This window comes from Papaver somniferum, chromosome 2 (assembly GCF_003573695.1).
Source record: "Papaver somniferum cultivar HN1 chromosome 2, ASM357369v1, whole genome shotgun sequence".
Lineage (NCBI taxonomy): Eukaryota > Viridiplantae > Streptophyta > Magnoliopsida > Ranunculales > Papaveraceae > Papaver > Papaver somniferum.
This window is the reverse complement of record NC_039359.1, coordinates 104,326,810-104,398,898: the sequence shown is the minus strand read 5'-3', so window position 1 is coordinate 104,398,898 and position 72,089 is coordinate 104,326,810. Positions and strand designations below refer to the sequence as shown.

The 72,089-nt window shown below is 36.8% G+C and overlaps 3 protein-coding genes across 4 annotated transcripts; all 3 read right to left on the bottom strand.

Annotated features, from left to right (window-relative positions):
• Window positions 1–37,224: 37,224 nt before the first annotated feature.
• On the bottom strand, window positions 37,225–39,747 carry LOC113348659 (vesicle-associated protein 4-1-like). Of its 2 annotated transcripts, XM_026592507.1 has the most exons (8): window positions 39,365–39,744; window positions 39,167–39,232; window positions 38,950–39,020; window positions 38,726–38,807; window positions 38,224–38,339; window positions 37,826–37,903; window positions 37,616–37,735; window positions 37,225–37,530 (listed from the first exon to the last, which is right to left on the bottom strand). In XM_026592507.1, the coding sequence occupies exons 1-8, from the start codon at window positions 39,441–39,443 to the stop codon at window positions 37,471–37,473; spliced, it is 672 nt and encodes a 223-aa protein (XP_026448292.1). In that variant the 5' UTR covers window positions 39,444–39,744; the 3' UTR covers window positions 37,225–37,470. The 2 variants fall into 2 exon arrangements, with proteins under 2 accessions (XP_026448292.1, XP_026448291.1); XM_026592506.1 differs by having other exon boundaries at window positions 39,167–39,747.
• Window positions 39,748–58,431: 18,684 nt separating this feature from the next.
• On the bottom strand, window positions 58,432–60,670 carry LOC113348658. Its single transcript, XM_026592505.1, has 3 exons — window positions 59,627–60,670; window positions 59,359–59,537; window positions 58,432–58,788 (listed from the first exon to the last, which is right to left on the bottom strand). Exons 1-3 carry the CDS (start codon window positions 59,736–59,738, stop codon window positions 58,621–58,623), a joined length of 459 nt encoding a protein of 152 aa, XP_026448290.1. The 5' UTR covers window positions 59,739–60,670; the 3' UTR covers window positions 58,432–58,620.
• LOC113351715 lies at window positions 60,131–60,454 on the bottom strand. Its single transcript, XM_026595653.1, has one exon. The coding sequence runs from the start codon at window positions 60,452–60,454 to the stop codon at window positions 60,131–60,133; it is 324 nt and encodes a 107-aa protein (XP_026451438.1).
• Window positions 60,671–72,089: the final 11,419 nt, after the last annotated feature.

The window sequence follows — 72,089 nt, the reverse complement described above, 5'->3', positions numbered from 1 at the left end:
AAAATTTTCACCACCACTGGTTGGAAAAATAGTGGCATTAGCAACAGCAGAACGTGTCTTTCCTTGGCTGTTATTTGATCCTTGATACGCACGCCCTCCATTTCCTTTACCATGTTTTTCTAGCCACCAATCTGGATAACCAACGAGTTTGAAACAATTTACCGTTTCATGACCAGATTTACCACAGTTCTTACAAGTTGGTTTATCTACAGATGTTATGGACATCCTAGAAGTAGGTCCCTTTGTCGCCTTTGGAGCTTGTACTGCAAATCCCACAGCTTCCACACGTACATCGCGTGTCCTAGCAATAGTATGGTGTCTTTCCTCCTGCACAACCAATGCATATACACGACTGAGTGATGGAAGAGGATCTTGAGCAATTATATGAGAACGAACAGTCCCATATATAGCATCATCAAGACCCATCAAGAACTGATGAACACGTTCTTCTTCTCGCTGTTTATCCCATTGGGCAGCAAGAGAACATGTACACTTATTACAGCTGCACATGGGAGGTCTAACATGATTACTAAGTTCTTCCCAAAGAACTTTCAGTCGTCCAAAATAAGCAGCAATCGCCTGTCCATCTTGCCTGCATTTGGCTAAATCTGAACGCAATTGGAGCATCCTTGGTCCATTCCCAATCGAAAAACGATTCTTCAAATCATCCCAAAGTTCCTTGGCTGTCTCATAATAGGTAATTGTTGATCGCAGATTCGGCTCAATGGATGTAGCAATCCACCCAACAAGCATCGAATTAACACTCCACCAGTCTTCAATATCAGGATCATCTTCTTTAGGTTGCGTGATTTTCCCTTCCAAAAAAGAATATTTTCTTCTGGCTCGAAACGCATTACGCATAGATCGAAACCATTCCTCATAGTTATCATCATTCAGTTTCACCGGAGAAATAACCATACCCGTGTGATCTGAAGGATGCAGGTAATACGGTGAAGATGAATCAATTTTTTTTTCACCATTGGATGTCGTTTTCTTTTCAGATTCTTTCTCAGCTTCTTTCCCAGTCATGATGCAATGCTTCGGCACAAACAAAAGAAAGAACAACTCGGAATAAAAGATTTGATTATTTTGTTTTTGGCTCTGATACCATGAAACAATGAGTATGAAGAATAGAATTGATATATTCAATCTTAGTTAAACTCTTACAATTACAGAGAATATATAGATGCTGTACATAGCATATAAAAACAACCCAAAAGATATCATACTGTATACATCTAATATCTTGCCTAAGATATGTATATACTCCCTAAGAATGATTATAACAGAATATATGCATAATATATAGAGTATATTTCCTAATAAAAAGCAGTTTCAATTGAAGGAAAAAGTGGAACAGGAAAAGGGGTTAGCATGTCGTTGAAAATGCCTGATCCTGAAAGTCAAGAGAAAAGGGGAAGTGACAACTCAATGGTAAAGATATGAATCGCAATATGTTTTATGCACCATATGCATAAAAGTTTATCGCTTGAATTCATATTGTTTCTGATGCGGCAGATTGCAGTGACAACTCTAGGGTACGCATTGATTTTGCTTTTGTAACTTCTATCTTGAAGTCGTTTTATGCTGCGCTTAACGGATTATATAGGTTCATTCAGCTGTTAAGTGAAAAGTTGAACTAATGATATGCATTCACTTGTGTTTCGATCTTTTAGTATACTAGCATGGTTGCAGTAGTAGTTTAATTTCCGCAACTTGAAATCCTAGCTTGCAATTTGTTTGCTAAGACTTTTATGACATCAAATTTATACATAACATCAAGGTAGTTCTTCTCTTCTGATAGGATTTCTGATTTACATTGCAGTACGATAGCACTGGAAAATTGTTGTCAGTCGACTCCAAGAAACAAAGGGAGCAAATTCCTTCTGCCAAGGAAAACATTGATGTCAGGGCCAACATTATTTTCCTCGACAGGGATTTTTCTGAAGAGTCTGAACCTCACATTCCGAGTCAGCAACAAATTAGTTTACCGGCAGTGTCTTCTTCTACAAGTTCGAATCGAGAAGAAGAGTCTCAACCTGCAGGTCAGAACAACATGAAAATTGCCGATCCTAAGGTATTCCAATTTGGTGTTTATTCCTTTTCTCCTTTCATAAAGGACCAGTATTTCAATCCATAGACCAATGCATTTGGATTATGTAGACCAAGGACTAAAATCTACTATTCTGCTCTAACTTTCAGAGGCGTAGATGGTTTAACTTGTTCCCGTGGTGGCAGAAAAAATGATTTATGAAATGGGAATTTCAACTTGGGCCATTTGCCAGCTAAAAAGCTTTTCTCAAGGCAATGAGGATTGTAGATGCAACTGTACAGATATTCTAGTTACCAAAATCATTTCACTCTTGAACATGTAAGGCAAAATCCTGACTGTCATTTTCACTCTTGAACATGTGACTCGAACTCCTTTTATTAAAAGGGCGTTATTCAGTTCATCTCGAGATGACTTGAATGATTAAGTTAAAGGGTTGAATGTATTCCCTTTAACTTAGTAGAAAATTACTCAGGCCGGACCTGAGATTTTTATGCACAACGCAAAGCAAACAATTTTTTTTTTTTTGAGGCACTGGAAGCTGTACATGCTGACAATAGGACAAGCTCAAGGTTGAAACTTAGTAAGAAGCAAGCTCAAGACGAGCGAATACATATAATAAGGATGTTTGCAAATACTGGTAACGAATTACCGATGTGCAGGTATAATTTTAAGTAATTGTATCTCGGACAAATTTAGAAATTAGTGTGTCCTTTAAGAAAAAAATCATTTTGAACTGCGTTGTCACTCTTGTCCTAGACAGACTCCTAATTAGCAATTAGGTGTACACCGAAAATTTGGGATGGCAAATTGTTTTGGGGTAAAAACTGATTCTGCTGTTTTTGGTAAATTTGGGTGTGTTGATGAGAAACGAATTCAATCCCTAAATAAATGCACTGCACGGGAGTACTTTTAGATTCGAGAGATCAATCTGTAAGACTCTGGCCTAAACCAAGAAATGGTCGTTCCAGATTCAATTCGGTCACAAAGTGAAGGAGAAGGGTTGATCTTAGGAAGGGAAGCGAAGAAGGTCTTTGGGATTAGAATGTTGAATTATGAAGGTGCGGCTGTTTTATGACTTGTATCAGAATATGGTTTCTGGCTGCTTGTGTTGATAACACTTGTGTTCCTTTTGAAATAGGTTGAAAACCTATTTATACAAGTCATTGAGCGCACTCTGATCTCATAGGAAGTGGAGGAAGTTAAGTAGTGGAGAAGTGGGGTTGTGCGGAAGGTGGTGATCATCGTGTTTCCGTTATGAGGGAAGACTGGTCACATTTTCACCCACTACTCTCATTACTGTTAACCGTCCGTCCTTCCTGACACTTTCTCGTAATGGGCGCTTTGCACGCCGCACGGTGTAAAACGCCAGACCAATACCCCAGTGAGCATCCCCCAGTTTGCGACATGTTTGATGTCTCGAGTAAATAGGTCAAGTCGTGAGACTTGTCGTTGAAAGCAGCACATGGTGCTTTTAGGTCAAAATTATTTGTAGAAACAATATTTATAAAACATCGTTTACAATCGACGCATATAAAGCATCATTGTTTCTAAGCTCGTCTAAGTCAACCACGGAGCTCAATGTCTTAAGGAGCATGACCGCACTCTTTCAGGGAGTTGGTAGGTGCTACGCACACATCTCAGTGAGTGGCCGATCTGTCCCTATAGGAGAGTGGCGAATGGTAGCCATTCTAAAATCTTATCGGTCGATCCAGGTTAGATCTGGACCGCTTAAATCGGCTAGCCAAGTTGAGTGGATGAGACGATTTGCGGCAGTTAATGACAATTGTTGAATTACATGCAAGCAGCGCAACTAGTTACCTTTGGGCGATCGTTTGGGATCCTTATGGGCTAATTGTTGCTTGGTCGACCGTTCCTCATGAAAGAGGAGTGGATGGTGATCACGACAACATCTTGTTGGTCACCTGAAATCAAATCTAGGCCGGTAGACTCGTCTGACGAAGTTGGACGGCGGAGATGATTTGCCGCAGTTGCATACTGCCGTTGATTCAATTTTAGGGTTTAAAGAGTGCGCGATCGCGATACTTTGGGCAAACGGTTTGACGCGTTGTTGGATTGCTATGTGTAGTTCGATCAACCAGGTATGGAGTTGGGTCACCAGTGAACATGCTAGCACGTCGTTGGCCGCCTGAAACTGGATCTAGGTCGTCCGACTAGGCCGGCGAAGATGATCAGACACGATTGATTTGAGGCAGTTGTATAACGCCGCTTACTCAATTTAGGGTTTTAAAAGTCGCGCGATCACCCTTCTTTGGGTGCGTGATTCAACGCGTTTCTGGTTTGCCGCGGGCAAGTCGATTGACCAAGAATGTAGTTGGGTCGCCGGTGATCACGCTAGTACCCTCTTGATCATTGGAGGGAAGATCTAAGCCGTTCAACTAGGCTAGCTAAGTTGTACGTTCATGATATTTTTGAGACCGTTTTTACCGGTATTAGTTCGTTTGAGCTATCTTTCAACAACGCGATCACCCTAACTTCTGTCTAACGACCAGGGATGTCGCGTGTGAACTAAAAGTATCCCGATCTGTTGTGGAAATAGTAGGACCGTCGGTGGACACTATGGAAATTTCCTAGTTCCTCTAGGAAGATGCTAAGCTTGTTGAATCGACTGGACAAATTATACGTCCGTGATTGATTTTAAGACTGACATGGACACTCTAGGTTTTCCTCAAGGAATTCAAACGCGTTCGATATCGCTAAATTTTAATTAAAAGGTGTGTAAACACACTGATCTATTTATCAGAGAGTTGTGTAGCCTACGCGAGTGTTTTCATGCATATTTCAATATTGATACTTCGAGAGATTCGTGCTACTCTTCTACGAGTGAACATTAATCGTCATGTCATTCCAACATTGAAAGTTCACCTAGGGAACATAGCATAGGAAAATACTAGGTGGGATATGGAATTATTGAGTAATGAAACTATGAGCTTAAATACTTATTAGGATCTATACTAATGAACAATTCATCTAGGAGCTTGAGTTTCGATGTAATATGAAGAGAGACATAGGTGCTCATCAGATTCTGATATATTCTCCAAATTCCCTGCGGAATAAAGATATATAGAGGTCTACTACTTCTGATGTTGGGTCAGGTAGACAGACTTTTACAGTTTTCACCCTAAGCTAAAAACCACCATCAACATTAAGTCCCCTGCTTAGCACGTAACAGTGACATTGTTGCGGGGTAAGCACTAGATGGTGACAGTCGAAAAATAAAATTGAAAAGACGAAACAGGTAGATATTACCAGGGAAATCCAAATCGTCCTTCAGCAGCGGGATCGCGTGGCCAATGGCTTTCGTAGTAGCGTGTTGCTAGCTCAGCCATGGGGTATGAGTGCGGTGCGCCCAGGCATCTATTCCCGTTCATGGAGAAATAAGGAATCCTTCTTCTTTTCAAACTCTAGAAAATATGTTCGTATGAAAAGGGGTATCGACCCTATTTTGTTGCTCGTCCGTCCCCGTGCTTTCGTTTGCAGATCGACTCCTCTTAGTCACTGTTAGCAGCTCGATCATAAACATGCCAATCGTCAATGGCAAAGTAAGTTCATCTAGTCTTTGTATTTTAGATGTGAGTCTAATATCCATGAGTAGTTGATCAAACTCGGATATTTATCTCGGTGTGAATGACGACTTTCTTTGTTAGTCGCGGTAGAGCGAGCGTCAACGGCAACAAAGCAATCTCCAATAGTTATAATCAGCAACAAGGTGAGCCAGAAGAACCCAAACTAGGTGATGTTTTCTTTTTTGCGCATGTATCCACCCAACAGTACCATGTAATAAGGTTCTGACTCCAGAGGAATGAGTATCTAACCTCTCCAGTGGGTTTCGAAATTTACCAAACTCCATTGCGCTCAATTACAAGAGGCCTTGACTTTAAGTTCTTTAATGTCTGGACTGCTGAGTTGCAATTGAAATGTTCTTTAAACTCTTGATCATTGACTGGCACGAAGTTTTATTTATTCTGACTCTTTAGCTCATAGGCATATTCTTTCCTTTCTGATTGCGATGATGATATGCTTGGAAGGCTTGTATCGGCAAGATCTTCCGGAGCCTTTGAGTGAAGTAGACAAGCTGAGAGGCGTTCCATTGCCGACGTGCTGCCATCAAGTATTCAAGGAATTCGTTCCAAACGACATCTTTTGAATCATCTTCTGAATCTTTGATTGTTGTATAAAATGGGGTGCGATGAGCAGTCCCCAGTTACACTTCTGTCAGGTCACTAGAGCTGTATTTTTGAGTCGGCTTGGGAATACAATGCATTCTTACAAGGAGTTGTAGATGCGTGATAGATCTGATGGCATGGCCGGATATGTGAATATCTCTGCGGCGTACTTTTGGAGTCTTCGATGCACGTGTACATATTCATGTTAAGAAATTTCCTCGGTTCGTAAAGCTTTGACAGTGATGATACTGATATCACCAATAAACTGGTTGAGAGACGTGAAGGCATCCCGCGCTGGCATTCCCCATGTATAATTATTCTGAGCATATTTTCTCCTGAAAGATGTACTTCCATTGTATTTGCTGGTAAGGTGGTTGAAGAATTGATGAAGGCAGCAATCTTTTGGATTCGTCACTTGTTGATCAGAGTCGTGTTTGATAGATCTGTGTTGTATCCAAACTTTTGGCAGCTCATGCACCCCTTCCATAAGAAATTGGAAATCTAGAAACACCGATTCTGATTTTGTCGGCGATGTGGCAGACATGATGAAGTTGGTCTGTGTGGCTTGCTGAGGTTTTGAAGCGGCTTCGGCCTCTGAAGAGAGCGTTGAAGCGGCTTCAGGAGAGAGAGCGTTGAAGCGGCTTCTTCTGGAGAGAGCGTTGAAGCGGCTTCTGGAGAGAGAGCGTTGAAGCGGGTTCATGAGAGAGCGTTGAAGCGGCTTCTTCTGGAGAGAGCGTTGAATCGTCTTCGAGAGAGAGCGTTGAAGCGGCTTCTGGAGAGAGCGTTGAAGCGGCTTCAGGAGAGAGCATGCGTTGAAGCGGATTCTGGAGAGAACTCCAGTGAGGGCACCCTTAGCCCTTGATTTCGAAAAATGAGTTCTTCCTATTCTTGTGATGCGATACGATATGGCAGATGGGAAGACGCACACAAATAGTGTTGGCCGGCAAGTCATGTTTTCTCCTTATGGGACAGAATACCGTTTCTATTGTAACATCTCAACGCATGCAATGCTCTCTCCGGTGGTTCGAAATAGGGGATATAACAATAATGGTTAAGGATTCCACCAACCTTCAGTTTGATTTTCCCTTACAAATTACATGTTTCTTGATTTACCGTCTCTCTTGTGTTGAATAAGTCCTTGACTGGCGGCGAAGGAATTTCATGTTGAGCCTCAGTCCCCAGTTTACGTGGTTCTATCCTGTATGGTCGATGGGTTGAACATGATGAGGGTATCACCCTCTTGCATCCATGTTGATGACTATGTACAAAACAAGTTGGTTGGAGCTTGGATGGCTACGATCACGATCCTTGACAGGGACTAATTATGACCACAGGGACAAACCTTGGCAGTGACGAGTGGTGGCTACGTCCATGGATCTTGAAAGGAATGAGCGTCATCTACGAGCACGAACCTTGGTTGGCCACGACCGTGAACATTGACGGGATTCGATAAATCACGTATGTGAGTTTACTCTCCCTTCTTTATTTTTGGTGAAGCAACTCCTCCTTGATTCCCTGTATACGGAAACTCGCCTATCATTTCTTTCATAAATGCTCCATCATGGTCTTTACGGTTTTGTGGACGAAGTCCCCAGAATACGTGCTACTCCTGATCGGAAGTAGATCTCTGTGCACTCTTTCAGTGCCTAATTTAATTTCTCCTGCATCCTCCTCTCCTTGGAATTCGTTGCAGTCACTGCCTGGGCGATTGACGAACCTCAAGTTTGGAGAGACTCTTCTGTCTCTTGTTGCTGAACAAGAGTCTTAGTCACGGATTTTCGAGGTTGAGATGTCTGCTGTGCTGGTGCTGCACGTTTGGGTTGTTGTTCTGCAACTGGAGCTTTTCTCTTTCCTCCTACACTCACCACGCTTACCGAGGGTTGATTGTTGTATTGTTTGTTCATGAGATGTCTGTTTCCTCGAGTCTCACGTGTATCTTCATTCCTGGCGGGCCTGATTCCTTCCAGCAAGGCTGGTGCTGTTGTATCCAACCACTTAGCAGCTTCATGAAGTTCAGAGAACGTCTGGAAGAGCAGATTCTCCAGTAAAGCGCGATAGACAGGTACCATTCCATTAATGCACAACTCCAACAATTGATGTTCAGTCACATTTGGATCATAGTGCTTGAATCCAATTGGCTATGTTGTTTGGTGTAATGTTGTTATACCAGGTGTATGCTCTTTCGGTGAGAGACTTCGAGAAATATTTCAGGCGAAGGACATGATTATATTCATGCTCTCCTAAGGATTCAAGAAAACGAGAGATGTGCTCACGAGCATTACCAGTTCCGTCATAAAGGGAAAGTTGAGGAGAGGAGCACCCTCTTGGGAGAGGTGAAAATGATAGGGTACCAAATATACCTCAAGCTAAAACTTTTCCTACCTATAAGTTATTTCTCCGAAAGTGATTGTCTATGAAAAGAGTCGAGACAATCCAACTAATCGGTTCACACTTCGTGTGATCGTATATGGATACGAGATCGAGACAATACAACAACGAAGTATGTTTACTTGATAAAAAGGTTCGGACTTAACCAAACACAATAGGATTGCTTATCAAATAAATAGGAATTAACGTTTGTGTAATTTACTTTAATTATAATAAAATAATTATAATTCGTAAAATAAAAGCTAATGACACAGCAAGATTTTGTTAAAGAGGAAACCGCAAATGCAGAAAAACCCCGGGACCTTGTCCAGAATTGAATACTCTCAGGATTAACCCGCTACACAAAATTAAACCAACTTCGTATAGTTTAGACCAAGCAACTAAACCTATAGTTCACCTAGTTCCGTCTGTATTCCCACGCCTCCAACTTATGAATAAGTCACGTACTTGGAACAATTCCTATGGTTCGTATTCCAAACAATAAAGGAACAACAAATCTGTTCGGTATCAACTCTCTTCAACCAAGTGATGTGAGTTCGACAAAGGCTCTTATGTTTATCTCATATAAACTCCTTCGTCGGGTTCTTAGATCTATCTTATGTTCAACTACCGAAGTAATTGTTAAGATTTTGCAATCAATAATTTTAATCACAAATAATTGTATTGATGTCGATCTACACAACTAATCAATCTAATCTACCACAAGGATAAACCGATTATAATTGTATCCTCTTATACCGAAACAAGTATTGTGCACACCAAAGATTATGAACCCCAAATCAGAAATCTTTAATATCTTCTTTGTCTTCAAATCTTCTTAGATCTTCAATAGATACTTGCACACAACAACTTGAATCTCTTGTGATCAATCACGCACAGAACGGAGTATGTTAACAATGGATTATCACAAGATCGTCTTTAGAACTACAAACAGTCTAAAGATCCCTGTCGACACTTTGATCTAGTTTGAGTGAATCTTATATCAGAAAAGAAGATTCTCAAGCATAAACAAACCAGGTGCAATCAAAGTTCAACCACCGTTCGTCAATCAAATCAATCGAAAACACAAGATAAACCACAATTATATAGTTTCCCACCAACGGTACTAATAGAGCTTCTCAATCCCCAAAGAAGACTTTAAACCGAGCGGCCGTAAGAGATTTCGCCTAATTAGGTTACTCTCCTCTCCGAATAGGCGGCTATACCAGTAACAACACAACCGAGGAAGTTTGTTGTCACGAAGGATGAGTTTGCTAGAAATGCAAACTTCAAGTATTTATAGACAAGGAAGTTTGGACACCAAGGAATTTCCAAAACCGAAAATATTCTCAAGATATTCATTAAAGCACAAAATTTCGGTTTCCACAATTCCTGGAAATGCTCTGTCCAAAATATTGACCGAAAATCTCTTTGGAAAATCTTTAACTAGTAAATGCACATTACTAATTCTTGTTTTCCTAAAATAAAATTAACAACCTTAAAAAAGATTCTTAACTTATTTATATTCTCCTGGGATTTTCTTCCTTTTAGCTATTAAGGAATAACTTTGAACAATAAAAGATAAAATTACAGCACATGTTCAAAGTATGTCGACATCCTTACTTTGTAAGTCCTCTTTCATACTTACAACCTTGAAACCGATCTTCCACACTTCCAAACAAGTTTAGAATTGGTTCATCTAACTTTCAAGAACTATGTGATTGATCAAGAACACTCAATCACAAATCATGGGTTTAACGGTTCTACCAAAACAAGTTTCGGTTCTACCTCCATGTGAGTATTGTGCGTAGTCACACTAGCTTTCCAAAATTCGGTTGACTAGGTACTAGGATTGGTTCCCCATATATATATGGCATCTAACTTATATATGTTGCGCATGTCCATAGGATCGGTTCTCCTTTTCCTAAAAACGTGTTGCACATGTCCATAGGATCGGTTCCCCAATCTGCCAAAAACTTGTTGCACCTCATACAAGGATCGATTCCCCTTTGTGATGTGTTGCACCTCTTACTAGGATCCGTTCCCCTTTACCCAGAGTCGGTGATACACAAATCACAAAATTTATCATACCATCTCAGGTGATTACATAAGATCGGCTTCACTAATAAAAGTCATACCAATACATAAGTCAGGCCTTTGTGAATAGTTTTACCAAGAAGATAAACAAGTCATGAGCGGTTATACTAAATCACACATATTGGTTGTTCAAAAGATATGCAATGAATAACAATACCAATAACGCCTGGCGATTTCCTTTTCGATTCATAAACAAGTTTATCAACTTCCTTCCTTAAAACACATGTAAAACATTGTTTCCTAGGATGAAATTTATAGTTGCAGGAAATCCTACAACCACATCCTTAACGAAATCTGTAGAACAACTCAAGTAATTATTATAAAATTCATAAGAACATTCATTGGATCTTTAGTTTGGATACAAAATAACAAGAAACTCTAACCTGGAGAACAAATAATCTTTCTCTCTCCTAAATTCCTTGTCTAAACTCTCAAAAATATCTCTCTCAATACAAGGTCGCTCGGTCCCTTATATATGGGTTTACATAGTGGATGATAGCTAATAAAGCCCTTGTTTTCATATCTGGCATGCGTCATCAACGTACGCTTACATTGACTCTTTTCGCACGTGCTCTATAACATCACATGGCTCTTCACACTTTTCTCGTGATTAAACTGACGTCATCCGATGCGTCATTCTGAATAAGCTGTACGCCATTGTCTTCGCTTGGTCTTGATAATCAGTACTTCACATGGGTTATTAATGTGCGGTATTCTGTGTCTACATTTGCCTCTTCTCATGTCGTTTCTTTGGAAGAAGAGAGCGATATGAGAAACTTCAATTTATTTTGCCGCACCCGTTCATCTTTTCGTATTCTTCCCTGCCGACATATTTCCTTGTAGGAATGTCAACTTACGCGTGTCTTCTCATCCACTCGTTATCTGACACGTCTCCTGTAACCGCTTCTTCCTATCCGTTCGTTTTCAATCATCGCATTAACGGGGTTAATATCTTGGGAATCGATAGTAAATCTTTTATTTACCCTCGATTTTTTTTTTTCTTTTTTTTTTTACTCTTTCTTACCTCTCTCTGTAACCATTTTTCTTTTGCTGCTATTTTTCTGATTCAACCCTTGAAGCTGATCTTACTATTATCTTTTACCCTTTCCCTTCTTCATCTGCGCGTTTTACATCCGTTTTACTTCTCGTATTCTGATCATCACCCTGATCTTAATTTATCTGATCATCTTTGATTATTTTTTCATTATCTCTCATTCCCATACTAAGAAATGCCTCAAGCTGGTTGGAAGAACGAAAAAAGCATTTGATAAATTTAAAAAAGAATTTGGTGCAAGGGGCTTCTCACTATACACCCCTGCTGGCTCAAAACCTTATTTTACACTTGGACCTGAATGGTTTTCTCTTGAAGAATGGAATGACCAAAAGGTCATTATTTCAGTGGGAAAACTTCTCGCTGGTCTTCATATTCCTCTCTATAACCCTCAAATTCCCTTATTTTATGAAATTCTATCTGATGCAAGGTTCTCGCATGGCATTTTTCAACTGAGCGGTGACATCATTAGGATAACCATGGAATATGCTCGTCGTGCGGCAGGACTAGAATCTCTTTACCCATTTGAGGTACGAAATCCAGAACATCGACATAAGGAAATTAATCCTGCTGAGTACGCCATTGAATTTTTCTTCAAGAACTACGAGGTTACCATTATGAAGAATAGCGTATCCAAATGGGGTATTCGCTTGTCAAGAAAAGACGGTAACGCGGAGAATGAAAAAATCATGCGAGATGTTGATTTTCACAACTCTACGAATAACACCGCTCGTAGGTCAAATGATACTCGATGGTTGGATTATCCCATCATTTTAGTGGGCCCCTATATAACTGGAAGAAGCGAAGATGGTTCAACTCTTCCTCTTCCTCTTCCTGCGGGATTACCCGCTTATGACCCTTGGGTATTCAGTTGTCCTGAAGAAGCTGGTGTGGTATGTTAATTTCAACTCTCCTCTTTTTATTTTTTTTAATTCTTTTATCTTTTTCTTACCACTTTCTTTGGTACCAGCTTGCCAAACAGTCAAAGAAGTATAAAAATTTTCCTCATTCGTCATCTTCGCACGATAATTGAGTAAGAAATATTCTTTTTTTAATTTTAAAAATATTGTTGCCTCTGTTTCTTATCTTGATTTGTGTGCGAAGGTTGAAGCTGGAGAGATTGGTGGTTCTGGAGAAGCTGCATGTGTCAAAGGTAAGGGTGTACTTCGCGGCTTCTAAATCCTCTTCTAAGAATCCTTCAAAGAAGCGGAAAGAACCTTCTCCCTCTCCTTCAAGTTCTTACTCTAGCGAGGATGACGATATTCTTCTCACTGAAGAACCTTCAGTCATCTCATATATGGAGCAGTTATCCAGCATCTTTTCTGATTTCATGTCAGCAATTGGAAATGAGCCATTAACTCGAGCATGTGAAACTATTGCGAAGATATGTGATGCCTCCACCTTGGAGGATGAATCCCTTCGCGGAGTTGCTTCGGCATTGAGTCCAAGCTTCCAGTATTCACTTGGTTCTTTGGTAATCTCTATGCTTTCGCCTTTTCTCAGATGAAGTTTTGATGTCTTTGATGAGGATGATTTCTAATATTCACCCCATGTCTTCGCAGATGGCCCGCATGTCTTATGTTGTTTCATCATACTATCAAAGGAGACTTCATAAGCTCGAGGCTGAAAATATTATACTCAAAACCCAAATTTCCACTCATGAGAATGATGCATCTGATCTTCGCAAAAGAACAATCAATTAGAAACTGACGCTTCTTCTTATAAGAACCATATATTCGATGTTCACAAGAAAAACGATCAGTTAGTTGGTGCGTAATTTTTTATGTCTTCTGCCAATCTGTTTATTCGTATCTTTCGCTCCCCTTGTAATTATCTATTCTTGCAGAGATTTACAGCCTTACTGATGAGGCATCATCTTTATTTCGCTCCTTCCATCATCCTGTGGATGATGATACTCTCTTTGAGCATCTTAACGCTTCCCTAAATAACCTTGTTGATGACAAAATAAAAACCCTTTCCTTGGATGAGCTCAACGACAAGTACCAACTTCTTAAGACTGATCACATGAGTGCTTTACCTACAAGTAATGGTTTTAAACGTCGCTTCTTGGAATCCAAAGAAAGGATTAAGGTTTTAGAAGCAAGAATTAATACCCTTATTAATGAGAAGGATCAGGTTGCTCTCAAAGGTGCTAAAGCTTTGAAGGAATTTCAAGGAACCATCCTTCAAGTTCAAACATAGCGAGATCGTGATATAAGCGAAAAAGACGCACTTAATGAACGAGGAAATTTTATCCGCTCCCGACTTCTTATAGAGAGTGATACTGAGTTTAAATGGGCGACTAGGGTCTTAGATAATGTCAGGAATGGTTTAGCTGTAAATGTTAGCCTTGAGTCGGATCACACTGCCTTGGTTAAGGATATTATTTCTAATAGAGAAGGTTGTTTATTATTTTATTTTTTGTTTGTCATTTCTCGAAATATATTCTTAAGTGGTGTTAACCATCTGATCTTCTTTCGCAGAGGCTGAGAAGGAATTTCGTGAACAAATAAAGGATCTGGAGGCGAAGCTTGCCGCGTATGAAGGTATTGAGGAGAAGCTCACCGCTCGTGACTCCAAATATCGCAGGCTTAAGAGGCAATTGGTTGTCACTGTTTCCAATAATAGCAAGGATGTTATTCGCGTCCGTGATACGGCTATTAAGAAAGTCTGTGATGATAATGGCATTCCTCTTTCTCAATACAATCTTATTGATGTTCTCCCAACGAAGAAAGTTCCGATATCTCTGATAGTGAAGGAGAAGACGAGGATTATGAGGACATTGATGAAGAAGATAATGGTTCTGGAACTGATAAAGATAACATAAGCGAGAAGTAACTCTTTGTTCTTGCAGATCCTTTTTATCTTGTCATGCCTTTAAATCCTTTGTCAATTCTTTGTACATCAGATATTTTCTAAACTTTGAAATTTCTCCTTCAATGCAAACTCTTTAAGTATTTAAGATATCTTAATGTAAATTCTCCTTGTGATATACTTGCATCGAAAAAAATCGTTCTTTCTAACAGTTGGAGTTAATCTTCGTGGTAATAACATGTATAATAATATTTACTTATGACGACAAATAACATGTGCGTAAGTCTATCATATGGGGTCAAATAACACCCTTTTATATGCTTACATTCCCATACTTGCCTTTGTTAGTTGCCGCCAGATGAGTGAACTAAGAAAATATTGAGTCATAAAAGATTACTTGTTATCGTGTATGCGTTATTTAACCGGTACGGTGATCTAGGATGTGTCTATTTGTCTTAATTACTTTGTCTTACCTCATCTCGCGAGTGTACCTTATTTTGTTGCCTCAACTATATTATGTTTTAATGTGTCACATCTATACATCTGCTGATTTCTTCTTGTGGGAAATACCTTTTCCGTATGCGATTGTATTCGCAAGCTTAGTTTCTCTCTCATTAGCATATCCTGCAAAACAATGATTATTAATTTCTGTTGGATTTTTCTCATGAGGTCTTATTTTTCCTTCCTAATTAAAGGTCTAATTTTTCCTAATATATGATTTTGTTTTTGTGCGACGAGATCGCATGAGGCCTTTACATGTTCGTGTAACGGCCCATTGATCTCGCCTTATCATCTTTTAGTATTATTGCCTCTTCAGGTTTTATTGACGCGCAAATAAGACAAGCCTTAATACTCCCGTGAGTAAAAGTTCTCATGATATTTGCGTCTTTGACACAATAAGATCCCTAATGGAGGTTGCCGTCCTTATATTCCCCATAGTTGCCCCTTCAAGGAGGCTTACCCCTACCAGGTTAGGGTGGGATCCTCCCATCCAGTGATGCAACAACCAGTTGTTTTCGTGGCCTCTTATACCTCTTCCGATATGGCTTATGGTTACAAGACCGCACCCTAAGTGGGGTTTCTTTGGATCGAGTGCATCATAGTCAAGACTTGTCAAGAGCGACCAGGTACGCTCCAGACACCCCAGGCAGTACTCTTGACTCGACTGTGTACCTCGGCGCCTTGATCTAGTTTCTGCACTCCTTAGGAGAGACCTTATCACCTTAAGTTTTCAATTTAGGCGCCTCTCCTGGATGGGCTTTTATTTCACCCCAAATCTCCATGACTCAAGCTCCAGGGTCGGTGTAGCTTTCACTTGAGCCATGCTAACTAGGTTATCCCAAATTTGACTCGTGTTAGGTCTTATTATTGCCTCTTGTTGTATGCGAACTAGGGTGCACGCCATCATTGGTTACCTAGCCTCCCTAATTGGAGTATTTACTTCTGATGCCTTATTATAAGGTCTTATTTTTGCCTTTTTCTGGTGTAATATCATCATAAGGAAAAGATGTCTATCACATTTATATGTATGATTAATACAATTATGCTATCTTATTTTCTTTTCTTATTCGCATCATTGACAATTGTCTTCAAGAAAATCTTATATCTGAGATTTTTTGCTTGCTTCTTTCTCCTTCTGTACTTCTTGAAGTTCGCGTATATTATCCAATACATTGATTTTCATGAGTTCCGTTTCTTCTGTTGTGCGAGAATTGCCGCAAAGACTATATCTCTTCAGATACATTTGACTCCACAGCTCATTAGATGATGCTCCATTCTTCTCATCTTCCAACTCATACCTTCCATACCCAACTACCTTTCTGATTCTGTATGGTCCTTCCCACATGTTTTCCACATTTCCTTTACCACTTTTCTTATAACACGGTTTCTGCCTTAATACTAAATCTCCTTCATGGAACTCGTGCCTGTGATCCTGTGCGGTTGTTATTGCCTCTGTGGAAGTCTTTCTTATTTCACCTTCCTTACTGACAACATCTACCATTAATCTTTCACCTCGCTGACTTTCTTGTATCTGTTGTTTCCAATTTCTTCTCTTGCTTGCGTGTTCTTCAAATTTGTCAACATCAATCTCATGGCAGGTTTTTCCTTCAATTGGATCTCCTCTTATTATCCCAATACCTTGAGGGATCGGTAACTTGGTACATTGATGGAAAGTTAATGCCACTCCTAGAATACCATGTAACCATGGTCTTCCTATCAAAGCATTATAGGGTGATTCTACGTCGACAACGCAGAATACTATTTCAGATGATATGCTTTTTATAGGAATTCGCATTGTTATCTCTCCTTTTGGTTTGTTAGTTGTTCCGTTGAAGCCGTAAATCTTATACGTTGATGGGATAAGCTCTTCATATCTACCACCCATAGTCTTGTATATGTGTGATAAAACAAAATGTCAACTGAACTACCAGGATCAATCAATATCCTGTTAATGGTTCATATGTCTGCGTTCTCTTCTTCATCTTCTTTTTCCTTTGGATTGATTTCTAGCTTAACCACCAATGGGTTTTCGTGCGGTTCTCCTCCTCCTGGTACTTCTTCTGCGGTAAAATAAATAGGCTTATTTTTCCATTCCTTCAAGGGTGATATCTTCGCAAGACTCAATATTTCTCTTCCATCACTGTCTCTTGCGAAAACTCAGCTCAAGACGTTATCATGGAATGTATTATGGAATTACAGTATAGATTCTTTTCCTTTGCTCCTACTTCAATCAAATATGTATTCCTTCCTTTCTCCGCACCGGGTGCATGACCTTATGGTGGTGGTGGTGGTGGTGGTAAATTCTGTGGTTGTTGCACCAGAAAATGATTTAACTTCCCCTGATCAATCATTCTTAGTATGATTTTCTTCACATTCATACAGTTGTTTGTCGTGTGGATGTGGAAGCGATGGTAAGAACAGAATTCTCCACTTCTCCTTCCTTGTGGTGGCTCATTTCCCATATTTGGTGGTGCTGGTATCTCTTCCATCAAAATTATTGCTTCCAAGATTTTGTCTATTGCAGTATTTAGATGCGGCATCTTTATGTGCTCCCATACTACTTTATTACTTCCTTGACCTTGATTGTAATATTGCTTTTGGCCTCCATATCCTTCTGGCTGGTTATCAAGTCTTTGAATCTTATTATTTCCTCCGCGATTATTGAACTGTCTTTCTCTTTCAAATTCTTCTTGATCCCGACTACCCATGGTTACTAGCTTCTGTTGATCTTCAAACATCACATTTTCTTGTCCCTTGAGATGTGCTTGCAATTGTGTTCGTTATTTTTGGGAGTAGACTTGCATTCCAAGCTTTTGTACTTGTGTTTGCAACAGGATAAGATTCCATTTCGTTCTGTTTCTCTTCAAGAGCAATGTACTCCTCCTGATACTCGCGTAGCTCTGTCATTGATATGGTACTTTTGATTCTGAATATCTGTATTACAACAAGTATGTTACAAAGAGTGCATTGATGAATGCTAGTATGAAGTTTCTCTCATCTACTCGACCAGCCATGTTACTACACATGGTTCTCCATCGCATGGTTAAGCTTCGCAAGCTCTCATTTGTCCTTCTTCGCAGACCAAACACCTCCTCTATGCCTGGGCGTAATACATTATTACTGATATACGCTCCTAGAAATATTGACTGTAGATGGTTAAATGACCTTATCGTTCCTGGGGGTAAGCCCTCGAACCACTTCAGAGCTTCTCCTGATAATCTAGATGGAAAATACTTGCATAGAATCGCATCATGATCTTCCCACTGTAATAGAGATCTCACATAAGCTTTTATGTGATGTACCGCACAGATTGTCCCATCAAAAATATTAGTGAACACAGGTAAATTTCATTTAGGAGGTATTCCCGTCATCTACATTTATCTCCCAAATGGAGTTTTTCCTGCTTCTTCAATGGCTTCATCCAATTGTCGCCTTCCTCCCTCTCTTCTGGTGGTCATCATTTCTCTTACTTCTGCTAAATCTCTTAAGATTTGCTCACTTATCACTGGGTATTGATGCATTGGCCTTTTCAACCTTGCTTGCCTTTCTCTATTTTCACGCATATTCTGTCGTATCGCCTCTTGTAGTTCTTGTTCTTCGCTCTTCATATCTTCTTCTCCCACGCTCATCTCTTTCATCCCTTTCGTACACTTGTGCGTCATTATACCTTTCATCTTCCTCCGTGTGATCCTGTGGAATTCTTATCATTTCTCTGACTTGTGTTATAATTCTTCATGTTCTCTATCAACTTCCGTATTCTGGTTATGGAGTGCGCGATAACGTTCGCGTCTTCTCACTCGATTGTCATGATTGTTCTGACGCACAGCCTCTTGTAGTTCTCGTTCTTCATCTTCTTCTACTCTTCTCGGTCTTTCCCTTTCGCACCCCAAGTTGGTCTATGCCTCATTGTATCTCTCAGCTTCGTTTTCGCGCTCGTTATGATTCCGTAGGATTTCTCTTTCTTGTAATATCACCCTTCTTTGTTCTGGTTCATTCCCATCATCTTGATCATGACGAACGCGATATCGCTCGCCTTGCTGTTCATGCCTATTATCTCTGTTACCTTCTTGTATGCGATAATCTTCGCCATGCTGTACGTACCGAATATCAATCGATTGTTGTTGTATGCGATATTCACCGCGTGGATCCTGTAAATCTTCATTTATCTGAAAGTTCTCGACAATGTTGTCCAAAGGTGGTTCTTGTCTAATATCTCTTCTACTAAACCTTGACCTGGAGCGCGTGGCGCTTCTTGATCTTTGCTCTTGCAATCTTAGATTCTCTTCTCTTAACTCATTATTTTGGCGTGTTAGATTCGCACGTTATTCATCTTCTCTCCTTCTTTCTGCAACCAGTCTCTGTCGAAGTTCATCAATCGTCATGTTTTCTTAATTTTCTTATATAAGTTCTTCTTTTACAGTCCTTCGCTGTCATTCTTCTCTACTAGCGATTCTTTTACTCCTTCTAATTGCTACCGCTTGTTCTGCTGCAATTGCTTGTCTCACCATCTTTTCTGTCTGTAATAATTTACTAACGATGATTGTTTTTCTGAAACAACAAAGATTTTTCACTAAATCTTTCAAACTTTTCCCAGATTATGAAGATCTCCTAACTTGTTTTCAAGAAACTTCACCAACAGGGTATATCATTCCGAGCTGTTTTCTAGCGCCAAAATGTAGTTGCAGGAAATCCTACAACCACATCCTTAACGAAATCTATAGAACAACTCAAGTAATCATCATAAAATTCATAAGAACATTCATTAGATCTTTAGTTTGGATACAAAATAACAAGAAAACTCTAACTTGGAGAACAAATAATCTTTCTCTCTCCTAAATTCCTTGTCTAAACTCTCAAAAAGATCTCTCTCAATACAAGGTCGCTGGGTCCCTTATATATGGGTTTACATAGTGGATGAAAGCTAATAAATCCCTTATTTTCGGATCTACCGTGTGTCATTAATGCATGCATACATTGACTCTTTTCTCACGTGCTCTATAACATCACATGGCTCTTCACACTTTTCTCGTGATTAAACTGATGTCATCCGATGCGTCATTCTGAATAAGCTGTACACGACTGTCTTCGCTTGGTCTTGACAATCAGTACGTCTCATGCATTATTAATGTGCGGTATTCTGTGTCTACAAAATCCTCACCTCATACCCATACATAATCACAATAGCATTTAAACGATTATGTCGATGTCTTATCTACAAAGTTTAATGGTTACGCAATAAACCTCGTATTGTATTCCTTAATACTATGTCTATCTAGAGTGTTCATGCTTCGCAGTTTTGTTTCCAATATGCACGACTTGAAAAATACGTTAGGGATTGAAACATTTCAAGTCAAATATCACTAACCTCGAGTGGAAGGATGATGTTGTCTTTGTAGCTTCTTACTTCTTTACTTCTTCAAGTCTTCGCAATACTTGTAATGTCTCATATCCTAATACTTTCAAGATAACCTATTCGAAGTTGACTCTAGTACATATTCAAGCAACTCTTAAAATGAGTTTTGATTCACTAAAATATGACAACCAAACTTGACATACCAACGCTTGGTGGGTTCAACCGATCAATGCTCTAACAATAAGAACTCTTTGCACATCAGGAGGCTGATGCTGGTGCACACCCGCCGGATTTTCTTTGCCTCGATTCTGGAGAACTCGTTCCAGGTCCTCGCGTGTGATGAAATTGGATTGTTGATTCCTTTCTGAAGGGTGTTCAGGAGCAGCGTGAACCTCCTCATCTACAAAGGCGCGCGCTCTCGAAGTGCTTGCGCCAGGAGTATTGAAACTGTTCCTTATCGGCTCCATCTGGTGTTGGCGTGACTCATGTGGTAACCGCTCCATTAGTGTTTTGAGGAAAGTAAGTACCTCCTCCTGAGTTGTAGCCATGTTTGTCTTAGCTTTAGAGAGAACTTCTTGTCTTTCCATCAAATCAACAATGGTAATAGGGGGTTGGCCTCCTCTGGATCCTCCAGTCTCTCTTCCTGATGGGGAAGTGGCAGTATCTTGACCGGGGGCGTTACGCTCGAAAAAATATTGGGGGTGGCGGCAGCGACTCTGGCTCTGGTGATTGGAGGTGTCACGCCTAAGCGAATGTTTCTTGCGCCGCTGGTGCTGGTGGTAGAGGAAGTAGTGCCAAGAGATGCGGTGATCGTGCTGGTAGGCTGCACATTGGTGTCACTGACAGGAACATCGACGCCAGGGGTGTTGTCAGTGCCAGTGACATCGGGATTAGTTGTTGATCCAGACCTAAGATCCACCATCTTGAATTTAAGAAAATTGAAATGAAATTTAAAATTGATCTTGCAACCAAGAGATTAATCTCCCACTGTGGTCGCCAGTTGTTTTGGGGTAAAAACTGATTCTGCTGTTTTTGGTAAATTTTGGTGTGTTGATGAGAAACGAATTCAAACCCTAAACAAATACAATGCACGGGAGTACTTTTAGATTCTAGAGATCAATATTTAAGACTCTAGACTAAACTAAGAAATGGTCATTCCAGATTCAATTCGGTCACAAAGTGAAGGAGAAGGTTTGATCTTATGGAGGAAAGCGAAGAAGGTGTTTGATATCAGAATGTTGAATTATGAAAGTGCAACTGTTTTATGACTTGTATCAGAATATGGTTTCTGGATGCTTGTGTTGACAACACTTGTGTTCCTTTTGAAATATGTTGAAAACCTATTTATACAAGTCATTGAGAGCACCCTGATCTCATAGGAAGTGGAGGGAACTAAGTAGTGGATAAGTGGGGTTGTGCGGAAGGTCGTGATCATCGTGTTTCCGTTATGATGGAAGACTGGTCACACTTTCACCCACTACTCTCATTATTGTTAACCGTCAGTCTTTCCTGACACTTTCTCGTAATGGGCGTGTTGCACGCCGCACGATGTAAAACGCCAGACCAATACCCCAGTGAGCATCCCCCAATTTGCGACATGTTTGATGTCTCGAGTAAATAGGTCAAGTCGTGCGACTTGCCGTTGAAAGCAGCACATGGTGCTTTTAGGTCAAAATTATTTGTAGAAACAATATTTATAAAACATCGTTTACAATCGATGCATATAAAGCATCATTATTTCTAAGCTCGTCTAAGTCATCCGCAGAGCTCAATGTCTTGAAAGGAGCATGACCGCCCTCTTTCAGGGAGTTGGTAGGTGCTACGCACGCATCTCAGTGAGTGGCCGATCAGTCCCTATAGGAGAGTGGCGACTGGTAGCCATTCTAAAATCCTATCGGTCGATCCAGGTTAGATTTGGACCGTTTAAATCGGCTAGCCAAGTTGAGTGGATGAGACGATTTGCGGCAGTTAATGACAACTGTTGAATTACATGCAAGCAGCGCAACTAGTTACCTTTGGGCGATCTTTTCGGATCCTTATGGGCTGTTACTTGGCCGATCGTTCCTCATGAAAGAGGAGTGGATGGTGATCACGACAACATCTTGTTGGTCACCTGAAATCAAATCTAGGCCGGTCGACTCGTCTGGCGAAGTTGGACGGCGGAGATGATTTGCGGAAGCTGCATACTGTCGTTGATTCAATTTTAGCGTTTAAAGAGCGCGCGATCGCGCGCTCTGGGCAAGCAGTTTGACGCGCTCTTGAATTTCTATGTGTAGTTCGATCAACCAGGTATGGAGCTGGTCACCAGTGAACGCGCTAGCACCTCGTTGGCCGCCTGAAACTGGATCTAGGTCGTCCGACTAGGCCGGCGAAGATGATCGGACACGTTTAATTTTTGGAAGTTGTATAACGCCGCTTATTCAATTTAGGGTTTTAAAAGTCGCGCGATCATCCTTCTTTGGGTGCGTGATTCAACGCGTTTGTGGTTTACCGCGAGCAAATCGATTGACCAAGAATGTAGTTGGGTCGCCGCTGATCACGCTAGTACCCTCTTGATCATTCGAGGGAAGATCTAAGCCGTCCAACTAGGATAGCTAAGTTGGACGTTCGTAATATTTTTGAGACCGTTTTTGTCGGTCTTAGTTCGTTTGAGCTATCTTTCAACAGCGCGATCACCCTAACTTCTGGCTAACGACCAGGGATGCTGCGTGTGAACTAAAAGTATCCCGGTCGGCTGTGGTAATAGTAGGGTCGTCGGTGGACACTATGGAGATTGCCTAGTTCCGCCAGGAAGATGCTAAGCTTGTTGAATCGACTCTTCAAATCATATGGCCGTGATTGCTTTTAAGACTGACATGAACAGTCTAGGTTTTCCTTAAGGAATTCAAACGCGTTGGATCGCGCTAACTTTTGATTAAAAGGTGCGTGAACACGCTAATCTATTAATCAGAGAATGGTGTAGCCTACGTGAGTGTTTTCATGCAGATTTCAATATTGATACTTCGGGAGATTCGTGCTACTCTGCTGCGAGTGAACATTAATCGCCATGTCATGCCAACATTGAAAGTTCAGCTAGGGAACATAGCATAGGAAAATACTAAACGGGCTCTGGCATTAGTAAGTAATGCAGCTAGGAGCTTAAATACTCATTAGGATCTATACTAGTGAACAATTCATATAGGAGCTTGAGTTTCAATGTAATATGAAAAGAGACATAGGCGCTCATCAGATTCTGATATATTCTCCAAATTCCCTGCGGAATATAGATATATCGAGGTCTACTACTTCTGATGCTGGATCAGGTAGACAGACTTTTACAATTTTCGCCCTAAGCTAAAAACCACCATCAACACAAACATACGAGTATTATTTGGTTACATGTAATTCGGCCAACTATTTAGTTAATGGTTTGTGATTCAACAGAAATTCGGGACGACATGGAATACGTTAATCCGTTTTAGAAGTATAAATCGGAAAAAATAAATTCCGCATACATTCACCAGTAGATCTGTGTGCTTAAATTACATATGACGAACTAGGAATGACTAGTTAATCCACTATAGGAAGAACCGGTTACTGTGTAGTCCATCATCAGAAAACAATTACTCGCTGGTCCAAAAAAAATGCTTTTGGACCCGATTTTTTATTTTCTCGTCCAGCATACGTGCAAGGTGTTTTATGTGTATTTCATAAATGTCGTCATTGTCCCTCCGTCCAATCAATACCTAACATAAAAACACGTCAAGCATATTATTTTTATTTTTCAGATCTGAATCGATTAAGAAGAAGAAGACCGAGAGCAGATTCATGAAGAAGAAGAAGAACAAAGAAGAAGAAGATATAATTCAATTGAAGAAGAAGAACAACAAAGAAGAACAAGATATCATTCCATTAATAGATCAGGGAAGAAAAAAAATAAAGAGATATGGATTTAATCAATATTGGGATTCTTAACTTTTTAATCTATTTCCTCGTCTGGATCTGTTATTCAACATTGAAAACGAAGGTAGTCCATTCAAAACGATATGATTTAGTTTATTAAAGTGAAGATTAATACTCCTTTCGTCTCCGGTTAGTTTTGATTTCAATTTTTTGTTAATTTTATCTTTGATCAAATTGTTTTGGGTTTTAGCTTCGTATAAAAAATATTGGGAGATTTTGTACGATCCTACAATAACCCAATTGTTTTTCTTTTTTTGTACAATTTTCATTCAGAACATATTGAATCATCAACATTTTCCTTTTATACATATTTTCTTTCAGTACATATCAACATGTATTGTTGGTCATCTACTCTTTTTTCTTTTGTACTTTTTTTTTTCTTCTGTACATATTTTCCTTGAGTAAATATTAATATGTATTGTTGTATCAATATGTACTATTGAATCATATACTTTTCCATTGATACACGTTTTTGTTCAGTACATATCAATATGTATTATTGGATATGTATTGTTGGATCATCCACTCTTTTTCTTTGGGTACGTATTTTTCTTTAGTACATATCAATATGTAGTGTTGGATCATCTACTCTTTTTTTCTTTTGTGCTCTTTTACCCTCAGTACATGGTTTCCATGAGTACATATCAACATGTACTATTAGATCAATATGTACTGTTGAATCATACTTTTTCCTTCAATACATATTTTCCTTCGGTACATATCAATATGTATTGTTGATCAATATGTACAATTGGATCTTCTACTCTTTATTTTTCTTTGTACTCTCTTCTTCTACTGTGGTATTTGTGTATTCTTTGTATTCTTCGATCTTGTTTTTACCAGGATTCACCAAATGTAAATTTCTCCATGGTTTTAGTAAAATAGGGTTTTCTTCAATCTTTTTTCAATATGTACAGTTTGATGAGTTTGTTTGATGATTTCCTTTTTAACATTTCAGTTTGTTTGGTTGGTTTGAAAATTTGATTTTTCATTTTGATTATTTTTGCTCTAAACCTAATCATATTTTAGTTTATTTTTGCAGTTTTCATTACTGTTGATCGAGAAGAAAGAACGAAGAAGTTGTAGAGAAGAATAAAGAAGGAAATAGTGGGAGGAAACGGTTAAAGCGTGAGTGAGGATAGCCTGGTAACTTTACATATGTTTAAACCTTTTTGGACTAAAGGATAAATGTTTAATCCCGCTGGACTAGCCACTAACCCGGGTCGGGTTTAGTGGACTAAACAGGAAATCCCTCTATGACGAATGAAGAGAAATTTCCTGTTTGGTCCAAAGATCCGACCCGGGAGTAGTGTCTAGTCCAGCGGGATAGAACAAATATCCGCTAGTCCAAAAAGGTTTAAAATCCTAGAAAATTACTAGCCTACCCTCAACATTCATGCGTGGGTTAAAACTGTCTCCTCCTACTTCTTCTTCTTCTGCCTTGAAGAAAAAACCGACTGCAACTCCTTCATCTGAAAAACGATTTCGGAAATCATTAATTACAGAAAAATCATCAGTTCCTGACCTAATCAATTACATAAATCATCAGTTCCTGACCTAATCAATTACATAATCATCAGTTCCTAACCTAATTTTTATTCATTCAATTAAAGAGAAAAAATGGTTAGAACTATCAAGCGGACAATTACAGAAGAAATTGTAGAAGAAACCCAGGTAAAAAGAAGAAGAAAAAATGTTGATGATTCACCAACACAATCCTCCCCTGCGGCTAAATCTCCGACAACAAGGAGTATGAGTAAAGTTGGTACTCCGTCACGAACAAATGTTCCTCAGGTAGAAGGTAAGCAAAAATCAGAAGAAAGTAAAGCCTAATTTTGTACTTCATATTGACATGCAATACTTAGAAAACTGTTGTTGAATTTCATATTGACATGCAATATATATAAATATTTAATGCTGATGAAAAACTGTAGATATGTAGTAATGTTCAACTAATATACTACATATGCTCAATAGAATCACTACATCTCTGTATATAGTGTTTGTTTTACATGTTTTCAATGGAATCACTAAATATTTGTATGTAGTGTCTGGTATACATGTTTTCATATGTTTTATATGTAACTTGAGACAACATATTGACATGCAATGTGTGATTCATATGTTTTTTGTTCAATAGAAACACAACATCTCTGTGAGTCATATGTTTTACATGTTTTTCATCTGTTGTGTATGTAATTTGACACAACATATTGACATGCAGTGTGTGATTCATATGTTTTATATCTGTACTACATATCAATATGTTGTCTTCAATTTGTAGTTATTGATATGTAATGATAGCATCTCAAATTGATATGTGTGCTACATATTATTATCTGCCTGTAATATGTAATGTGTACAAAACTTTTGGTTTACAAAAACAGCAAAAACCAAAGGAAAGAAAGCAGCTGCTGCTCCTGAAGCAAAAAGCAAAAGAAAAACAGCAGCGGCAACTACTAAAGCAAAAGGAAAAACAGCGACAACGGCTGCTACTCCTTCACCAACAGCAAATGGGGACAAAGCAGTTGTCCTGAGAGCTGCTACTCCTTCTCCAAAAGGAAAGGGAAAAGAAAAAAGGGGGAAAGCAAAAGCGCTCCTGAAAGAAGGTTTGTAATGTTAAAACTGAAGATAATTCTTAATAACATATGTTTATGAGTATGTAATGATGCATTGTTGTGCTTGTTTTTGGTATTAAGTGTTTTCTGAAGACTTGGTAGATATTACAACTACATATTGATGATGTAACTACATATTTGATATACCATATTGATATGTATTGTATTAGTTTTTGGTTCTTGTTATTGTGTAGGTGCTAATAAGCGTAAGAAAGGAGCTGGAAAACCACAAAGTTTATACCGTGGCGGTTTCAGGGGCTTGTGGGGGCTTGCGAAGACTATTAGGACCACTAAGAAGGCTATTGCAAAGTCCACTGAAAACCTTGAGTTGAGTGAGTTGCAGCTGAAGATGATTTCTGAAGCATCATTCGGTAACCTGTTCCTAATGTTCTGGTACACAAGATTTGAGTTGGAACATTGGTTGAAGATTGAAGATGCAATGACGAAAATGTTACGCTGTTACGTTAGGAGTCAAGATCCAAACAAGCTTAGATTTGTCTTTAAAAGGCATGGCCAACCGAATGAGCTAGTATCCACACCAGAAGAAATGGCTCTTATTTATGGGATGCCGAGAATTCCAAATAAGGAATATCTTGATTATAGGCTTACACAAGTCAATAAAAAAAGTGGATGGCGTGAAACAGAATTTTTCAAAAGGACTTTTCCTACTGATATGAAAGTTGGTGATAAAGTGACTAGGCCAATGATTGTGAAGGCAATCTTGAATATCCTTAAACGAACACCAATTAATCTGAAAAAGAAGAAGTCTGATGAAGAGTCTCTGCAAAGCGTGGGTGATCAATCAAATGAAGATTCTGAAGAAGACGAGGAAGACGAGGAAGATGTCGAAGATCTTGTTAGGCTTATCTGCTTGTATATGTGCACTTCATTATTTTTCGCTACAAGTGATGCAAACGCTTTGACTGAAAAATATATTGGTTTCGTTCTTGATCTTGAGAAGGCTAAGAATATTTCATGGCCTGAACTCATCCATTCTCATTTAGAGAAAGAGCTGAATGAAAACGTGGAATCCGTAGAACGCACAAATGGTTGTGGTATTTATTTGTTGGTAAGAATCTATTTATTTGTTTATTCTACTTCAAAATGTTTTTGTTTTATGTGTTTTCTACATTTTGATAGTATATCTAATACTGCATATCAATATTTTGCAGCCATGGTTTGCGGAGCATACCCATTTGGTGGCGCCCGAGGATATAGTGACAGAACCTGCAGGAATGTATGTGCCAAGAGTGTCTAGGTGGAATCATACAAAGATATGTGCTGAGTTCCTAAAGGATATTGATCTTTCTGAGTATCAGGTAAACTTGCCTTACATATTTTTTCATAATAAAAATATATATTGATAAGTACACGTAGTTCGACATATTGATATGTAATAATTATCATATCAATATGTAGTAGTTATTAGCATATCAATGCTGCTTAGGTACAGTGTAGAAACTTCAATTTCCCATTTCTTTTCTTCATTTCAATTTCATGAATCATGATCAATTAGGTCTTCTACTTTCTTCTCACAAACCCTAGTTCCTTTTCTTCTCTTCTCCATATGTGTTTCCTCATACGACTGATCTTAATCTAGCCATCCAGGTAATCTTCTAAATACAAACAATTAAATTTGCTCTGTTTTGATCATATTATCTGTTTTCATTTTACATTTACTATTCATCTTCATCATACTACATAGAAATGGCTCCTAGAAAAAAGAAAACCAAAACTACATCAAGTTCGCTCTACCTAAATCATGCTTATAAGAAAACCCATGATTTTTTTTACTCAGATAAGAATGTAATCTCTGAGAGATACATAGATTATTAGTTATTAGCATATCAATTTGTGGTGATACATATTGATATGTAGTTATTAGCATATCAATATGTAGTTCTCCCTGTGTATCTAATAGAGAAAGAACTACGACATGTTTTTTTTTGGTAATATCTAATATGTAGTTGCTTCTTTACATTTATTTGATTTGTACCAGTTCCATGTTGATTTCAAAGATGAGATAACACACGAAGAAAGACAAATCCTTAATCGTATTTCAAGAAGGATTCAACAGGAAGCAAATGATGATGCTTTTTGTTTAGATGAGAATTACGAATCGGAAGAAGAGAAAGAAGAAGAGGAAGAAGAGAAGGAAGAAGAGAAAGAAGAAGAGGACTCAGTATTGGGGGGAGAAGATTGGAAGATTAAATACGATGATTTGAGGAATACAATATCTTCCAAATGGAGTGAATTCAACACAATGCAGCAAGAGGGCGAACCGGTTGACGCTTCAAAGCTTGAGTTCATGTTGCATGATATTTACCGGAAATCTTTCCCTTTGCAGAGAGAAGCCAGCCAGGAAGATTATGTTAGCTTGGGATGTACACCTAATCCAAGAAACCTCAATGAAGAGTTGAATGTGGACCAAATAGTTGAGAACGAAATGCAAGGTTCTCCGGAAGATCAAACAGATGCTAATGTCAACATTCCTGAAGTTGGTTTGTCAACACCGAAAGATCAAACTCATGTTAATGCCACCTCTGAGGTTGAATTGTCAACAACTTCAGTATTGAAGTTCCATGATGTTGAAGTTCCGCGTTCTGAGGTTAAAAATTGGGCTAAATCTAATTTGGAGGAAAAAGTCAAAGAGATACAAGAGAAAAAGGGAAAAGAAAACACACAGGTAAGTAGCATATTAATATCTATCTGTGATATATCAATATGTAGTGGTATCTACCATTACATATTGATATGTAACAGTACATTCTTGTATACCACTATCTATCTGTTACATATCAATATCTATCTGTTACTTATCAATATGTAGTGGTATCTACCATTACATATTGATATGTAACAGTACATTCTTGTAGTGGAACATATTTATATGTAACAGTACATTCTTGTGGTGGTATACATAGCAAAAACTCAAGCTAAGTAGGTTTTTGTTGACAGTTTCAATTGATTTTTGCAGGTTGATCAACTTGAAGTTAGGCAGGAAGCAGCAAAGGAGTTGCTTACAACTATGCTAGAAACGAAGTCTTCAATTGTAGTTAATTCGCAGAAATTTCCAGAGTATAACGCCGGATTGGCGGCGGAAGAGTTTCATTTGCTGGATGTACCTTTGTTTACTATGATGTCGAGTTTGGAACATATTGAAAAGCTGTCTATGCCAGACTTTATAGAAATGGCAAACTCTGGCATTGGTGTTTATGTCGAAGAGTTTGCAGACCTCCTTCCAGATAACAACGAAGGTCTTTTTGGTATTAACTTACGAGAACAATTTGATAATCTGTTTGGAAGAGATTTGCGGCCTTTACAAATTCCACAAGAAACAACTGAGCAACAAGAACCCATTGAACCGAAAGATGCAGGTGAAGTTACAGGTAAGCAACAAGAATACATACCTACAACCAGTTCAAAAAGTCATTTGGAGGTTGCATCACAAGATCCTTTGGATGTTTCATCACAAGATGTTCTGGATGTTTCATCACAAGATGTTCTGGATGTCCCCTCGCAAGATGTTTTGGAGGTTCCATCACAGGTGAATGATATGTACTAAAAATCTCATTTTGTGTAGTTAATATTACACTACAAATCACTACATACTGATATGTATATCAGTATGGTAGCACTAGAAATCACTATACCATACAATCATATACCACTACATGCTTTCAAAAATGATTAGGTGATGTAACTATGTTTTATGCAATATAGATATTTACATTTTTTTTATGTTGATTAAAAATGCAGGAACAGTTTAGCACAAGAAGCCAGAAACAAAAAATGGTAAAAGTGAACAAAAAGCGTGCTACAAAGCCCGAAAAGCAGCAGGTAACAACACCCACCAGACCTGTTACTCGTTCCCATCCTGCAAAGAAGGTAGATGATATATATGAGAGTGGAAGTAAGTTCTCACCATCATATAAAGGACCGAAAGCTGCAGCTGCAGAAGCACTACCACTAAACAAAAAGAGAAAGCTTAAATTGCGCAAGTATTTCCGGAAACTGACTAAATCACCATTCTATAATGACATGAACGATGAACAAAAGAGTACTCTTTCCACATACATCAATAATGCAAAAAATCTTAGGTGAGTTCTCAATTGACACTTTTATATTGATATGTACTATTAGTTTGTGTATGTACTTTTGATATACATACATATTTGTATAAAAAATACTGAGAAAGACATATCAGTATGTACTGTTACACAAAGAATACTAACCTTTACGTCGTTTATTTTCTAGCTCAATTGCTTGGAGAGTGGGAGAAGGTGGTCTTTGTGTAAGTGGAACTACAGTTGATGACTTGGTGCAGAACGATTTATTAGAACAAGATCTTCTCAACTACGCACAATACAAGCTTAACACCAAATTTCAGAATGAGCAACCGATGCACGAAGTATACAGGAAATACTTGCCTGTGTTGCATCTGGATCCATCCGCTTGGGTAAGTTGTTATCTTACACTGCATATTTACTACACACATATTCAAAAATTAAAAAAGTATGTAGGGGTAGGTATACTACATATCAATATTGCATAAAACAAAATTAGATATAAACTATTTCAAGTACATCCATGTTTTCAGTACAATGTCGAGTTCCCGGATAACCTCAAAGGAGCAGCACATGATTCTGTTTACAAACCAATATTGGCGATGGATGAAAGTATCAAGAAGATTCTTGTACCAATGTGCCACCACAATCTTCATTGGACGCTACTTGAGTATGACTGCGAAAAAATGGTGTTCAACCACTACAATTCTTCTAAGGCTGAATGGGGAGGTATTTGTTATCCACACGCCTGCAAAATGGCAGATTACATGTACGTACCTATCAACGTGTACTTGATGGAGAAGGACAAAGTAACAATGAAGAATGTAATAGTGAATGAATGTGAAGCACCTCAACAAGGGGGATCGCCAGACTGTCTACTGTTTGTGATGCATTTTATGAAGATGATGTCAAAAAGAAAATATGTGGGAGTGCCTTTGGGAGATGATGAAGAAGTGCAAGCGAAGATTCGTAACAAAAGGGTCCCGTTAGCATGCAAATTGCTGAAAGCATCTCCACCGGAAATCAGTTGGCAGATGACAAAAAATAGTCTTACTTGCTAAAAGTAATCTGACAGTACATATCACTATTTAACTATTTTCTTTTCTTTTTATTCTTGGTTTCATTTCATTTCATGAGTTCAAGAATGTTCAAAAACATATATCTAATATGTAGTGATTTTTAATTTGAATTTGGGTTTAACTTTAATGTAGTGATATTTCAATTGTGTTACTTAAACATGATTTTGTGTTGTTGATACGAGGGGGCGCTGCCCCCTCGACCCCCGTGAAGATGGTGAATCAGCTGGAAAACCAAAAGATGTTCTAAATAATCTTAGTGGAAGATGGTTAAACCACAAACCAGTACATATTTAATTGTTTTCTTGTTACAAACATCTAGTATGGTTACACTACAACCACTACATATCAGTATGTAGTGGTAGATACTAACACTACAATACTGACATGTAATTTCAGTATGTAAATACTTCACTACTGCTGATAGATAATGACATTTTGATAGACTTAAAAACATATTTCATTATTCGAAAATAACTACAATAACTACATTTTGATAGACTTATAATGTTTCAAAAACCAAAAGATGTTCTAAGAAACAACAAAAACAGTATTTTCAGTACACTTGTAATGTATGTACTGTAAATGAAATACTTATTAACCAAATTCAGTTGGTACTGACAAAATCAAAAAGAAAAACGGTAGAATAGAACAAGGGCTAGAGGAAAGAATTGTGGAAAAGGAATCTGGCAACATCATCGATATAACATTCTGCTGCACGTTCAAGCCTGTGATAAAAGAAAAGAGAAATCAGAACACTACTTGCTTAAAAGTACATTGTATTGTATCAAACTTACTTAATTAAGACATTAATATGTATCTGACTGAAATACATACCTGACACAAAATCATTCTTCAGAAAGTTCATACTGTCGGATAAGATTGCATGTTGCCTTGTTGTGATGAGTCTTCAAATTACAGTTTGAACACTTGACAGATTTTCTACTAGTCTCAAATGCAGACTTAAAACGTTTCCCCTTTTTCCTGCCTGGTGGAGACCTAATTACTTCTGCTGGGAGAACGATATCATCTACGTGATACTCATCGGGCCTGTGAGAAAAAAACAGTATCATATAAATGGAATGAACCACAACTACATATGAATATGTACACGGTATATTGTTCCTAAAAAACAAATATAAAAAAATGTAGTGGTATCTAACATTACATATCAGTATGTAACATCCATATGTAAGTAGGTTTATGTTGACAGTTTCCTCCAGATCTAGTAATAGCTGACAAAATGTACTGATTAAAGACACATACCTGTCGTGGTTAGGAACGGGTCTAATAGCTATTGAATATAGCTTACGAAAAGTGGTAACTTTGAAATAATCTTCAACGTAATAAAGAATCCTTCCTCCATATCTAGTAATAGCTGCAGTAGCGTGCGAGCATGGAAAACCATAAACGCGCCATCGTTGGCAAGTACAAGTTTTTCTCTCTAGATCTACCATATGAGATCTGCACAGTACATATCCATGTGTTATTTTTCAGTACACCTAATATACACAGTACATATTTATATGTTCTCACAGAAACATGGTACTTAAAAAAAAAGAGAAAGTAAATAACATTCAGATGATAGAGATTAGGGGTAAACGCTAACCTTGGAGAATGCACTTCATAACGATTAGCATCTGACTGGCTAACTTTCCAGGGACGGCCAATTTGGATGTGTAGTTCAAGCAAGGCTTGATACGTAGGGGTTAGCAGTTCTGGGTCCATCAAGAGACTCTCTTCACGACGTTCTGAAATCATTTCCATCATACGTATCCTACACGACAAGGGGATAGCAAAGTCTGTTATACTAAAAATATACGTAGATTAACAAAACATATATGCTAATACTGTTACAAAAAGAAAACTAATATAAGCTTGTACTGTGACTAAGGAAACTGATACAAACCTGATCGAGTCAACGAACGCACACGCAGGTAATTTCTTCTCTTTGTTAATCCAGCTATTGAACGATTCAGCAACGCTAGATGAAGTGTAACCATAACTACAACCCTTGAAGAAAGCATTGGACCACTTTTCTTTTGGAATGTTGCGGCAGTAGTCAGCAACCCAAGGCCTTCCCAAATTAACCATTTCTTGAAGACCTTCCTCGTATGTTGCAGAAGAAAGAGCATATGTCGCCTTTCGGAAAGCATCAGTCACTTCCTTATACTTTTCGTCAGACTTTGCGATAGGTAAGTTTTTGTCCAAATGGAAGTAACAATATCTTTGATGAGAATCAGGGAACTCTTTGGAAATATATTTAACCAACCCTTCACCTCGGTCAGTCATAAAAGTGATTGGGCGATCATCATTCAAAGCCTCCTTCAGTTTCTTGAAAAACCATTCCCAGCTGATATTGTCTTCACCAGGTACTAAAGCAAACGCAAGCGGATAAAATCCTGCAAAAAGGAATTACTAGTTATGTTAAGCAACAATATTGACACTACATATTGACATGCAGTTGGTTTACCTCTTTGTTGATATGTGAAAACCTGACACTACATAATAACATGTTAAGCAACTGATTGACACTACATTTTCACATGCAGTATGGTTTGTCTCATACTCAGTAAGGTCAATATGTAGTATGTAGTATGGTCAATACTCATTGTCAGATAGTGAAGTAAGATCAATATGAGTGATCTAACTACCAGACACTACATATCAAAAAAAAAAAAGAACCAGTTACCTTGATTACCATTAAGACATGTTGCTGCCATGAGACCTCCTTTAAAAGTTCCAGTGAGAAATGTACAGTCACAGAAAATCATGGGACGACATAGTTTATATCCCTCTATACAAGCTCCAAAGCAAACAAAAAGTCTATTGAATCTTTTTGTAGCATCATTGAAATCGAAATCAATAAATGACCCAGGGTTTGTTTCCCTAACAGCATTCACCCACCAAGCAAGATCAGTGTACGACTTAACATCATTACCAAAAATCTGTTTATGCGACAACTCAATTGCATGATATGTGTGGTGATACTGGATTTCAATGCCACCACTAACTTTAAGATAATCTATGATCTCTGCTGGTGTTATGCGAGGGTTGTGCTTGACCATCTCATGAATTAGACTGTTCATGAGTTTTTTTGTAACTCTTGGATTCAACATATAACCACCGCCACAGGTGTGCCTTCCCATATATTCCTTTATCTTAAAAACATCAATAGAACTACCAATGGCAGTTGCGTGAAGCTTCCATGAACAACCTTTCACACTACATACGGCGGTGAATCTCTCAAGGTCATTCTTCTTCTTAATTACCTCATATCTAGTTCTCATGCAGTATTTTTGGCATGCTATACGTACGGCATCAACACCACCATAGAATAATTGATCTGTATCATCAAAAATCTTATCCCAACCATCTGAAAAAAACACTCTTGGGGCTTCTTTACCTTCTTTCAAATAACTATTCTTTGCACTGACAACTAAGTCTGCATTACTGTCAACTTCCATACGCCTAGACGCGCCATTTGAAATTACATCCACGTGCAAATCAAAGAAAGCTGATTGCTTTGAAGAATGTAATGCAGAGATGCCCTGGAGTGTTACATCGGCAAGAATAGGAACTATCGCTTGATTCTGGAAATAGTTAACCAGAATAGTCGATGGAGTCAACCAGCTCCACATATTACAGATGCAAAATTTCAAATCCTCTAAAGTTGAAAACGATGTAACCTCATATGCAAAATGATATTGCTTATAGTATACATGAGAATAGATGGAGAAGTCTGGTTTGGGACCAACGTCAGACATGTTAACCCTGTAAATGATCCAAAAATTAACTAAGTCTCTGAATGGATATAAGTTATACATATTGATATGTATTGGCATCTACTGTATTGCACGATACATACTAAGAGCGCAGGCTATATGTAGTACGTATTGGTATGTAACATGTAGAATAACTAAGTCTCTGAATTCCTATACGTTATACATATTGATATGTATTTGTATGTAACATGTAGAATATATTTTACAACATATCAATATGTTTTGAGTTTCATCTTCTATAAATAGAAGAACTGCAGCTATATCAAAAAGAGAATACAAAATTACTACACGATCTATCTAACAAAACAAACATATATCAAAAAATACAGAACAAACCTATATCAGATTACAAAGAAACTAAAACAGAACAGCAGCAGAGAAAAGGTGATTATAGTAACATACATTGTTCGAATCTGAGATTAACCTAATTCGATTTTAAGATACTTAATTGAAACACACAAAAATCACAATGTAAATCGAATGGAAACTGAATTGAACAATATAAATCATCACAAAACTGAAATCATAAAAGAAAGATAACAATGTACATCATAGACAACTATTCTGATAGAAATCGGATCAGAATAAACCTAATTATTCATCAACATTCCAAGAACAACAGCAGAGGAAGATGATTTACGAGATAAATACCTTGTTCGAATCTGATTTCGAAGCACAGATGATTTACGAGATAATAGCTGTGATTTACGAGATAAAATACTGTGATGAACCAAAATGCAGGAGCAGAGAAAAACCAAAGAGAAACAATCTGAGATGAAAAAAAAAGAGAAAGAAACTGAATTTGATTTGTTCGTGGAGTTGCAGAAAGGGTATTTTTGGTACTTTTGAAAAACTTGTCTTGTGTGACCCGCACGTTTTGGACTAGGGAATAAATATTCTGGTCCAAAAACATGTTTTTGGACCAGCGGATAATTTTATTCTAGGGGTGGATTAGAGAGTAACCAGTACTGGGTTTCCTGGACTACCTAGTAATTCCTAGACGAATGAATGAACGAGACATCAGAATCGGATTCAGACCTTCTACGCTACACCTTCTAAGCCTTACCAAGCCCATTATAAAAGCAAAATAAACACGCCCATTACTGCTTGATATTAGGAAACTGCAGTCTATGTTGCCAAGAACTCTAATCGCATCTCGATAGAGTAATGATCCCATGGGAGCATGTTAACCAGTTAGCCGATGATCCCATGGGAGCATGTTCACCACTATCTGGTTGTGCATGTTCGCGCACAACTGCAAAGAAGACCAGTTACACCTGACTGGGAGATGGATAAATTTCCGGACTAGTCTTCGATTGGCTGAAAAATTACTTTATTTTCAGAAGCATCAATAGCACCTTATCTACAAAACAAATCTCTTAAACTCCATACTAGTTCATCTCACATTTTAAGACACCGAAATATGTAAGTGGACCTACTTTCACATTATACCTCACACCAACAAGGGATACAAATAATACATTTTTCATCCTCCGTACATTAAGAGAAGAGTGATGTTTTCAAGAAAGACTCATAGCAACCGTGCATATTCAGATATCACTTTAAACTGAATCAACCCCTTCAACTTGCTGTCTAGCCAAGTATCTTTCCCTTCGCTCTTTCTGGAAAATACACGACAGATTATCAATCAATGTAGCAAAATTATTAGAATAAAAAGAATAACACGACGACTAGTCTACACTTTACCCATTCATCTATCACCAGTCCTTCTCCAACGATCCGTGGACCAGTGTCTTCTGGAGGTTTCTTGCGCGTTTCAACAGCTTCCTCAGCCTCGGCCAACTGTCGTTTCAGTTTTTCCATTGCCTAGAAACAGTATATATGCACAGAGATCATCTACCATTTACTTGTGTTGCCATATTAACACACCAAAAGAAGCATGTGACTACTACTTACAGGGCTTGTTTTCTCAATGTCCAAGAACACGACTCGCAAAATTTGTTCAACTGCTACGTGATCCTTTTGCTCATCGAACTGGCTCAAAAGAAAATCAAGTGATTCGTACTGATTAGTGGGGAAGTACAGAAAAGCTCCGAGTCAACGAGAATTAAGAAAGTATGTGTCATGCCACTCTTGTTGTTTATGTGCTCAACCTATCTTTCTTGTAATTAATAAAATTAACGTCCTTCATTGGTGCAAAACAGTTCATTAGAAATAAATCACCTACTTCTGTCTAAATTAAATTTGGTACGAAATCTTCCTAGCTAAGCAGGTTTCAATTACACGGATACATGAGAACTCTAGCAACACACCAAAAATTAGAAAAGAACATTTAATTAGAGCACACCACTCACCAGCTCGGGTACATATTCCATCCCTTCTGCAACTTTTAGGCTGACAATCTTAAACTTAACTTTGCACTTCTGCTCAGTTTGTTTCTCTTCCTCTGGATGCTCCACGAATTTGAAAACTAGCATTTTTCAGCCCAAAGTTAGTAACCAAAAATGAACATCATAGATTACTACTATAGTTCAACACCAGGTATGATTAATTCTAGTTCAATACGTTGATTCTATCCTCACAAGTTACTGAAGAATAAAATCCCCACTTATCTAAGTTAAGAAGAGCGCTGGATAATGTGTTATAGACTCCAATTTAAGTAAATGATTTCATAACCTGGGAAAAGAAATAGACTGGTAAGGGATTTAATCATTTTATGTTGGTAGCATGGCCTTCTAGATCCAAACCTAAATTCTATATTTATTACTTCTACCAAATCACTAACTATGCTAATTTTTTTCTTCACTATGTTTTCTAGACAGTGGATACTAGCATTAGCAAGAACATGAAACTTACCGGTTACAACAATACTTTCACCAGGAGCAAGTATACCACCAGGTGGGCGCATGAAGCAACTTTTAGGCGCATTTGTTTGAAACTAAAGACACACAAAACAGAGAAAAATTAGGTGCCTAGATTGTCATCCGCTAACAAGATCATAGCTGGAATAGCGAATAGCAAATATGTACCAGATTACCAGAGACACAAGCTTAAAATGATCCATAGACACACTCCCATACCTTGAAAGCTGCATGAGACTTGCTAGTGTTTTTAATCCTTATTGCACTTCTCACTTGTTTACCAGGTTCATCTTCAATATTAACAAAGTTATCCATAATTAATCAGCAATTAAACTAAAAACAAAATAAACAAGCACTTAAATTCAATAATCACAATAATTTTGACAAGCCCAATTTGAAAGAAAAAAAATGAATGAAAAAATCAAAGGAAACATACAGGGGAAGTAAAGCTTGTTAGCTGGATCAAGACGAAGCCTGCGCCTAGTAGGGAGAAGAGATCTCGCTACAGAAGAAACAGTATTCATAGAATGAGTTCCTTGATCAATCTGCTGCTGGTTCTGATTATGTTGTTGACGATTTTGTGAAGTCAACGAACTTGAAGTAGTAGTATTAGAAGATGAAGATGAGGAGTTACCAGGTTGCCAGAAAGGCATTTTGCAGAGATTCCAAACCTTTCCTTCACTTGAAGGAGGTTTTCCATGAACTACTTCCATTTAGTTTTGTTCTTTTTTGCCGGCCGGAATCTGACCCACAACACACCCACTTTTAACGCGGTTGTTACACCATCAGTCACTATACGATTGAACTTTTTTTCTCACTAATCCAGCCAGGATCGGATTTGGAAACTAAAAATCTGAAGAGATTTTGTCTCTCTTTTCTTTCTATTCTCTCTCTCTCCGTCTGCGGGCGTTGGAGATGGAGCTGGTCCGTTGGAGTGAGACGGGTCGGATTTTAAAGGGAAAGTAATTCACTTCAATTAATAACTTTAGTTCAGGTCCGGTGTTTTTCAAATGTCAGAAACTCAGAGAGACTTCTCTTCTTCGGTCTCCTTACAATCTTGTCTCGGTGTAAATAGTCTTCTGTACATTTTTAAAAAATGCCATTTTAAGTTTGACAAAGTTAGGTGTGTTAGCACAGGAAATTTCAGTGTATCATTTTACAGCGTGTTTTGTGCTTTTATGTCCAACTTTGTCCGACTCATCAGATTTAGTTCCGTTATGCTTGAAAAACAGTGGACACAAAAGGAGTGTGTTATGCTCCAAAGACTCTGGTTGTAATTTGTAAATATGTTGTTGTTAATGTTTATTCTAGAAGGGAAGAGTAATGGATTTCCAAACCTACGTGTATTTGCTGGTAATTTTAATGCAGTGGACTGAGCTAGTGAGAAACAAGCTGGCTAAGCTCAAATATGGAGGTATACCACCACAAAATTGGTTAATAAGACCAAAATCAATAATTTCTGAAATAAAAAAGATATTTAGATTTTGATACTGTTTAAATGGAAAAAAATGTAAAACTAGCCAGGATGTAAACAATTTTATCCTACCCATTTTTAAATACTTTTTCTTATTTTTAATTTACATCAGGATGCATCCAGTTTCATCCTCGCTATTTTTTAAGTTTAAGCCAGGATGAATCCAGTTTCATCCTTACTATTTTTTTGGTGTCTATCTCACCCATACTAATTTTTACTCGTCCATTAGTTTGAAAATATTTGGACAAATGACCGATTTTCCGGTATACCAACGATGTGTTTTTGGGTGATCCCAAGTCTATCATGGGTCAGCCACTAATATGTTTGTAGTATCTATGTCTTTTTTCGAACTAGGACCGCAAACAAAGTTGCAGATATGCTCACTAAGTTTGCTAGAATAAGAAAAAAAAAGTAGGGATTTGGATTTAGGTCTTCCTATGTACATTAAAAACCAAATCCGGGGTGATTGTGTTTGTTCCTTTGAGTCGGTTTGTAGCGTCTGAAGCCTTTGGGCTCTGTTGATGCATTAGTGAAATTTATTTTTCTTTTAAAAAGAATAAATAAATAGGTCAACCACAATGACTTGTCCAGTGTGAGATAATTGGTGGGATCCATAAACCCGCGTCTGAGGATTTGTAGGGGTGTAGTATTTAGGCGGTCTGAGGGTTCCATAAAATTCTCATTTTTTATTTGTTTAATTTTTATTCCCTAGACTAGTGGTCCGTAAACTACATCCAAACTCCTTAAATTGGAGTGGATTTTGGCAATTACAGGGTTCGAACCCCTACCTTCACAGTGAGAGGGAGCATACCAACCACCAGATCACTTTGTGATTGGCGTATTAAATATGTTATTTTTATGAAAAGATTTGTTAATCTTCTTTCAAATGGGGAGCTTACATTTGGAATAACACTTAGACTTAGTCTTATCATCCTTCATAACTCAACATTCAACATTAACCACGTCACCTTGATTCAAAGTCTAAGCGATATCGTGATTCAAGGTTGAATCAAAATAGCGCGCAATGCTTTGGCGTAGAAGTTTAGAGTCGTTAGATTTTTACCACTCAAAGAAAATATGATGGTTCATAAAAGTGCTCGATGCTTGGGTGATTCAAGGTTGAATCAAGATAGCGTGCAATGACTTGGAGCAGAAGATTGGAGCCGTTAGATTTTTAAGGTTTAGCGCAGAAGATTGGAACCGTTAGATTTTTAATATTTGAAGAAAATCGGATGGTTAAGAATAGAAACACTCAATGATTTGGTGCAAATAGCAAAACTGCTAGATTTGGGCTTCTGAAATAAAATATGATGGCTTTGATTTATTATGCCAACTGATTTTGTGCAAAAATAAAATTTTGGAGAGCCAAACCATTTGCAGCACGGAGTTCATTCAAGATTGCATTGAAGCAATCCCTTGAATCAACACTTTTGGAGACACATTTTTCCTTGAATCTTGAACTTTGAAATGCCATAATATTAAGTTTAATAAGCAAGAAAGTCCTCTTCTTTTTACGTTGGAAAAATTTTTAGTTTGCAAAGCTCTTGATGAGAAATTATACTTAACAACTCAAACTGATTTGGTTAGATTCATATCTGGTCGTAATAATTTGTTGCATGAATTGGAAACTGCTATCAAAATTAAACTTTAATTCAAGGTAGAGAATCATAAGGATTTTAAAAGATTGTTGACACTTGGTGAAGGATAATGAGTTTTATAGGTTAAGTCACACTTTTTTCTTCAATATGAAGTGGTGACATTCTTGTAAAATTATTTGTTATTTTGCTATGGTATTCACTTGGTGTCCCTTGAGTATGTCAGAAGTTTTATTTGGGAATGGAGAAAAAAAAGAGAAGACAAAGAAATGCCAACTCTGGGACTTGTTTCCATTTACAATTTGGTGGAACGTGTATCCTTAAACGAATATGAGAGTATTTCTTGAAAAATATGGAACTACCAAATAAACTAATTGATTACGTTAAATGTATTTTTTGTAATATGTTTATTATTTTAAAAACCTTTGGTGGTTGTTCTTTGGACTTGGTGATCACAAACTGACATGTTATTCTTATGTAAATTGCTAGTTTGATCCTCTTGTAACTTTGCGTTAGTTTGTTTCATTTTTTGTGAAGCAGACTATTTTTTTAGCTAAACTATGTCATTTTCTTGTATCAAAAAACTTAATTTTGTATTCTTTTAAAAAAACAAATTGAAGTTATTTGTTTTTAAAAAATTTGGACCTTAGAGACTTTAAGTTTTTAAAATGGAATGAGATGAATTTAGTTGCAAACATTGAAAAACCAAATGTAACGTCTCAGGTAGAGATTGTAACATCATATATTCAGCAGTGGTTTTCCTAATGAAATATATCTTATGATACCATAAACTAATACCAATGCCTTTTCAGCACAAATTGGCGTCAGAGTTGGAAGAATTATGTAGCTAAGTGTGATAGTCCTAGAGCAATCCAAATATAAGGGAACTTCCGGGAAACCTTTTTTGGATGACCGCAGTGGTGTCGGTTAAGAACCGTACACAAATGGATGACAATAGTGGCTTATGGGAATAATATTAGTGGAGAGTCGAGTATTGTGAATAAAAATTGTATCAGATCTAATGGATGGTCACGTATCGAGGATGGGAATGCACACATGGCAGGTCGGGCAGGAGAAATTTGGGCTTGTATATACCGGAGCTGGGGACGGATACAAACTAAGGGGTCAGATTGCAACATCCCGGATATTCTAGAGCTAGGGATGGCTCCAATCTAAAGGTTTATATTATAGCATAGCTCGGTTGAACCCACCAAGCATTGGTATGTCAAGTTTCGTTGTCATATTTTAGTATCAAAACTCATCTAGAGTCGGTTGATTAAATACTAGCGTCAAGTTCGTTTAAGTTAGACTAGAAAGTCTAAGAATGTTGAAATGTGCATATATTACTCCGAAGACCTGAAGAATGATAAGAAGTAAAGATTGCAACGACGACATCATCCTTTCACTTGAGGTTAGTAATATTGACTTGATCTTGTTTCCATTCCTAACATATATTTCAAGTCGTACTATATTGAAAACATAACATGCGAAGCTGTATATATTTGTATATAATACTCTAGTGATGAGACTTGGTCATAACAGTATGATCAAAGTATCAAGGAAAACATATTACGAAGTATAAACGCTTATCTTTTGGAACTTCGCAAATACGACATCGACATAATCTATTGTATATATTTGTTGGATTATGTGTGCATTATATAGGTGTGATTTCATCCTGGAAAATTATATATTATTACATTAGTTTAAGGAAGTAAATATATGAACTTGTTTTCATAATCGAAAGGAAAATCATAATTGGTCTTGTTTTTTATTGAATTTCTTTTGGATGACCAATGAAATATGACAATGGTAGAATCTATGTTAACTTATGTTGACACTTAAGGTCATAAACTATATAATATATCTAGTTGTAATCGGTCGCAATTTACTTTGGAATTCAAGGTATAACCGACCACAAGCTCTATTGGAACGCAAGTTGTAACCTGTCACAAGTTACTTTGGAATTCAATGTATAACCGTCACAAGATGAACTGGGAAGTTGATCGTAATCGGTTGCAAGCTGCCTTTGGGAAGCAAGGTGTAACCGGTCACAAGTTACTTCGGGAAGCAAGGTGTAACCTGTCACAAGCTACTTTGTGGAGCAAGGTGTAACCAATTACATCATATATTGGGAATCATGTTATAACCGGTCACAACATATTTTGGAGTGATAGTTTAATTGGTTCCATGAGAAAAACCAAGTATTTATGGTTCACATATTCCTTCATGATTTATGTGAATTAGGGTTTTGGGTTTATTAGATGAGAAGCTTCTAGATGTCGACATCACTTGAACATGTACATAACTCTTATCATTAATTGTTCAAAGATATTCCTTCATACTCAAGGTGATCCCAGATCCGAAAAATTGAAAAGCATTTAATTATGATTTTCATCATATATGTTTTAATTACCAGCAATTAAAGCAGATCCTCTAGAAAATATTATTAGTTAATGTGCTAGACTAATAATAAAACTTTTCTATGAGAGTTTTCGGAAAATATGGTAGGAACCCCGAAATTAGGTACTTAAATGAGAATATGTTGAGAATATTTTCGGTTTTGTAATTTCCTTGTTGTATAAACAACCTTGGTGTATAAATACTTGAGTTTACATTTCTTGCAAACTATCCTAAGAGCCGAGAAAACTTCATTCTTGTTGTTTATGGTGGAGTCGTCTATCCGGAGAGGAACATACCCTAATAAGGCGAAATATCTTACGACCGCTCATTCAAAGACTTTTGTGGGATAAAGAAGCTCTATGAGTACCGTTGGTGGAAAAATAGATAATTGCAGTATTATTAGTTTTCGATTATTGATTTGACTGACTAACAGTTGTTGAAACTTTGATTGCACCTAATTTGTTTATTCTTGAGAACCTTCTCTTCTGATATAAGTCTCACTCAAACTTGATCAAATTATTGACGGGATCTTTAAAACCATCTTCAGATATAAAGACATCTTGTGATAATATATTGTTATCAGACTCCGTCTGTGCGTGATCAATCAGGATTCAGGTTGTGTTGTGCAGGTTATTATTGAAGACAAATATGAACTCTTATTAGTTTCCGTATCTTGTGGATTTAGTGCACAAACCTTGATCGGTTGGGATCCAACTTGAATCGGTTTATCTTTGATAGACTTGATGTATTAGTTGCGTGAGATCGACATCACTTTATAGTTTCTCTTTGAGATCTATATTGGTTGATTGTGAATCTAGAGTTTGATTATTTTGGTAATCAAAATATAGATTGATCTAACCATGCAAGGGAGTTTATTAGATTAAATAGAAGATCCTTTGTCAACAAATCACATATCTTCTAGAAATATTGATTAGAGTGGTTACCAAAAAGATTCTTCATTTGTTGTTTGGAATACGATCCAAATGACTTGCTATGTGCATGACTCTAGAAGTCAAAGGCGCAGGGATACTGAGGAAACTAATAAGTAGCTAGGGGTAGTCTTCTTGGTATCAACTATACGAAGTTGGTAATAGATTTTGTATAGCGTCTTAATTCTGAGAGTATGTAAAACTAGACTAGATCCCGTGGTTTTTATGCATTTGCGGTTTCCTCATTAACAAAATCTTGTTGTGTCATTTACTTTGTTTTCCGCATTAAAAGTATTATTATAATTAAGTAAATTACACATGTATATTAACTCTGTAACACTTGATAATGGTCCTATAGAGTTTTCGTTTAATACCATACCCATTATCAAGTGCAGACTTTGTTATCGTATCTTCTCGATCTTATATCCATAGTCAATCACACAAGTGATCTTGTTGTTGTATTGTCTCGTTCTCATATCCATAGATGATCACACAAAGTGTGAACCGAATTTGTTGTATTGTCTCGACTCTTTCCATAGACGATCACATTCGGCAAAGGACTTATATGTGGATAATTAAAAGATTGTGGTGTATTTGGGTACCCTCGTATTTTCAGTTTATATTATAAAATCACATATTCGACAGTAGTTGACTGAATGGAATATACATAATAATGATGTACCTTAAACTAACAATGAGGCTATTTCAGCACAATTATCTTTGAAATTGGAAAGAACTGTGCACCTAAGCATATTGGGCAGGGACCAATCCAGAGATGAGAGATCTTCCAAGAAGATGTTGATGGATGGCAATAAACGTGCTAGTTGAAAACCCCACATTCCTGGATGATTGTAGTGGCTAAGAAGGGATAATATTGGTGGATAACCATATCATTCAGCTGAATATCATAAAGGAAAGTTTTTTTTCATATGTATATCAGACGAATTAGGTAAATCAAGATGTATGAGACTCAAAACTCTGGAGAATACAAGGGTAAATATGTTGCTATAAAGAGCTAATGTTAAAGTCTATATAGATGGAGGAAAATTTTTCTTCCTATTATCATAGAGTTGCAAACGCCAAGTAAAGGATAAAGCATATCACAAAGTTGCAATGGGTGATGTTGATATCTTAGACCAAAATGTGACCCAAAAAAGATTTGAGACTCCTGTGATTTACATTTTACATGTACTGATTATTCTACTTCACCAAATTTTGAGTCTATGGATTTTTCGTATGTGAATGATGAAGAAAAAATATGGCTTAAAAGACCTTTTAATGATAAGAAGTACACAATGTCATCATACATTTTTGTTATAATAAAGTACATGGATTTGATAAATACATTATGGAATTCTATAAAGATTGTTGGGACATTTTAAAACCTGATTTGCTGCTTCTTCATTAAATTCGTGTTCAATGAAGGATTGGCTAGAGATAAATGTTTGTTTTCTCAAGTTTATCCCAAGAAGGATGAGCAACAATACAAGATTTTAAGCCTTTAAGCCTATAAGGATAATATTTATGCTTCTTGCAGATAAACATGAAATTGGTAATGTGTCATTTAATGTATGTATCTTAAGGGATATTTATTCATGGAAAATTAATTATTGATTGTATGTTTGTTGATGAGTGTATACACATAGAATAATGAAATTCCGGGTGTTTGGTGTAAAATTGGCATGATGAAATCATTTGATAATGTCAGTTGGAACTCTTAGTTTCATATTTTAGTTATAAAAATAGATATAATAAATAAATTGGAATTTCACTATGGATTCATTTTTAATTTTGGTGAAAAGGTTTTCTAAAAATCCTATTAAACCATAAAAATGAGTGAGACAAGGTGACCTTTGTCACCATTCCTATTTATCGTAATGGTTGAAATTGTATCAAAACTTCTTAATGAGGTTGTTTGCATAAATAGAACTCATGGATGTCAAGTTGTTGAAAGTGAAACTTTGGTTTTTATTTTGCAGTTTGGAGATGATACCATCATTTTTTAAATGCATATAAAATTGAGGCGAGAACACATCATGTAATTCTCTTGATATTTGAGGTCTAACTAGCTAAAAAGTTAATTTATAAAATAGATACGTGACAATCATTAGAACATACAAAGTTGTGGAAGATTTGGTTGATGAAGTAAGATATTAGCTTTATTCTTTGCATGTTCAATACTCGGGATTACCAATGGTCTCAATAAGAAGAAATCAAGCAATTTAGGATAACGTAATTCAGAAAATGGATAAGAAGCTAGCAATCTGAGATAAAATTCCTTTATAAGGTAGGCAAAGTGACTTTTATTAGAAGTGTTAGAGCATTGCTCGGTCAAACTCACAAGTGTTGCTATATCAATCTTATTGTCCAATTTTAGTTAATCAAAACTATATCTGGATTTCTAGTCTACATTTAGTTAAGTCTCGGATTAAGATAGAAGTATGTGGTTGAGAATCGGACATCACTGTGTTCAACCATTTGAAGTCGAAGATTAACCGAAGCTTTTGGAGAACTTCTTCAACAAAAGGTAAGTGAAGACTGAACTACCTATTTCTCAAGTTATATTCATCCTTCTATGTATGAGACGTTGTCGCATAAGTAATTAGACTATTGCAAGTATATCAAGAATTTCCAGTCAAGTTTATCTTGGTAATTAGCTCTCGAAATATATATAACTAAGCTTAATGCAAAAAAATTCATACTTGATGAATTTCAGTTAAGAACAATTTATTGTTCATAATTTAAATCGTAATTCAAGATTATCATTCGAAAATATCCAGAAACAGTGATATGTGTCATTGATGTTACTTGGGAATATTTCGAATTCATTTAGAGAGAAATATAAAACTACTGAAAATTTGGATGCAGGATAGTATCCATACCAGTTTCACAAACTGGGAAAACTGTTATAGGTCCGGAGCCCCATTACACGTATCGGTGTAGCTATATGTCGACAGTGACTTAGTGGTACGCATACTCGGTATCCATACCACAAAAGTCAGTGAACTCGTGAACCTGAATTGGTACGCATACCTACCATGCAGACCGGAAAAGAGTTGTTGGTTTTGAATCCGGTGTGTTATCCATACCCGGTACGCAAACCGAAAAAGTTCTAAGATCTGAAACCTATTTTTTTAAGATCCGGAACCTGTTCCAGAACCTATTTTTTTTCCGGTACATGTACCGTGACAAAAACAGACACGAACAAGGTTGAGTACACGTACCTGGTACACGTACTTTCCCTGTCGAATATTTTAAAATGCACATATAATTATTTCTACGAGATATTTAGAATTTGAATAAATCTCTAAAAATACTATATAGACATGATTGATCACATTACAACCTATACTTGTGACTCAAGTTTAAAATTCTTAAGTGTTTATTAAAATGATTAAGCTTATAGTTCAATAAGCTAGTTTCAGCTAACCGTTCATGAACGATGTCATTGTACATGGTTCAGTTAAGGTTTATCCTAACCAGAGTGTATATCTTGATATGCTAATCTCATTTCAAAGATTCATCTAACGGTGGATATTGTTTTCTTGGTTCCAAATCTATCTTAGCTTAAACCAACATCGACCTATACTTTGAAATTCTATATAAGGGGAACCTCAAGCAAATGGGATCTTTGAATCCCTGACACTATCTTTGTGTGTCCTAGTTTTAAACTAGAGCCGTCCTCTTTATAAAACCTTTTTAAGGTTTAGCGACTAAAAAAGACTTTACCTAGGGATTTGTGAAGCCAGGTCGAACTATCTTGTATCTTGATGGTTCGTGTATCCTGATCTTGTTTTATTATTGAGCTGCTCATTCGAACAAGATAGATAGAAATCGTAAAGTTCTCTTCGTCTCAGACTTTGTGATTCCACATGTTTAATACTTGTGAAGTGAATAATAATCTAGGTTGTTGTTCGAGAAGCATATCTCCGTATTTTGAGGTTAGCTAGACTTTGTCTATTGCTATTGATTTCCAGTCTCACCTTGATCCACGATCAAAAAGAAAATCACACATGTAGGCTTATTTATGGGAGGCATATTGGTTTAGAGTATTCAATTGAGTTGAAGCAACTCTTAGGTTGTAAAGGACGTCAGCTAAGGAATCAATTGCGCGGAGTCCTACTGGGATTCAAGAGGCGTACGAAGTGAGATTGTAACTTAATTGTTGTGAGGGTTTAATTCGGTCCCAACTACATTTCAGTCGGAAGTTAATTGGTAGTAGGCTAGTGTCTGTAACGACTTAATACAGTTTGGTGTTCAATCTGGAATAGGTCCCGGGGTTTTTCAGCATTTGCGGGTTCCACGTTAACAAAATTTATGGCGTATGTGTTATTTCTTTTCCGTATTATATTGTTTATTTTTATAATTGAAATATCACAGGTTGTACGTAAATCAGTCAAAGTAGATATATCCATCATTGTTTGTTGGATACGACTGATTGATTCTTTGATATTGATCTTTGGAATCGTCAGGTTCATGGACTTGTCTCTGTAAACTTTCGGATTGTGAGAGAAAGAGATATAACTCTAAATATTATTTTTTGATTGAGATTCATTAAGTTAAACTCTCTGAATTGTATTTAAGTTTGTCCATACAGGTTTCCTAAGAAAAAGTTAGTGGTGTATTTTGGTACTCTCACGTTTTCAAGAAGCTCACTTAAAAAAATTTGAACCTAATTTATATTTATTTGATTCAAATTCCATCATAGTAGAATTAAAAAATAACATAATCATGTGAATATGTTTTTACATAACAAATAATAGTATGCTCAAAAGGTGTTTAGTTTCATGGGATAAAAAACAGCAATTGTGTATTATAAATCATAGAGTAACGATTGTTTCTTGGTGTCCAAATTGATATGGAGATTCCAAATTAGAATGACGCATCATTGAGAAAAATATAGTACAAGAAAACAAAAATAATGAAGTTGGCTTTCTTTTTTCCATTGTCAAAATACGCAACATGGGAGAGAAATATGGGTATCTATTACAAAGAGTTGATTGAGATGGAAATTTTATTAATCTAAAAATATACTCCCCGTTTCTAAAAAATAAGCTTGTTTGGTTTTCACAAACATTAAGAAAACTAATCATTGTAGCCACTTTTTCATGTTTTTTCCTAATCTATCATTTGGTTCCCACTCATTTGATATTACAGAAAGAAGAGAAAGAAGTGGTCCCCTTTTTGTATTAAGAGAGAAAAGGGAGATAGAGAAGTGGTCCCCTTTATGGGTATATTAGTAAAATCATAACATTTGACTTTCCATATATGGAAACAAGCCTATTTTTTTGACATACCCAAATAAGGAACACAAGCCTATTTTTTAGAGGGAGTAAGAAGGAAGTTGATGTGATACATTGGCCGGATGATTAGTCAAGTTCGCAAGTGAACTTCAAGACAGGCACCCTAAATTTTGCGAGTTGAGCACATGAAAAATTTGAAGTGTGTAAGATATGATATTAACTCATATTGATTTCTAGGAAATGAATCCATGAAAAATATTGACTTACTTGAATTTAAATATGATGTAGGCACGTCTCAAATTCAAGAAAAAACTACCGATAGGCTTATGCAAATGCAAGACAATTCTAAATTCATTGGTTTTTCTCTGGATCTCTTTTATTATACTGGTAACATTTCATGATTTTATTTTCTTAAGATTTATGTTTCAAAATAAGGGAATTTGATACAGTCAACTCTGTGTGTCTTAGACAGTTGTGAAGATAAAAGTTTATCCATTTAGATTTACATTCCTCGTATGAATATTTTTTACGAATTATGTTGATGTTAGTTGGGCAACGAGGGTCTCATGATTCTTCACATGAGGAAAAGTGTTGCCTATTCTTAAACTTCACATCGTTGTATCTTGTAAAAGGAAACGGAGTTGTGAATCACGAAAATTAGCTGAATGGTTAGTGGTAGTGCAAAACCAGTAAGCACTCCCATGTTTTAGTGCATTATCATAATATGTTTTTATATTTTTTCGATCTTTATTTTATTTTAAGTTTTAGGTCCAAATTTTTTCCCTTTTAAATGCTTAATGGTTTTGGGATTTTGATTTACTTCTTCACAACCATAATATCTAATACCTTTATAACTACGTCGTGGTAATATTTGGGAATGTGATCTATAAGACTCCGTCTAACATTTAGGGATATAGTCATTTTTCTGAAGTTCATCAATAAAGGAGTTGAAAGAGACGAGCGATGTGTTATGCACAATTCAATACACAATTATATAGGAAATATTAGGGGAAAAGAGCAAGGAGAATCTCCTTGTTTATAGGGGAAAGCTAAAGCATGCAAGTGAAATTATACTGCTGAGTAAAGCATGATTTTTCTTAGATGGATAGAGATGATGTCTTGCCTACTTATAGATTTATTTATTTTTTTGGTTTTCTTTACTTTTTACTGAAAGTTTGAATTTATGTCCTCTTCTAGTTTTTCTTTCGGTTAAACTAGTGTTCTTCTAAAAATAAATCTATATCTTTTAATTTAATTTTACATTTAACTAGGGATGAAACTTTAACTCACGTGATAGTGAAATTTATAATTATTTTTTATTGGTTGAATGAATATGCCGAACTAATATTCTTTAAAGGAGTATGTACATATCATTTTTTTGACTGAATAGTCTGTTATGTTTGTTGACTCATCCAATGTTTATGAGCAGTGTACTGTATACAGTCTGATATGTGATTCTACTAACATAATAATGTTTACCTACCTATAAAGTGTCCTGTGAAATTTATACACCTTTGATTTACTAACCTTTTTTTTTCTTTACGGAAACTTGGGTAACCTAAATAGTACCAGTTGTACTAGGGATAGCATCGATGGGGTCAACCGTGTTTTCTTGATTCTAGAAGTCAATATTTGAGTAGTAATCGTAGTTTTTTTATGCCATAACCGATGACTGTCGTAAGTGCAATTAAATTAAATAACTTATTTCCACACAATTAACTGGTAATATAATGGAAATAAGGATTGTTCCCACAAAGAACAATGAGTTTTTGTGACACTCACGGGGATTTAATCGAGTTGTGGGCTTGATCTCAACCTACTCGTTGTATACTGGGATTGTGTAATGTGGGTGCATGAATCTTAGTATTGTCGTGCCTTGCATTTGGAATGCGATCTGAGTGCCTCGAGTCTAATGTAGGGTTTTATTATATTTTGTCATCTGAACATTGATGCTGCCCTGTTTTATAGAGACCCTTTGACACACCTATAATACCTGATACCTTCCCCTTTTATTTTTGTGTTAAAAATGACTCTCTCAGATTTCCAGCAAGACCAAATTTGACGAATTCCATGGTCTAATGAATTTTATACAATTTTTTGATTATGAGCTTCCGAAACTGCAACTTTCTGAAAAACGCTATTTCTATTATATTTAATCAAGACCTTTCAACACATCTACAAACCTTGCTGCTAGTGTCTATTACTTTTATGTTAAAAAGGGCTATCTCTAGTTTCAAACGAGATATAATTCGCCGAATTCCGTCACATAATGAATTTTGTACAAATTTTTGATTCAAGACACCCAAAACTGATATTTACATGATTACTCATTTCAGATTGTATGTTTCACCATCTCTTGTTGTTTTAAATTATTGTCATACTTGCAATGAATGTATTTTTTTCATACATGGTGGTAACCTTGGTTCCTTATTATTTCCGGTACTCGGGTATTTTTGAATTGAACATGGATCTACACACTTCTCAGTTAGTGGATTATATTTCGAATGTAAGCTTATGCTCGCGAAAATGGTTTCTTGGTAAGGTTTTGAGAATGTTGCCAACGTTATATTTGTGCAAGTTCTTAGTTAGGGATTTATGAGATTTTCGTAACTTGGTTTCTGCGAGTTTCCCTTGATGAAAACTGATTTGACTTGGAACCTAGATGACTCTACTTTAGGAATGTCAGGTCTTTATTGGCCCACCACCTAAGGGTGGCAACCCGGAAGACCGTTAGTTGTAACGGTAGTTGGTATCTGAGTACCCTGACATTGGTAACTGGCCATACGAATAATAGATTAATTTTATCTGTATTTAAAAGAATGGCATCTTAAAAATGTTTAATTTGGAATGAATATTTTACATGAATTTCATATTTCAGTTTGAGGCTCTATTGTTGTTTTTATCTTGTGACACTTTATGATTTATATCTTGGCACTCGGTTATCGTTATATCCCCTACTGGGTTGTGGCTCGCGCCCGTTTTGTTTTATTTTCCCACAGATTTTGGAGCTAGCTCGATGTAGTAAACTGAGGAAAGCTTACGACGTGGAGCTATGGACACAATGTGGTATATATTGTTGTCCTTGTATATATATATCATGGCCTGGGGTGTTTTTGGTGTTACTATGAAGTTAACTTTTATTAAATTTTCTCAAGCCTGGATGCTAAAAATCTTGTATAGTTGAACGACAGTTATAGTTAACTTCATTTTGTTAACGAGAGTTGAGTATCAAATTTCCTTGCTTTTCACCATTCTTTTTCTGTTAAAAAAATAAAATAAAAATAACCTTTTGTCTTAATGTTAAGCATTTATCTTAGTATTATCGTTGAGCATTTCCTTTTAGGAAATTAGTACTGATTGGTAGCTTGAATCCATTTCCTTGTTATGTTTCTCAAATAAATTTAGGTACCGTTTTGGATTTTTGATTGACGGAATGGGAATATAGCTTTGCTGGATGGGTTAAAATTCAACCCACTAGAGGGTAAATCTGTTGTCAGTCACAGTTTTAGTTGTCAAAGTGTCACAATGGGGAGCTTTGTTTTAGATTTTTAATGAAGTAAATAAAAGCAATTTAAAATACTAAGTTGTAAGCAATATAGAGAGATATGATCGAGGAATCCTTCTTCATTAATAAGCCGTCAATGAGTTAATATATTCATTTATTCGTCATTAATCATAGATTATCACCAACCGCAGGAAAGCAGCTAGAGCAGTGCTATCCTCTAAAATCCTTTGGCCACTTGATACCGAAGCGCTTGAATACCAGATTCTATTCGTCCAAACCACCAATTAGTGGCGCATTCAAGGTGTAGCTTGGTCGAATGGTTTATGTTTTGTGACTTAGGTCAATCCTAGTAAGACTCTTAGCGCAAGGTCCACTTTCTAGTGTTGTTTCTACACGTGATTGCTCCACAGAATCCCTATACAAGTTTTTACGTTTTCTTCTTGTGTAGGGGTTATTCAACAATTACACGGATATCCTAACCCTTTACTAGCTTTATATCAATTAATAAACTTATTTAGTTGGCCACCTATAACAATCAATCAATCAATCATAAAATTTACTCATAGTAGAAAAAACGATAATCATATGAAGAAATCAAAATAGATTCATATATTAAATCAAATCAAGTTTACAACTTAGAATTCATCCTCAATCAAGTATGGATTTATCTATTCATGGATGTAGAAACACCCATGATTTACATATAAGAAAAGTTTAGAGATATCGTTACGATTGAAGAACCGCTCTGAAACCATAGCTTTCGCTCCGTGTGTATTTTATCCTCCCCAAGACTTACAATTTAATTACCCCTTGATGATATATAATTTTACATGACCTAATACCTTTTTTATATGTTTATATTGCTTGGCCTTCAAGTATCTCCGTCGGTTAAGGAACCCGACCCGAAATTACGAAACAAAGACCCTAACCGTGAATTTTGGCCTTCAAGAGTTTGCATACCAGTTTGCAAACTTAAATTTTGTAATAAAACCCAGAGAAAGAAGTTTTCATACCCGTTTGCAAATTGATATTTCAGTTACTCCCGTTTGCATACCCATTTGCAAGTTTTCAGTATTCGGTAAAACATGTTTTGGTCGTAACTTCTTCGTATGAACTCGGAATGATCTCATTCTTTTTGAATTATTTTTAATTTCAATTATATTCAAGATGGTGATGAGAAATCCTTAATTTGAATGATTTAAACTCGGTCTTTGGCCTGTTTCTTGATTTTGAGCGTTTTGCTCCTATTCATCGCACTTCTTCAACTTCTCTTGGACTTGGGCACTTGGATACTTGGTGAAAAGACGAGGGTACCCAAATATACCTCAAACTAAAACTTTTCCACCTATAAGTCCTTTCTCCGAAAGTGATTGTCTATGGACTGAGTCGAGACAATACAACAAATCGGTTCACACTTCGTGTGATCGTCTATGGATACGAGATCGAGACAATACAACAACGAAGTATGTTTACTTGATAAAAGGTTCGGACTTAACCAAACACAATAGGATTACTTATCAAGTAAATAGGAATTAACGTTTGTGTAATTTACTTTAAATTATAATAACAACAATTATAATTGCGGAAAATAAAAGTAAATGACACAACAAGTTTTGTTAACGAGGAAACCGCAAGTGCAGAAAAATCCCGGGACCTTTTCCAGAATCGAATACTCTCAGGATTAAGCCGCTATACAAAATCAAACCAACTTCTTATAGTTGATACCAAGCAACTAAACTTATAGTTCACCTAATTCCGTCTGTATTCCCACGCCTCCGACCTGTAATAAGTCACGTACTTGGACAATTCCTCTGGTTCGTATTCCAAACAATAATGGAACATCAAATCTGTTTGGTATCAACTCTTTTCAACCAAGTGATGTGAGTTCGACAAAAGGATCTTCTGTTAGTCTCAATAAACTTCTTTGTGAGGTTCTTAGATCTATCTTATTATCAACTACCAACGTAATTGTTAAGATTTTGCAATCAATACTTTTAATCACAAAGAATTGTATTGATGCCGATCTACACAACTAATCAATCTAATATACCACAAGGATAAACCGATTATAGTTGGATCCTCTTTTACCAAAACAAGTATTGTGCACACCAAATATTATGAACCCAAATCAGAAATCTTCGAAGTCTTCTTTGTCTTCAAATCTTCTTAGATATTCAATAAACACCCGCACACAATCAACTTGAATCTCCTGTGGTCAATCACACACAGAATGGAGTTTGTTAACAATGGATTATCACAAGACATCTTTAGATCTATAAACAGTCTAAAGATCCCCGTCGAAACTTCGATCTAGTTTGAGTGAATCTTATAACAGAACAGAAGATTCTCAAGCATAAACAAACTAGGTGCAATCAAAGTTCAACCCACCGTTAGTCAATCAAATCAATCTAAAACAAAAGATAAACCGCAATTGTCTAGTTTCCCACCAACTGTACTAATAAATCTTCTCAATCCCAAAGAAGTCTTTAGACTGAGCGGTCGTAAGAGATTTCGCCTAATTAGGTTACTCTCCTCTCCGAATAGGCGGCTTCACCAGTAGCAGCACAACTGAGATAGTTTTGTTGTCTCTGAGGATTAGTTTGCTCGAAATGAAAGCTTTCATATTTATAAACCAAGGAAGTTTAGACACCAAAGAATTTCCAAAACCGAAAATATTCTCAAGATATGCAATATATTCCAGATTCGGTTTCCATAATTCCTGGAAATGCTTTGTCCAAATACTGACCGAAAATCTCTTGGAAAATCTCCAACTAGTAAATGCACATTACTAATTTTCATTTTCCTAAAATAAAATTAAAAACCTTAAATAAAAGATTCTCAATTTATTTTATTCGAACCGGGGTTTTATTCCTTTAGCTATTAAGGAATAACTTTGAATAATTAAAGATTAGCGTTACTGCACATGTTCAAAGTATGTCGACATCCTTATTTTGTAAGTCCTCTTTCATACTTACAATCTTGAAACCGATTTGCCACACTTCTAAAGAAGTTTAGAATTGGTTCATCTGACTTTCAAGAACTATGTGATTGATCAAGAATACTCAATCACCAAACATGGGTTTCACGGTTCTACCAAAACAAGTTTTGGTTCTACCTCCATGTGAGTACTTTGCATAGTCATGCTAGTTACCAAAATTCGGTTAACTAGGTATTAGGATCAGTTCCCCACATATATGTGGTTTCTGACACGTACTTGCTGCACATGTCCATAGGATCGGTTCCCCTTTGCCTAAAAATGTGTTGCACATGTCTATAGGATCGGTTTCTCTTTCTACTAAAAACTTTTTGCACCTCATACAAGAATCGATTCCCCTTTGTGATAGGTTGCACCTCTTACTAGGATCGGTTCCCCTTTACCCAGAGTCGGTCATACTAATAACACAAAATCGATCATACCATCTCAGGTGATTACTTAAGATCCGTTTCACTAATAAAAGTCATACCAATACAAAAGTCAGGACTTTGTGAATAGTTTTACCAAGAACATAAACAAGTCATGAGCGGTTATACTAATCACACATATTGGTAGTTCAAAAAGATATGCCAATACCAATAATGCCTGGCGATTTCTCTTTTGATTAACAAAACAAGTTCATGAATTTACTTCCTTAAAACAAATGTAAAACATTGTTTCCTAGGAATAAATCTTCACCTTATACCCATACATAATCACAATAGCATTCAAACGATTATGTCGATGTCTTATATACACAGTTTAATGGTTAAGGAATAAACCTCGTATTGTATTCCTTAATACTATGTCTAACTAGAGTATAATCATTCATGCTTCGCAGTTTTGTTTTCAATATGCACGACTTGAAAGATAGTTAGGGAATGAAACAGTTCAAATCAAATATCACTAACCTCAAGTGGAAGGATGATGTGGTCGTTGTAGCTCCTTGCTTCTTCACTTCTTCAAGTCTTCGCAATACTTGTAATGTCTCATATCCTAATACTTTCAAGCTAACCTATACGAAGTTGACTCTAGTAGTCTTTAAATGATTTTTGGCTCACTAAAATATGACAACCAAACTTGACATACCAACGCTTGGTGGGTTCAACCGAGCTATGCTCTAACACTTGGAATACTTCTCTTCTTAGCTGTTTTTAACACTTTGTATCTCATTTTTGTATGACTCGCATAATAGAGACAAATAATAGAAAACAAGAGTAATAATACGAAAATATACAAGAATAATATCTAAAACAAGGATGAAATGGACACTAAAATCATATGAATTATGCACTTATCAATAACTAAGTTAAAAGCTTCTAAATTGTTTAGATAATGGACTATTCTTAGATTGAGAAGCATAAAAGAAATTGATTGAGTATCTTCTTCAAACTCCTTCTCATTCCTCTCATGGTCACTTAGATGGAACCTTCCTCGAACTGCCCTTTGATAACTATCCCAGAGCAAGTCAATTCTTGGCTTTGCTTTCACCATCAAGATTGTCTTATTCAATGTTAAGGGTTTTTTGGGGTTGTTTGGTGTAGGCTTTGTAAGTTAAATATTTGAATCAAATCCACGAACATCGAACATGTCTTCTCTCTAAATTTAAACCAGCTTATAAACGACAATATATTTCTACGACACGTGGGAAAGTGGATAAAAAACAACATAGAAAGAAAGGCAGCCAGCAATTATTGACTTATAGCAGTGATAACTCCGACGATTTTATCATTTTACTTTGGTTTAAATTTATAGCAAAAATGTTGGTCAAAATGGCAAATTAGAATCATCCCATTGAAGTACCGCAGAGCCTAAATTTTGCTCTCTTTTAAGCTTGTCCTTCATGAACCAGTCACAAAGTTTTCCTGCGTTAAGCTCTTCGATTGGAACACCTTCTTGCTCTGACACCACTCTAAGCAAATTTAACGACGAGATCTGAAAATAAAAACAGTTGAAGTAAATATATATATAGCAATAAAATTAACAGATTAATAACATAAAAATTATGTGACATGTTTAGATTCTCAAACACATAATATATTCTCTTTGATTCTAAGAAAGAATACTATCAATTTTTCATTTTAACCTAAAAATTGGTCAAATTGAAAAAAAATGGTAATTTCTCTTTTCCATAAATGAAGAGAATATCAGAGGGAGTATGACATATCGGTCGACGATGGAACAATTGATGCACATAACCAAATGGAAAAGAGGTCGATAAATGGAAAGAATATCGGAAAGAGTATGACATGTCGGTCAGCGATTGCACAATTGATGCATATAACCAATTTTTGTTATAATTTTTTAATCCCGATGACCAAATGCAATGAGAAATTGGAACAATACGCAGAGCCCACACCCATTACTTTGCGCTCTTTATGAACGGTTGGTGACCTTGCCATTACTGATATCCTTTTCCAGACAAGTATTAAGTTGTAACAAAAAAGCACCCAGGATGTATAATTTAATGCATACCGTTAGATTAAGGACTAATTTAATGCATACCGTTAATCGACAAAGAAAGCGCTCGTGGGTGCTTAAACCAGACATTTCAACTAACCCGGCCTCTTCTAAACTTAAAAAACTTTTTCTTTCTTGGTCCTTGTTCACCGCTTCTTCCTCAGATTGACTCCCTCTGACTACCATTACAAGCTTTCTACTGCCCCGGTCGACATCTTTCGTGGCTGTTGAATTTACACAAATAAAATCCATTAAGTCTAAAATTTCTCAGCTAGAAATTGGTTTATTTTAGCAGCCATGTACACACACATACCTTGCTTCCGATGGGACTGGAACGATTGTGTGCGACTTTGAAGCTTTTGAAACATTGGGTTAAAAGTAAATGGTGATTGTAATTGGCATTTACAGGGTTTCATGGAAAACATGGCTTGAAATGTGTATAGGAATCTTAAGTTTATATATCACTGAAATCAATCAAGGAGGGATACAGAGAAATGGTAGTATAGGAGAAGAGAAAGAAGAGAGAAATTTTTCATTTGATAGGTTTTTTTTTTTTTTTTTATGTGGTAGGGAAAAGATAATGCACTAGGGAGGATGTCACCACCCTATTGGGCTTGGATGTTGTGGTAGTCCTTTTCAAGTTTGCTTAGACAAAAATAATTAATCACCAAGAAAACACTAATTTTAAAAAAAATTATTATAAGTCCCAAAATTTGGGCTAATGCACTTGATTAGTACAATACCACCGAGTATTCCGATCAATAACACCCTTAAATGAACCTCAATAATTTAATTAGGCAATATAAAAATGATCACATCAAACCATGTCGACCATGTACATAACATTCCTCAGCGCCTCTTGCTTATGCTTCTTCCTGATGGTGACACGATCATCACTTAAATCTCCATTTCCATCTTTGTTCATAATATTATTCTTACTACTGTCATTATTACTCTTCATCTCTGGAAAGGAAGAAAGGAATTGTCTTTTGGCTTGAGAAATTGATGATCTGATATCATTACCAATCTTTGTATGCTGGTTGATAGAACGAAGAGCATAATTCCATCTGCAAAAGCCTTGATCTTTCAAAACTTCTACTACTGCCATGCTAGTCGCTACAATCCATGCTTTACTACCCATTGAACTTATAAAATTCATTTCTTTTGATTGAATCGATATAATTTCGTATGTATTGAAAGTTTGAATCTGCTAAACTAGAACTGATTGTCTGGTATTCATTGATGGAGAAGAAATGTCCATATATATACTGAAAAGAAATGACAAGACAACAGTATTTTCCTTTTGCAAGTGGTTTTAAGCGGATCCACCGTTTGATTTTGGCTCTTTAGGAATATCTTGGATTCCTTAATCCTCGGTTTTGGGGGAGGTAATTAATAATTAGACTTGAGACCTACTCCGAAATGACGGAAGACGGGTGAACGTGTCTCTTTGTTTTACAGTCTTCCTTGTCACTTTGCCTCGCCAACACGGCTGAGAGCACATTGACTGTAATATCCTTGGATTGATTTGAACTTTTTCTGTGCTCGTGTCACGTGTGAGGTTAGCATCGTCCTTTGAGTAATTGAACCTGGTGGCCAAAACAGGTTTCACAGCCGCGGTATTCTATGTAAATCAGAAGATGGGAATCTCTCCAAAGTTAGTTTGTATTGCCCATCGTTTTGCATGATTGATATGGGATGATACCAGCCTTATTAAGTGCCGATACCATTTGGTTGCTGCAACGGTAAAGATCGTTCAAACTTTTTTTATTCTATGTGAAATGGTATCAGTCCCTAATAATTTGGTATCAGTCCATATCGATCGTGTTCTTGTGAGGCTTCATGTGCCGAGCAGGGAACTCGTGCAATACTCGGCAACTAGCGCTACCAACGAGTCTCCATAAATCAAGTCTTTTGTCGCTCATTTTTTCTTGACTTTGTTGCTCATCTCTTGTGTGCTCATTCTAGTATGATGTTCATGTACACAACCGATTAATTATTCGGAATTTAATGTTCTACGGGTGGTGTACGATTGATGATTCTTAGACAACATACAGATGAATGGGGCAAAAATTATTCTTTCCTTTTCTTTTTCTTTGCTAGAAGGAAAAACAAAACACCAAATAAAAAACTAGTAACTAGAGACCGTTTATTTCTGATAAGAGAGAAGAAGAATACAAGGAGGAGAACCATCCACCATTTAAAAATATGGTTAGATTTAGCAAACTTAATTAAAGTGTGCACAACCGGGCCGTCTCTGAAGTTTCGATGACATTCTGAGAAAAGAGATCTTTTATCCAAATTTTTTCTTTCTTTCACACATGTGTTATATATTTGTTGGAGTATGTGGCGCGATGTAAACCATATATGTATAGGTAGGATAGTCCCACATGGAATAAGAAGAAGTACATGTGGTGCCTAATAAGCTTGGGCATCTCCTTACATAGCACCGAGGCCTTTTAGATTAAAACCCCACACCTGCACCAACAGGTGGTCAAGTGTGGACAATATCGGTGTTATGTGGTCGAGCCCAGAAGTAAGGTCTGGCGATCCGTGAAGATCCTAACAACTGGTATCAGAGCCTATGGTTGGGGCTACTTTCCGAACGGAGAAGTGGTTGTGGATGTCACCCGGTACGGCGCAGGTGGAGTCAGACTCAAGGTGGAGCATGCAAGGCCCAAGGTAGAGCTGGCGCTCAAGGTGGAGTTAATGTCGCACCCCCATTAACTCAGGTGGAGCAGGGTTCTGTGGTGGGCAAGGTTGTGCTCAAGGTGGAGTTAGTGCTAGCCTTCCCATTAACTCAAGGTGGAGTAGGGTTCCAGGGCGCGTAGTGACAATAATCATGTTCGATGGGTAGCATATACGGACGGTGATCATATGGTGGAGTATGATTGGATTGGTGAGGTGGTTTAATCTCGCCAAGGTGGAGATTGTTGGAGTATGTGGCGCGATGTAAACCACATATGTATAGCTAGGATAGTCCCACGTGGAATAAGAGGAAGTATTGTGGTGCCTAATAAGCTTGGGCATCTCCTTACATATCACCGAGGCCTTTTAGGTTAAACCCCACACCTGCTGCAACAGGTGGTCAAGTGGGGACAATATCGATATTATGAGTTCGGGCCCAGAAGTAAGGTCTGGCGGTCCGTGAAGATCCTAACAATGTTTTTCAAATAAAATCTATTTTATAACATTGAAAGGAGGTAATTCATGTCGCACAATTTAAGAAGAATGTATAGTAAAATGTATTAAGAAGTTGGGAACTTTGCATCGGAAATGAAAACAAACACATTAGATGACTACTTGAGGACTAAACTACGTAACAGATTGATGCAGAAATAAAACTTGAGGACTAAACTACATCTAAAAACAGATTAGAGCAAATAGCCATCAACCAATTACTCTTTCACTTAGAACTTGCGATGTTGTTTTTCTCGCTCTAGGTAGTTCGGCATATACCTGGATTAAAGGAAGAAAAAAGCTCAAACAATAAAACTCAAACGAAAAAAATGCTGCAACTGATAAGTTAACTGTAGTAGAACGGAGTAGTAGAATTACAGGGTGTATGAAAAGTTCAAATTACTATGTAACGGGATAAACATGATAAAGAGCTGGAGCATGAGGATCAAATAAATGTCGACAAGTATAATGATAAATTAATGCAGTAAGGAATATACATATGAATGAATGTGAAAGTTTTCTTTTTTATCATCTGACTAGAAATAATCGGTGCCGTAACGGCATGGCATGAGGTTAACATAGAATTATAATAAATATCTAAAGATAGCTCATGATGTAACATCACTGCTTTAATATGATATCTGACTGGTGTATTTTTTCTGTTTTTCCGGACTTTAAGTCGTGTTCCTTTGCAAGATAGTTTTCTATTTTATTTTAAGCGAAAATAAAGTCTATAGATATATTGTAAAATTATTCATATACATTATCCAAAAATGAACACAAAATCATTTAAGTAATAGTGTGTATGCATATCTCACTTATGAGTTATGAATAAAAATAAATAAATAAATAAATCACATTTCCATTAGATTCATCATGCCACCACTAAATACAATTAATGCATATATGATATATTATGATTTAATTTAGTTTTCTTTGAATATCTTGAGTTAAGAGGTGATGCATTAATTAAAGATTAATAAATTTGGATTCATAATGAGAAGGGTTACATAAACAACGACCGTTGAATGTCTTTCGCTGGGATGAGACTGGGATGGTCGGATGTAACGTTTGTCTCTCAAAATCTTATCCGACCGTCCAAGGTCAAAAACCCATTCTATTTTGTATTATAGATACATCACAGTCATTAGTCATTGCACCTAATTATCTATTAAAATTTGTGTACTCTTCCTTCTTAACTAAAAACATAAACTGCGCAGTTCCCACGTATCTTAAAAGAGCACTTGGAGTCCAATAATTCATTAACAAACATATATATGCATAAGACACAACTAAAACTTTGGCTACATGTCCACCCTAATTGAAACAACATGGATGAAATAATATTGCTAACAGACAAGAACACATTGTATAAGATACTGATGTCTTATTAATTATGTGTCCATCATCATTTAAACTTCGCTCGCCTTGCATTTTTTCTAGCAAACTTATCAATTAGAAGATCTGTTAGAGCATTGCTCGGTCGAACTCGCATGCGTTGCTATCTCAAGTATATTTGTCAATGTTAGTGATCAAAATTATAAGTCTTGATTTCTAGTCTATTATAGCTAAGTCTCGGACTAGGATATAAAGTGTAGTTGAGCTCATGAACTTCATGGCGATTCATCATACACGTAGAAGAACTACTCAAGGAACCGGTGGAACTTCTCGACAAAAAGATATGTGAAGACTTGAACTTATCTATCACTCAAAAGTCTATCTACTCTATTTCCTACTCTTTGAGACAAGAAGTTGTATGCTATATATATAGACTTGGATTATACACATTGGTATTTCGAGCCGAGTATACCTCGCCTATCTATATCTCGAAATATGTGTTGATAAGATTTTCGCTTCGATCAAGTTTATCTTTACCATGTGACGAAAGTCATGATGTGTTTCAATCATCTTGAAAATTGCTTTGACGAGAAATGGTATAACAACTATATAACGTCCTCTAAGAATGTTTCAATGATTGAAATGAGAGTTTAGATTACATAACCAATGGTGGACATAAGCATTGTTGTGGAAATACATTTATGTATAATTGCTATTCCTTGAACCAAAGTTTGCGAACTTTTTTGATCAAGAGAACCGGAAGAATGGCGTGAGCCAAGTCCTCGAACCGGCGAAGTTCTCATACCCGAGATTTTTTGCTGGAGTTTGTAAACTCTGCCCGGTAACTTAAGTCCGCGAACCTAGTCTGCGAACTTGAGAAGGTTATATATCTGAAGATGATTTCTGAATTTAAACTTAAAAAGACTAAGGAATTCAGTTTGCAAACCGTGGCTATAAAAGTTCATGAACCGATTCAAGTGAATAAAATCATCTTTGCTTCAATTGTGTCTTGTATAGTACATAAGATTTCGTTGCAAAGTCATTTGAACTAGTTATGGTGAAGAAGAACATGGTTGATATGAAATGCTCATATGGCTAACCTGTTGAACCAACAAGTGCATACGTTTGAGTACGGTTAAAAAACCTAGAAGCGTGCATTGTCAAGTGTGTGTAACAAGCTAAGTTTTCGATCTAACGATTGAGAAATACTAGCTTGAATCTAAATCAGGTTTTCATCTAACGGTGAATATTGAATGCTTGTTACTAAGCTAACATTGATTGCAAACCCTGATTTGAAAGACTATATAAATGAGACATCCAGTATTGTACAAAACTAATCCCCATACCTTATGTGTGATACTAGTTTGCGTGCTAGAGTCGATTCTCCTTTAACCTTTGGTTTTCTTCTTCTAAAACCAGGTTAACGACTGAAAGACTTCATCGGGATTGTGAAGCTAGACCGATACTAATTTTATCGTACTTGTGTGATCTGATTTTATATCGTACGAGTACAATCAGATTAATTGGCTTGAGATTCATATCTCCGAAAAGATATAAAAAGTAATCACAAACATCTTCGTCTAATTATTTGTGATTATGCAACATCTTGTTTCACTACCATACGATTAAGATTGTTGTGAGGTTATTGATAATTCTAAGCTGTTCTTCGGGAATATAAGACCGGATTATCAATTGGTTCATGTTCACCTTGATTATTATCAAAAGACGGGACAAAATCTTTATGGTTTATCTGTGGGAGACAGATTGATCCTTTGATAGACTTGTCTATGTGAGACTTTTTTTTTTGTGAAAGCCTGCGATTTTGGGTCGTACCAACTCTTAGTTGTGGGTGAGACCATCTAAGGGAATCAAGTGCGCAGTATTTTGCTGGGATCAGAGGCGTAGGAGCATAACTGTACCTTGGATCAATGGGAGATTGATTGGGGTTCAACTACAGTCCAGTCCGAAGTTAGCTTGGAGTAGGCTAGTGCCTGTAGCGGCTTAATACAGTGTCTGTTCAATCTGGACTAGGTCCCGAGGTTTTTCTGCATTTGCGGTTTCCTCATTAACAAAATTTCTGGTGTCTGTGTTATTTCAATTTCCGCATTATATTGTTTTATCTTTATAATTGAAATAATACAGGTTGTGCGTTTGAATCAATCAATTGGAAATCCGACCTTTGGTTGTTGATTGATATTGATTGATCCTGGGATATTGGTCTTTGGTACCATCCAAGTTATTCCTTGCATTTGATTAGAACTCGCAGTTCCTGCTTGAGTAAATAAAATCAAGAGAGAGATATAAACTCGTTGATATACTTTTAATTGATTGAGTCTTGTTGATTCTCTTAAAAGTATATTCGAGTTTGTCCATACAGATTGCTAAGCGAAATATTGGGTGGTGTTGTTAGACCCCCGTTTTTTCAAGATCAATCATATCTAAAAACCCACTCTCTGATAGATATCAAAGCTAATCCATTTAGCCTTTTTTGTGACATGATTGATCTCAAATACGACTTCAATATTTGAAGTTTTGAAAAACTTCTTTTCGTATATGTCACTGTAACAGGAATAGTCAATAATATCCTATAAGCAATACAAGTAACCAGAAAAAAATATTGTCTCTTTAAGAAACTCAAGAGCATTCTTTGAGTCTTTTGGCAAAATTTCTCTGATGATTTTCAGTTCGGCAAACAACTCTATTTGTACCCAAAATTACTTTTAGGCACTAAACACGATTGATTGGTGATGATGATATGAATTAGGGCTAGAAGACAAGAATTTAACGTGGTTCGGCAAGTTGTGCCTACATCCACGGAGGAATCTCGTAGGGGAGATATTGTATTGATATGAGGTTTACCATAATTGTGGTTATCTAACCTAGGATTTCATATCCTCTTAGGGATGTATTTATAGTGTTTATGTAACCCTAATTCTGATATAAATTTGATATGCAAGCAACTTGGGAAACAAGACTTCTGGAAACTTCTGGAATCTTATTTAAACGGGCTTTGTTGGGCTTGATTAGCGGGCTTCCGGTCTATTTCATAGACGGTACAAATATCGCCCCCTCTTAATCTCCAACTTTTTGGGGGTTAAGAAGTTTGTTTTTCCATCTGCGTCGACTGTTGATGACGTAACTCGCCCCCAAGTATGAGTGGAGTTATTACAAAGACGCCCCCAACTGTAATTACCTGCAAAAAATTGCTCACATGCTAGGCGAGACTTCTTGCCACATGGTGGACTTGTGATGCTCGAGAGCTAGTCGAGTCTTGAGTAAAATGTAGTGTGCTTGCGGCTAGGGCAGGACTTTTTGCTCGCAACGTAACAAGGTTGAAGCGCTCGCTGCTCGGGCAGGCTGGTTGTTGCTTGTGTTGAGTACGAGTCGTTGGACCAATATCGTGCATTGGGCTCGTGCCAAGACGAGACTTTGTGTGGACCAACATCGGGTGTTAAGCTTGTGGTCGAGACGAGACTTTATGCTTGCCAAGGTGCAAGTCTTTATACTCGTGTGCAAGGCGAGGTTTTATGCTTGCGATAAGATCAAGACTTATATGCTCACGCGCAAGGTGAGGCTTTAGATGATTGCGATGTGATGCAAGGCTAAATATTGAAGGGTCTAAGCAATCCTCATCTCGAACTCGATCATGTCGCTATTCACGAACCTCGAAATCGATCATGTTGCTGCTCCAAGTGCACATCAAAGTTTCTCGATCACTGGATTTTTTTCTTCCATGCTGTATGGAATTGAAAGACGATTCTAACGAGCCAAAAATCACTCCATTCGGACTTAAAACGGAGAAGTTATTGACGAAACAAGATTTGAACGAAGCGCGCATGTTGTTGCATACGTGGCAGTGCTGACTGGATCAACAGGCAGATGTGGCATGGATGACTAGACGATGTTGCTAACGTGGCACCTGAACGATGCTGACGTGGAAACACCAGGTAAATCAGTTGATGACAACGTCGCTGACGTGGCAGCTGACTAGATGTCGTTGTGGCGGAAAAGTCACCGAAGTTGCTGACGTGACATTTTATGATGATTGGATCCCACTGCTGACATAAACATGATGAATGGATTGAAGTTGCTGACGTGGCGGTGCTGATCAAACATTGATTGATGACATGGCACCCAGACAGTGCAGACATGGCGCAACTGACTGTACCCTGGTGTGGCAGCTGACTGGACTTCTGGTGATGAGTCAGTCAATTGGACCGTAACCGAACCAGGTTGGACTGGTGACATGTGTCGCATTGCCGTTAACTGAGTCTTCTTGAACCAGTATGGTGAACTGAAAGCTGGATCCGAGGCTGGACAGATCTAACAGTCCAGATTTCGTCGATATGACAGATAGATTAGCTCGATTTGGAGGTGTACCTGAGGCTGGACCTATGCGGCTATACAGAAGAGATGCTTTGGTAACGCTTTCTGCAACACCTTTCGGTGTTACTGTTTTATAACGTTTCTGTTTCGTAACAGTTCTTTAACTGTTTTGTAACAGTTTCGTGAGAACCCTAATCTTTTTTTGCTTTCATCTTCTTCGCTGATTTTTGCATGGAATTTTGGGATGATTTCTTCCACACTTTTCTCAATGGTAAAACACGATTGTTTTAGACGAATCCCCTTAGTCGGCGCCAATGTTTGTACCCAAAATTACTTTTAGGCACTTAACACGATTGATTGGTGATGATGATGTGAATTAGGGATAGAAGACAATAGAAAATAAATTAGAAGACAAGAATTTAACGTGGTTCGGAAAGTTGTGCCTACATCCACGGATGAATCCCGTAGGGGGATATTGTATTGATATGATGTTTATAATAATTGTGATTAGCTAACCTAGGATTCCACATCCTCTTAGAGGTTAGGATACATGTATGTATAGTGTTTATGTAATCCTGATTATGATATAAACTTGATATGCAAGCAACTTGGGCAACAAAACTAATGAAATCTTCTTTAAACGGGCTTTGTCGGTCTTGATTAGCGGGTTTCCGTTCTATTTTATAGACGGTACAAACAAAATCACTTGCGTCGGTATCAGAAGACACTCCATGTTTAAGACTGGTTTCAAGATGAGTATAACATGCTTTCAATTGGTCATCATCCATGGAATTCAAGTTTTTCCAACTGAATAAAAATCCAAAAAGTATATTCGTATACTTTGTATTGTTCAAATCTTGTTTCTAATGAGCTTTCAGCTTGATTAACAATATAGATGGAATATTAATAACTAAATTTTACTTTAGCTGTTTGTACTAATTCATCTTTATTGTCATTATCACTCTCATCAAAATGTCTTCTTCTACAAACTTGTCGCATCTGGACATAGAACTTTGGATCAATGCCCACTTCAGTAGCTATTTGTTTAGCCACAATCACGACATTCTCGAACCCAGTGTCTCTATACTTATTGAAGTATGTAATTAGTCCTTGGATTTGTTGAGTAACGACATAAATGAGCATGCTTTTTGATTGGGAAGGTTTGCTAACTATGTTAACATTATACAATATATCATACTAAATCACCATGCTCAATAACAACTCAAAGTTCCCAATTCGGCCAACTGAACCTATAGCAAACGTTTTTGCTTGAATCCTAGCTATATAATCGTTATCAGTTTCAGCTAGTTTGAATAAAGCCTTTTGTATTACACAGTTTGATATCTGGATGCTTTAACCGCCTCGATACGACTTTCCCATCGGATGTCACTGAAAGACCTAAGAGTTAAGCCGAGTACATGGTCTTTGAATATTTGGAAAACATTTTGTACACCATGTTTAGAACAGCAAAAAAAAAAAAAAAAAAAGAATTTTTCCTTTGAAAGAAAACCTTAGCATGTCTGCAAGTGCCAAATTCAAATTATGGTACCAAGAAGGAGTGTAGAATGCTCTTGGGCTTATATTCAATAACCTTGTTTATACACCTTGATGCTTTCCTTTCATGTTTGCCCCGTTATCATACCCTTGCCCACGTACATCATCGATATTGAGATCAAGATTTTTTTAAATGTTTTCTAGTACTTCGAAAAGTCTCTTTCTTGTACTACCATTCACTTGAAAGAATTCTAAGAAGTACTCTTCCACCTTTGCTGGAATTGTAGAAACATCTGCACACCTTAATATCAAAGACATTTGTTTTTAGTGGCTCGTATCCGGAGTGCAATCAAGTAACACTGGAAGGTATTTCGCTGCTTTAATTTTTTGAATGATCGATTTGTTTGATTTCCTTGGAAAATATGCAAATCTATTCATTTTGAACACTGTGACCAAGATAATGATAATGGATTTCGTTATTATCTATACGAAGAACATTTTACATCATTACTTTATCCTATTCAGCAACCATCTCAATTAAACCTAAGAAAATTTCATTGTTACTTTGGTAAATATTCTCATTTGTTCCACGAAAAGACAAAATATGTTTAGTAAGATATTTCACAACAGATATTATTCATTGTGATACACTTTTATGATGCTCTTTCTCAATGTTAATCCGATCTTGAACGTGTTTATAAATTATTTTGTTTGATCCCAATCTTTCATGTAACTCGTACCAAGCTTCCAAATTATGTACATGCTCTCTAGTAATTTCATGTTTACAAAGTGAACCATGAGCATGCCTCCAATCATCATATCCTTCATTTACCAACCCACTTTGATGAGGACCCTTCTTGAATAGCTTGCAACAAAACTAAAAGACTCTGCCCAAATCCTCCTAACACACTAACCATTTTCTATCTCACCATTCGCCAAATATCGGTTGCACAAAAACGTTCTCGATGCTTTTTCTATGACCGAGTGATTTCTATACAGATTTTTTTCTATTAGAATATCCCTTTGATATTGTGTCAAGGTCATCCCAAATTCTTGGATCATAAATGTTCACCGAGGAAGGAATAGTTTAACTTGGTAATTCTTCATGTTCCTGTCCATTTCCAAAATTATCAACACCTCCATTTTCCATATGGTTTATATCATCGCGGACATCCACATTTTCATATATAACATTCTCATGATCTTGAACCCGTTCGTTTCCGGCTTATGAGCTTCCAACAGAATTGCGTGCCCTTTTAATAACAAATTTATCGAGCGCTCCTAATTGAGATTGTACTACTGCGTCACTTATTTTTTCCATTTAAGTCTAGCATATCCACTTACAGCAGGTATGACTGTTTTCTTACGCATTTTTATAAGTGAAGCAAACCTGTACATGGAACCAATGAAACTAATTAACTAAAAAATACAAACTTTACAGGCAACACAAAAACAATGTTAATTGTAAGGTACACGAAAGTAATGTTTTCAAAATCGTCCAGTAACTTCCCCCAAAAAATCCAAGAATAAAGGATTCAATCCATTGAGACCATTAAGTTTAGGCATCAGAACTCAAATTTGGGTTTAATTTCATTAACAACTCATTTCACAAATAGATATGAAATCAAAAATTAATTCAATCTATCTACCTTAATCTACTAATCAGTACACATTCAATGACTCAAGGTCAACTAAAATTATAAATTTAGTAAAGAAGCAATTCAATCAATCAATCCATCTATTGTATACACTCAAAATCAATTAAAGAAGTAATTCAATAATCCATCTATTGTATATACTCAAAATCAAAGAAGTAATAAACATAGATCAAAAATAAAAGTATAAACAACTAACCTGTTAATTAAATTATTAAGCGAAGCAATTAACAAGATAACCGAATTTTTCCTTTTTACCCGATTTCAATTTTATTTTGAGTTGTTTCTAGGGTTTTCATTAAGTAAGCGAAAAAATTTCATAGATTTTATCGACAAGCTTTTCTTTTTTTTTTGGATTCCAAACTAAACAATAAGTCAGTTGTACTCCAATATTACATAAAAAATTATTGGGCCACCAAAACAATATAGCCTAATAGCTTGACCAAATGCCTGGTACACCTTGTGCTGGAGCACCACTAACCACCTTTCAGAACAGGCTCTGGTGCACAACATTGTTTCCACTCTTTTGGATAACCCTGAATTCAACGGCATGAACCGATTTCACCACTTACCTGCAAAGTACGAGATCTGATTCTTTAAGGAACCTTAAGCGAGGGTTTGTTTAGGATGTTTACAATGATTTGAGCATCTCCCTCAATGATGACATGACATACAACCAGCTTGATTCCCAACTACACACCTAGCACAAAAAATCTAGCTTAAGTTACAATGGGAAGGTTACAAATGAAAGTGTGAAGCAATCCCCACTGAATCTGGACTGAC

Excerpts from the sequence above, each read along its gene's own strand:
- LOC113348659 (XM_026592506.1), bottom strand. The coding sequence starts at position 39,443 with ATGGAAGTAGTTCATGGAAAACCTCCTTCAAGTGAAGGAAAGGTTTGG. Across the intron at positions 38,808-38,949 it reads AGTCTCATGCAGCTTTCAAG|TTTCAAACAAATGCGCCTAA; the intron begins GTATGGGAGTGT and ends GTGTGTCTTTAG. Across the intron at positions 37,904-38,223 it reads TGGAATATGTACCCGAGCTG|TTCGATGAGCAAAAGGATCA; the intron begins GTGAGTGGTGTG and ends CTTTTGAGCCAG.
- LOC113348658 (XM_026592505.1), bottom strand. The coding sequence starts at position 59,738 with ATGTTTTCCATGAAACCCTGTAAATGCCAATTACAATCACCATTTACT. Across the intron at positions 59,538-59,626 it reads CCAGTCCCATCGGAAGCAAG|CCACGAAAGATGTCGACCGG; the intron begins GTATGTGTGTGT and ends TAAATTCAACAG. Across the intron at positions 58,789-59,358 it reads GCTTTCTTTGTCGATTAACG|ATCTCGTCGTTAAATTTGCT; the intron begins GTATGCATTAAA and ends TTTTATTTTCAG.
- LOC113351715 (XM_026595653.1), bottom strand. The coding sequence starts at position 60,454 with ATGGGTAGTAAAGCATGGATTGTAGCGACTAGCATGGCAGTAGTAGAA.